General features: G+C 38.0%; 5 protein-coding genes across 9 annotated transcripts in view; 4 read left to right on the top strand and 1 right to left on the bottom strand.

The window, feature by feature from the left end:
• tbc1d9 (TBC1 domain family, member 9 (with GRAM domain)) overlaps positions 1–10,499 on the top strand; it is a 42,581-nt gene extending 32,082 nt beyond the window's left edge. For all 3 annotated transcript variants that reach the window (XM_047812268.1, XM_047812269.1, XM_027145830.2), the window contains exons 14-22: positions 1,102–1,231; positions 1,335–1,433; positions 2,239–2,307; positions 3,994–4,234; positions 4,344–4,409; positions 4,994–5,080; positions 6,097–6,165; positions 7,661–7,764; positions 8,407–10,499. In XM_047812268.1, coding sequence (XP_047668224.1) covers positions 1,102–1,231; positions 1,335–1,433; positions 2,239–2,307; positions 3,994–4,234; positions 4,344–4,409; positions 4,994–5,080; positions 6,097–6,165; positions 7,661–7,764; positions 8,407–9,099 — 1,558 coding nt within the window. In that variant the 3' untranslated portion in view covers positions 9,100–10,499. The remainder of the gene's footprint in view (positions 1–1,101; positions 1,232–1,334; positions 1,434–2,238; positions 2,308–3,993; positions 4,235–4,343; positions 4,410–4,993; positions 5,081–6,096; positions 6,166–7,660; positions 7,765–8,406) is intronic.
• A 5,783-nt stretch (positions 10,500–16,282) lies between these two features.
• On the top strand, positions 16,283–23,874 carry ucp1 (uncoupling protein 1). The gene is made up of 7 exons (XM_027146034.2): positions 16,283–16,440; positions 17,178–17,311; positions 18,763–18,970; positions 19,254–19,451; positions 19,645–19,746; positions 22,515–22,695; positions 23,154–23,874. The coding sequence occupies exons 2-7, from the start codon at positions 17,186–17,188 to the stop codon at positions 23,266–23,268; spliced, it is 930 nt and encodes a 309-aa protein (XP_027001835.1). The 5' UTR covers positions 16,283–16,440; positions 17,178–17,185; the 3' UTR covers positions 23,269–23,874.
• Positions 23,875–26,186: 2,312 nt separating this feature from the next.
• On the bottom strand, positions 26,187–39,186 carry elmod2 (ELMO/CED-12 domain containing 2). 2 transcript variants are annotated; one of them, XM_027146064.2, is made up of 9 exons: positions 39,076–39,186; positions 35,811–35,958; positions 34,102–34,130; positions 32,060–32,157; positions 31,791–31,920; positions 30,060–30,193; positions 29,302–29,370; positions 29,026–29,159; positions 26,187–26,900 (listed from the first exon to the last, which is right to left on the bottom strand). In XM_027146064.2, exons 2-9 carry the CDS (start codon positions 35,953–35,955, stop codon positions 26,731–26,733), a joined length of 909 nt encoding a protein of 302 aa, XP_027001865.2. In that variant the 5' UTR covers positions 35,956–35,958; positions 39,076–39,186; the 3' UTR covers positions 26,187–26,730. The 2 variants fall into 2 exon arrangements, with proteins under 2 accessions (XP_027001865.2, XP_027001864.2); XM_027146063.2 differs by lacking the exon at positions 39,076–39,186 and adding an exon at positions 37,120–37,308.
• Positions 39,187–39,291: 105 nt separating this feature from the next.
• On the top strand, positions 39,292–45,505 carry gprin3b (GPRIN family member 3b). 2 transcript variants are annotated; one of them, XM_047812921.1, is made up of 3 exons: positions 39,309–39,438; positions 39,563–39,651; positions 42,501–45,505. In XM_047812921.1, the coding sequence occupies exon 3, from the start codon at positions 42,551–42,553 to the stop codon at positions 44,750–44,752; it is 2,202 nt and encodes a 733-aa protein (XP_047668877.1). In that variant the 5' UTR covers positions 39,309–39,438; positions 39,563–39,651; positions 42,501–42,550; the 3' UTR covers positions 44,753–45,505. The 2 variants fall into 2 exon arrangements, with proteins under 2 accessions (XP_027001863.2, XP_047668877.1); XM_027146062.2 differs by lacking the exon at positions 39,563–39,651 and having other exon boundaries at positions 39,292–39,438.
• Positions 45,506–61,748: 16,243 nt separating this feature from the next.
• Positions 61,749–72,089, top strand: part of zgc:154142 (uncharacterized protein LOC555481 homolog) — a 45,111-nt gene continuing 34,770 nt past the window's right edge. The window contains exons 1-3 of the mRNA XM_027146066.2: positions 61,749–62,002; positions 67,874–68,004; positions 69,669–69,762. Coding sequence (XP_027001867.2) covers positions 61,867–62,002; positions 67,874–68,004; positions 69,669–69,762 — 361 coding nt within the window. The 5' untranslated portion in view covers positions 61,749–61,866. The remainder of the gene's footprint in view (positions 62,003–67,873; positions 68,005–69,668; positions 69,763–72,089) is intronic.

Raw genomic sequence — 72,089 nt, 5'->3', positions numbered from 1 at the left:
ATTTATAAATAGAAAAAAGGATGTGTGTTTTTAGCATGTTTGCACCGCAACATCCAGGGTTAAGGATTAATGGCCACCCTGTATGTGGAGTTTGCATGTACTCCTTGTGATTTGGGGGTTTCCTCCACATACACCGGTTTCCTCTGACAGTCCAAAGACTTGTGTTAGATCTGATAAAATGTCTGTAGTGTGTGAAAGTGTGTGATTGGGCCTTAAAGGCAGGGTCTCCGTAGTTTGAAAGCCAATGTCGACATATAAAATCACCAAAACAAACACGCCCCTAACCCAATGTGATAGCTCCGCCCACACATACATACGTAACCCAGGCAACTAATGGAAAGAAATGATTCTTTATCATAGCTGAAGGGAAGAACAATACGATTGCAGATAAACAAACAAGCAAAAATGACACACAAGCATAATCATGTAAAGGACAAAGGCATATATTAGTTCTGTGTAACAAAGCAAAACCAACGTTACTCATCTATCGAGAAGGAAAAAAGCGCCTCGGCATCTTAAGTAAAGTTTACTTTCCTGAGTCAATAACTCCTGAGCTACACGCTGTTACTACACCAACCGCGGTTGTAGCTGCCTCTCTACGTTACTACAATAGAAAAGAGGTGTTATTTGTGTAGTAACAGCGTTTACCTCAGGAGTTATTGACTCGGGAAACTCCAATCTGTGAATATGTGGCCAACTTCCTGCTCCTTCAGTTCTCTCCAGCGCTGGAAAGCTGATCCTATATTAACACGTCCTACTTCTTGCCTTATCGTAAGCCTTTCTTCTCTTTCTGTCTTTGTTTTTATCCTCCATGTCAATGTTAAAACTGCTTTCTGCTAATTTCACACATGCGCACTGAACACTCTCTCCGCCACATATTGACAAGCCCCGCCCCTTTCTGCTCATTGGCTACACCTTTGTTTTGACTTTTGTTTTGTTTGTCATCCCGACTCAGTTTTCTGAAGCATCGGAGACCCTGCTTTAAAGAGTCTTGATGTATACCTACATCTTACCCTGAGAGATGGTGGGACCTTCTTGCATACAACACCGTACCATGTTAACTGTGTGTGTGTGTGTGTGTGTGTGTGTGTATGTGTGTAGGTATCTAGACAGTGTTACCAATAAGGACAGCACTCTTCCCCCAATCCCACACCTGCACTCTCTCCTCACCGATGATGGAGAACCTCATCCTGAGGTGGACATCTTTAAACTGGTGTGCAGCTCCTACGAGGTATGAAATTGTCTGTTTGTCTTTCTGTTACGTTTATATCATTTTGTTTGCTCGGCCCAGCCATTATTCAGTCGATTAACTCCCTTTATCTCACACTGTACAGAAATTCGGTTCTATTCGGGCGGACGTGATCGAACAGATGCGCTTCAAGCAGAGGCTCAGGGTCATTCAGACTATAGAGGACACGACAAAGCGCAATGTGGTAAGTGCGCGACATAATGTCCATACGCTGATGTAACAAACTGAATAAGGACTTTTTAGGAATGTTTTGTGTGTGTATTATAAGCTCAAAAATGATTGTTTCTTTTTATTTCAAGAGATGTAATGACAGGTTTGTGGGCATCTCTGGAAATCTCAAACTTTCCAAGTTCCAATACTAACAAATATTTCATGTATATTTCTTGTTTCTGGCCAAAGACAAACTATTTAGATGAAAGAAGTCACAAAGTGGGAACACGGTGGCTTAGTGGTTAGCACATTTGCCTCACACCTCCAGGGTTGGGGGTTCGTTTCCCGCCTCCGCCTTGTGTGTGTGGAGTTTGCATGTTCTCCTCGTGCCTTGGGGGTTTCCTCCGGGTACTCCGGTTTCCTCCCCGGTCCAAAGACATGCATGGTAGGTTGATTGGCATCTCTGGAAAAATTGTCCAGTGTGTGATTGTGTGAGTGAATGAGAGAGTGTGTGTGTGCCCTGTGATGGGTTGGCACTCCGTCCAGGGTGTATCCTGCCTTGATGCCCGATGACGCCTGAGATAGGCACAGGCTCCCTGTGACCCGAGAAGTTCGGATAAGCGGTAGTGAATGAATGAATGAGGTCACAAAGTCTCAGAATCCAATGTGAATTCTTTCAGGAAGTGGTTTGGAACTTTTCTACACAATAAGTTTAGGAAAATTCATTGCCACTGGTCCCTGTACATTTTACATTATGCATATATGTCCTTTATACGTTAGTTCACTTACACATCCTTTCTTACTTTCCTCTTTCCTCTTTTTTCCTTCCCCTGCTGCAGGTTCGTACTATAGTAACAGAGACGGCGTTCAGCATGGATGAGCTGGAAGAACTTTACTCGTTATTTAAGGTAGGTTGCAGCCCACTGACTTCTAACCAATGATTTCAAACAGAAAAATGCCACGGATTTGCTACTGTTTTTTTCTCAAGTGCTTAGTTCAGATCAGGAAGTCAGATATTTCAATGTCAGTCTCTCTATCCATTGCAAAATTATTCTAGTGCACTGGAACTTTTGTGCCCTAAAAACCCACAATGCACTGCAAAAAAAAACAGGAAGAATCCATTACTGGAAATGGTGACATATTTTCCTGAAGTGTCTCAGCAGACTTCAGATATACAAATGTAAGCAGCTTGTTCTCATTATTGTAGCTCTAGCTTACTTAGGGATATGGTAGCTTAGTGGTAAAGGTGTTAGACTACTGATCAGGAGGTCCTGAGATCGAATCCCAGATCCACCAAGGTGTCACTGCTGGGCCCCTGAGCAAGGCCTTAACCCTCAATTGCTCAGCTGTATAAATTGAAATAAAAATGGATGAGTGTCTGCTAAATGCCAGAAATGATTAGATTAGCTAGTTCAACTGTATCTAACGTTTCTGTATGTCTAACGGTTTTTAAGTGCTTAATGATTTAAAAAAAAAAAAATCATGTAGGACCAAAAAAAAAATGTTTTGGTTTTTACAGTGAAAATTAGAATGTTGCTGGAAATCGAGTCATCGGTGTCCAGCAGCCAGGGTTCTTACTAGAACGAGCTAGGGAGCTGTTTGAGACACACCATCAGTCATTACTCTGAACATGTGTGTAGGAAGCACTGCACCATAGCAACAAGTCCGAGACAAAGCAGCAGCTTGCTTCACTGCAGTAAATCACGGCGCCTGAATGAGGCCTCAAACAAATCCTAAAAGCAAACTGACAAAAGAATTAATGAATACGGATTTGGGATTTGTGGGGAAATATAATTCATGTCCTGCAAACCTGGCACTAGATGTAGATGTCAGTGTCAAATACATTTGCTAGCAATAGTGGTTTATATTATTTCTTCATCCAAAGCACAATAATACACATTTGAATATTTAAAAGCCCACGTTCTACTTATTGTACCACTAGAAAAACATTTTTTTCCTTCAACCTTTTGGTGATGTAATGCTTCTACACACACACACACACATATATATATATATATGAGACAGTTCTCTTAATTCAGCTACAGACAAAGAAAGCTGTCCAGGTTCAACAATTCCACTATGATGGACCCTGTTTAGGTTTTTTTAAGGATTTTATGTGGCTTCTTGCTAATGTAGGAAATATAAATTGCACAAAAAGAAAATGTGCTGTAACAAGGAAACTTCCGATGGGATTTTGCTGAAGAAGGTGACAGATTTCAGTTTTTCAGATTTTCAGTTTAATTTTGCAAACATCCATGCAGTATGTAGTATAACAGTTTAACAGTATAATGCAGTATAATGTTATAGACTCATTTCATTATAGTTTATGGAGTTTATGGATTCAAATGTGGTGTCATTTTATTGGAATTTGACAATCGTGCAATTTGCAGCAATTAATGAAGTTGCTGGACATATCTCTGTACTGCAGTGTGATACTGCTAACACACTACTGCTGGATATATCTCTGTACTGCAGTGAGATATTGCTGGACACAATACTGCTGGACATATCTCTGTTTGCTTGGTCTGTATATCATATCTCTGTATTTCAGGGATAACATTGTAAAACTTTTGCTTCTTTGCTGAACTCTCCAGGCCGAACACTTGACCAGCTGTTACTGGGGTGGCACAAGTAACCCAATGGACCGCCATGACCCGAGCCTGCCCTACTTGGAGCAGTACCGCATGGACCTGGAGCAGTTTAAAGGGCTGTTCTCGGTGCTCTTTCCCTGGGCCAGTGGCACTCACACCGACGGCCTTGCCGTCCGCTTCTTCCGCATGCTCGACCATAACGCAGATGCGCTCATCAACTTCAGAGAGTTCATTAATGGCCTCGGTGAGCATATTTGCCTGAAATGTTATTGTTAATGTTAAAGCTCCAATGTTGAGCGTTTAGGTGTGTGAAGATGTTCAGCATGTTTATGTGCAGCTGTTCTGTGTTGTAGGTGTCTTGTGCCATGGTGACCTGACTGAGAAACTAAAGCTCCTTTACAAGATGCACATACTGCCAGGTAAAGCAGGGCGTGTGTGTGTTTGCGCGTGCGTGTGTTTGCGCATGTGTGTGTGTGCGTGTGTGCTCGTGTGTGTGCGCATGTGTGTGAGTGTGTGTGTGTCATAGTGCTGTGTTCTGTCCTCTCTCTCTCTCTCTCTCTCTCTCTCTCTCTCTCTCTCTCTCTCTCTCTCTCCATCTGTCTGTCTGTGCCTATGAAAAGCTGAAAAAGAAGTTATTATTTATTATGTATTTATTAATACAATTGTGTAACTATGAATGACTTCTGACTGTTTCAGTGTACTGGCTCTGTAGACTCTTTCCATAAGATTTTAATAAAAATCTCCTTACTGAAAACTATCAAGAATTACACAATGGTTAAATCCTTAATCCTGAGCATCTACCATTCATGTCAGTTACATGAAAAAAGTGTTTGTTTAATTAAAGCAGGCCTGTCTTAAATGTACTATGCTAATAAAGACACCATCTCTGTGTAGTGCTAAAATATATTTTTGGCTACCTCACACAGCTCCACTGAAAGATCGGGACTTCCCATCAGACGGCAGTGCTCATTTTTATCTCTCGCTCTTTTTTTTTTTCTCTCAGATGTGCCTCACGAGCAGGATGAGCCCGATTCGGCTTTTGAGGCCACACAGTACTTCTTTGAGGACATCACCCCTGAGACTTCCAATGGTACACACACACAGACACACACACACAGACACACACACACAGACACACACACACACATGATACACAGCGCATACACGCTGACAATGCTGTCGTCTTATGTTCAGTGTCTAGATTGTTTAGTGTTGTGTTTACTGTCTGGAGTTTTATTCTACAGATATTTTTATTTTCTATTTTTCAGTGCAGCACGTCCTCAGAAATGTCCCCTTTAGATATAAAGGCAAAATAATTAATCAATAAGTAGAATATAGTAAATAAAGCCGTGATTATTGATTTACGTGAAGTAACCATAAAGTGAATTGTTACACTGTGACAGGATGAGTGGACTTTATACGTGGGCTTTGGATAAGAGCGTCTGCTAACCACCATTTGAACACCAGAGGGTGCAATCTGCACAACACATTAACTTAAAGAAAGAACGTCCAATCTTATCCACAAACAAACGTTGTGTGGGTGCTGATTTTCACTGCAATCCAACATGACACACCTCACTCCTCCTGTTGAATCGGTCGATGTCATACATAGAGCATCCGATCACACGATCAGGATCTTTCATAGACAACCTGCAACTTTGTGAAGTCTAATAGTCTGAGAGCTTGATAGCTGTGGATTGTGACGCCCAACACTCCAGTATACACTACACGGTCCCACAACTACGTTTAAAGAAAAGAGCTCTTTGGTAGTTTTAAAAAGCCGCGGACATTTTAACCGACTTTGGAGCTCTATGTTTAAGTAAACGAGGTCAGGTCAGACACTTTGTGTCCAATCAAAGTTTTAGCCATTTTTTAATGGATTTCTATATATTTAAGATACAATGAACAATCAGTACATTGTGTTTATCTGATCATAGCAGTTTTTATTAATTTGTTTAGGACTCAGAAAAAATGTTCTTTTCATCCTGAATATATATCATACTTTAAATACATATTTATAGTAGAATTAATTTTTTGAATGATTTTAATATCTTTGTTCAGACCTTGATGTCTATATATAATAACTATATGTTCTCTCACACACAGGACTGGTCTCTAGGAGCAGAAGTGAGAAAGATGATGGATTTGTCAGAGTCACGTTCAAGAATGAAAAAGGTAGGAAATGAAAAAAAACTGCATGCACGATAGCACGCACGCACAAGTGCTTCCTTCACAGTCCAGTTGTTTCTCTTGGAGTTCATTAGCGCGATCTGGTGGTCGTTCAACATACTTTACATATTTTTGGCCGCAAGTAAGAACAACAATGTTCAGGGATGTATGAATGAACAGACAATCCATCCATCCTTCTGTCCATCCTCAGGTCCTTTCTAGATTTTACTTGATCATAAGAATTTTAAAAAGACAATTTAGGCAACAACAACAACAACAATAATAATAATAATAATAATAATAATAATAATAATAATAATAATAATAATAAAGTTTCAATTTCTTTGGGACATGACAAGCTGCCATTTTTGTCTTATTAATTTCACGTGACTGTATAGCAGGAGCAAACTTGACTGTATAGCAGGAGCAAACTTGTTTTGTGGACAGAACTGTGTCAAACTTTAGAGGAATAAAACTCTGTTATAGGAAACAGTCGCCTTCAGTAGCATTGTGCTGCACATCATGCTGCATCACACCACAGTTGATTATTTTCTTTTATAACAACGTACCCTATATCTTTCAATCCTGGCTTATTCACATCTACCTGCCTTTTTTTTTCTTGTACATTTTACATTTTTTTTTAAATTGTTAACATGCACTGAAAAAAAACCCTGAGGTCTACACAGAATAAACTTTGAATCATTACTTGATTGCTTTCATTCAAAATTCTTTCAGTCTTTGAATATGATTGTGGTGATAGTATGACGTTTCCATACATGTGTAGTATATGCAGGTCTGTTGTATTGTTCCCATTCGACTACAAACTGTTGTAGAAATGACATTATTTACACTGACATTATTTCCTGTCCAGTGTCACCCAAATGAGGATGAGGTTCCCTTCTGAGTCTGGTTACTCTTCCTCATATCATCCCAGGGAGTTTTTCCTCACCACCGTCACCTCAGGCTCGATCATTAGGGAGAGACGTTAGAGATAAATAGTAATTTAATTTTAAACTTTAAACATTTCTGTACTTCTGTAAAGCTGCTTTAAGGCTATGTGAATTGTTAAAAGCGATATACAAATAAATTGAATTGAATTGTTTGAGATGTTATACAACCAATGATGAGAGTGCCATGTTAAACATGTACTTTGGATGATAATAAACTTGGCCATAAACCTCCCTTAGCAGCTAGTGCCAGGAAAAACTAGCGTATTCAGGCCTGAAAGGAAGATTTGGACTGGGAACAAAATAGTTCTGTTGCTTTAACATGATATTGTGTGTGAAACAGCGGCATGTGAAGCATGAACGATTTGCTCCTTTGGGCCGTAGCGTGTATTTGTAACGTCTTTCATGTCCGTTCGATCTGTTTAAACATGCACCATGTCAGATCTCAGTGCTAGGTTTAAACTTTAATGAGAACACTATAACATGCTGCAATGAATCCTTTTTCAAATGTAATCTCTGGTTCGTGACTTAGATGTTTTTTTTCATGGCCGCAGTGAAGAAAATGCAGACGCAGGATTATCGTACGTACCTGCGCCTGTGGAACCAGGAGACGAAATCTAAAACCGAGAACATGAAGGATCTCCCAAAACTCAACCAGGTACCCAAATAGTTCCCTTTTTATTGTCCATATTCGAGCAGTTTACTTTACAACATGATTACAATGTGCTCTGATAAAGCAGTCCTTCATAATAAACTATAATCTTTCTCCTTCCCCTCTCTCCCTTTCCCTCAATCTACCACATCTTCTTCCTCATCTTCAATTTTCCTCATCTCTCCCCCCTGTTTACTCTCTCTGTCTCCTAATTTCAACATAATTTTCCCTCCTCCTATCTCTATCTATCCTCTCATCTCTCGTTCTATCTCTCCTTTTACAACTGTTTTCATCTCTCTCTTTCCATGTCATCTCTCCTTCTTCACCTCTACCTCCTATTCTCTCTTACACCTCTTTTCTCCCTTTACTTGCCCGCCTTTTCCCTTCTCTCACTCTATCGCTCCATTTTTACTCAATTTCTTCCTCTTCATCTCTTACTTCTATTCTCTTCCCTCAATTATCCCCCTTCTCGTTCTTCTCTTCTCTCTCACCCCCACCCCACTCCCTCAACCTCCACCTCTCTACCACTTGTCCCCTCTTTCACCACAATCTTTTTTCATTTCTCTATCCACTTTCTTGTCCTCATCTTCTCACCCTGGCCCTCCTACTTTGCCCTCCTGTTTTTTCCCCCCTCGCTCTGTCTCTCAGGGTCAGTTCATCGAGCTGTGTAAGACGCTGTATAACATGTTTAGCGAAGATGCTAGCGAGCAGGAGCTGTACCACGCCACAGCCACGGTGACCAGCCTGCTGCTGGAGATGGGGGAGGTGGGAAAGCTCTTTTGCAGCCCCTCCAGCAAGCAGGATGACGCCGATGATGAGGAGGAGGACGAAGATGAGTATCGGGCCACCGCAAGACGTAGGAAGCAGCAAAGGAATCTGGGGAATTCGTTAAACCGCTCCGTCGATGACAAGCTCCCCAACACGGCACCGATGGAGGATATCAAGCTGGACGAATCACCCAAAGACACAGGTGTGTCCTCGGCCATGCTCGTCTCTGACGACGAGACCAAAGACGACACATCGGTGTCATCGTACTCGGTGCTGAGCGCCGGATCGCACGAGATGGACGAGAAGCTTCAGTGTGAGGACATTGCTGAGGACACGGTGCTGGTACGCAGCGGTGCTGGAGGAGATGCGATCCCACACAGCGCCAGTATCGATAAAGACTGGGCTATAACCTTTGAGCAGTTTCTGGCCTCAGTGCTCACTGAACAAGCTTTGGTGCGCTACTTTGAGAAACCTGTAGATATCGTGGCTCGCATCGCAAACGCTAAGAACGTGCGTAAAGGGGGACAGACGCACACGTCCGTCAGCGATTACGATATCTCTCTTTCTGGCTAAACTTCATCCGGATATAAACACTCTGTAAAAACTGACAGTCCTTCGTGTTAACCTTTAAAGTTTACGTCGATGTTACAAACATGCACAAAATGAGACGACAAACTCCAAAAAGTTTTCAAACACTGTAGTAAACGCTACCAAACTACATCTACACAAGCAAAAAAAAATGCTACAAATGGTTGATCTGTATCAATGCCACGTTTAAAAATCAGCATATGCACAGTCATCGTCTCAACTACCCTTTTCTTAATCTATTTAAATTCTGTATATTTCTCAGAGACACTGGATACTTCAGAAAGGAACACGTTTCTCTTGGCTGCGTATTTTCTCTAATGTGAATTCACCAAGAAGAGTTTGATATTCTGGCCCAGAAGGACTGTGAACGATCCTCGCTCTTTGAAACAGGACCGAACAGATTCTCATCTTTTTAATCTGCAAAAAGCCGGGAAGGACTCGTGCGCACATACATTATATGCTTGGTGTACTTTATATGGAGTAATAATGTTGCTATTTAACAGTATGTAATATAGGTAGACTGTGTATAGTCGTGTCATGTCTACACTTATACCGATCGCCTATTCAGGGAGTGACCAGTGTCCTTTGAGATGTGGAAAGGAACTCGGTTGAGTAGACTTAAAGGAATACTTCACTCCAAAAATGCTGCTTTTGGGATGCTCACTGTTTGGGTTCGGCTAAGAGGAGCATTTCTGAGTGACGCTGTTCCTTTAAGCACAGTGATATATTTTGAATGTACAGAAGGACATACGAGAAGCCATGAGACTGGAAGTGGAGAAAGAGAACCGAAATGATCGGATTCCCTGCTGTAACGACTAAGCATGACTGATTCGTCTCTGATTCGACGCTCTCCTGTTGGAAATCTCTGTATTAATACTTCCAGACATTTACAGTCTACTACTGTACGTCTGTGTCTCCTTATTCAACAAATAATGCACTAGATAGAGCGCCTATGGCTCGAACAGTGCGATATGTGTTGGAGAGGAAACAGTCTAGGATTCCTCATCTATCCACTATGCTGTCTGTCATTTTTCTGTTTCTGGCACCTGCACTTTGAGTTCCTTTCTTCGCTGTATCTCATCTAACGATGTACTGTATTTTACTATAGGTGGCATAGTGATCTCACTCACTCTTTTACATAACATCCATACATAAAACACCAGATATCCTCTCTGAAGTTTAATTCCTATTTCTTCTCCACCTTTCTCTATTTCTTTTCTCACCATCACACGCATGTGGCATGACTTTCCACTATCATGTAAGCATTTTTTTTAAAAATCATTTTAATGCTGCTGTTTTTAGTAGTTCCTCTGTGAATTGTTTTAACTGTCCTGTATAGATTTGCTCCAAATAATTAAAAAGTACAAAAGATTATTATGCTATCAGTAAGTGTGTGATCTGGTTATTATTTTTCCTTTACTGATGTGAGCTTCGCCTCCGCCTTGTGTGTGTGGAGTTTGCATGTTCTCCCCGTGCCTCGGGGGTTTCCTCTGGCTACTCTGGTTTCCTCCCCCGATCCAAAGACATGCATGGTAGGTTGATTGGCATCTCTGGAAAATTGTCCATAGTGTGTGAGTGTGTGTGAGTGAATGAGAGTGTGTGTGTGTGCCCTGAGATGGGTTGGCACTCCGTCCAGGGTGTATCCTGCCTCGATGCCCGATGACGCCTGAGATAGGCACAGGCTCCCCGTGACCCGAGAAGTTCAGATAAGCGGTAGGAAATGAATGAATGATGTGAGCTTTGCTCTGCCCGAGTTCTGAGTTAAAACTTTAAAGGCTACATGTGAGATATTTATTACATTTGGAATAACACATTGTTATAGACAAATAAATCAACAATGGAGTGGTGTGCTGAGGGGCAATATGAAATGCAGCTACACTTAATGCACTGATTATTTTAAAATAACACTGCAGAAATCGACTAGCTCATCGTCCTACATACGAGTCCCTGTAAGTCGTAACAGATGCAATAATTTATTAGAGTGCATTAATATCCATCCATCCATTTTTTTAACCCACTACCCTACACAGGGTCGCAGGGAACCTGGTGCTTTTTCCCAAGGGACCTCCGGGCACGATTGCACACAAGGACGCAATAAAGACAATTTATAGATCCCAGTATGTCCACAATGCTATGTAGGGGAGAAAATCATGGTACCTGAAATAAACCCCAGGGAACATGCAAACGTTGCACAGGTGACGAAGGCAGGACTTGAAACCCCAACCTTGGAGGTGTGAGTAAATACAGAAAAGGTATTTAAGGTATAACAGTGCTGAGGTATAAATGCTGTTAATCAGTATTTGAAGGTGTAGAAACTAAAGGCAGAGAATATGATTTAATTGAAAAAAAAAAAAGATCAATAACAATTTCTTAGATAGACAGACAGACAGACAGATTCATAGATGTGTGTTTGTGTACAGGTAGTTTGATAGATAAGGAGGAGTAAAAAAGTCATCTCTTATTGGTCAGCTGAGTCTGAGTCAGATGAACTGACTTGCTTTCTTTCCACCCAGTCGATGATGCAGCTCTGGGTGTTGGTCTGATCAGCCAATCAGGGCAGTCTAGTTTATTTGAGCTCATTCCCAGTTTGTTTGCCCGTTTGACAGCATTCGTTATTTACATTTCTTCGTATTTAACTGGCTGACACTGAAGTTGACACTATGTTCATGAACTCTTGGGAATTTGTCATAACAGACCTCAGACAAGTTTATCTCACCATACTGTACGTTAATTAGTTAAAGACAACACACATGCATTTATCACTGTATTTCCTTATCAGATTAGTAAGTCCGTCTACACTACGGTTGCTGAATCGGCTGAACAAATTCATTCACAGTAACCAGGGATTCAGCTAAGAAACATGTTTGAGTTCAGGACGGAGTGTGTTATTTATAGGGTGATGCTCTTTTGTAGTAAACAGTTGAGCTCAGCAGTTTCAGGATTTTTTCCTGGTAAATTAGGAGCGGTTCAGGGAGCCTCAATTGTTGACGGATTAAAACTCAGCAGCAGGAAATACTGGTAAAGTTCAAGAAACAGTAAACAGACATATAGAAAACATTGAGCGCATTACTAAGCACTTTTTTATCAGTTATGGGGCAAATGCTTATATTGCTCAACAAACAATTGGCTATGGTGGTGTTTTTATGTTCATTCATTCACTCATTCATTCATTTTCTACCGCTAATCCGAACTTCTCGGGTCACAGAGAGCCTGTGCCTATCTCAGGCGTCATCGGGGCATCAAGGCAGGATACACCCTGGACGGAGTGCCAACCCATCGCAGGGCACACACACACACTCATTCACTCACACACACACACACACTACGGACAATTTTCCAGAGATGCCAATCAACCTACCGTGCATGTCTTTGGACCGGGGAAGGAAACCGGAATACCCGGAGGAAACCCCCGAGGCACGGGGAGAACATGCAAACTCCACACACACAAGGCGGAGACGGGAATCGAACCCCCAACCCTGGAGGTGTGAGTCGAACGTGCTAACCACAGCCACCGTGCCCCCCTGTTTTTATGTTTATGATGTTAATTCATAAGCCATGAATTTGTGTCTGAAGTTTAGAGACACTTTGCAGGCTGTCTGTCTGTAGCACCATGGCAAGCTTCACAGACCAACTATGTTTGAGCTAATTAATTATTTAAAATGTATCCATAGCTTCTGTTTAAGAAATGGCAGATATTAATGCTCCCACAATCCTACGGTTAACAAGATATTCAGACAAACTTCACAGAAGGTATGCTGACATAGCAGGAAGCAGTACCACCTAACAGCTCTGGGGTTTCCTCCAGCGTCTCTAAAAACAGCCAGTAAGTGGAGTGATGGTTCGAAATAGTGAGAACGTGTGTGTGCATGAATTGAGTGAGAGAATGAATGAACGAATGAATGGTCTTCTTTGGAACTTGCCTCAGTGCAAAATTGCTGATAGAAAATTGACTTAGGACCTAATTTCTATTTTATAATTACTAGCATAATATAATTTTAATCTGTCATTTCAGAGTAGACATTCTGGATGATAAGTTAAGGTTCTGTTTTAGTCTTGAAAAGGTTGTGAGTTTGAAGAGAGCCAGTTCTGGTATTCACAGATAAAGATGCTTATTGCATCGCTTATGAGTTGCTTTATATAAATTATCTGCCGAATCTGAATGCATTCATTTAGACTACATGTAGATTAAAATCCCTGAACCTCAGCTTGCTTTTTTGTTGTCTATTAACCGCCTTGTTGAGGTTAAATTCTAGATTAGATTTTTCAAGTGGCGATTTAATGACGTAATCTAATCCAAACACTCTATTGGTAAAATCCGATTACCTTAAAAACGCTTTCTACACTTTTTAGCTCAGACACTTTCACTGGGAAAACGTCACATAGGAAAGATGCTTTTTAGTTATTCAGGGCCAACAGTTAAACTCTTGCAACAGTGAGAAGGTCATGAGTCAGTGGGGGTACTTCTTACGTAGTCACTCCATTGAGAAAACATGCAGTGAAGCAAGAACGTTATCTGTCTCCTGGTGAACTTTAGTCACAGACGTCATTCGGGTGTTCTCTCACTGAAGCAGGCTCTGACTGGTATTAACATGTCTACCTCCTTCCTGTATTTAGTTAAAATAACACAGTTGTCTATATCATTAGTTAAAAATCAAGATATCATAATATAGTAAATCAACACCGCTATACATTTACTCTTTGCATAAATGCAGTGGAACGTATACAAGGCCATTTTGACCTGTCCCAGCTCACCCATACAGTATGTGTGTGTTGAACAGATTTAGTTCCATCTCTTGTAGGGCATGTGGTAGCCTGGTTGTTAGGGTGTTGGGCTACATTCGATCCCAGGTCCACCGATTTGCCACTGTTGGGCCCCTGGGCAAAAAATTAGATAACGTAAGTCGCTCTGGATAAGGGCGTCTGCCAAATGCTGTAAATGTAAATGTAAATCTCTTCTGGGAAGGCTTTCCACTAGATTTTGGTGTGTTAGTGTGGGGATGTGGTAGCTCAGTGGTTAAGGTGTTAAGGCTACTGATCGGATTCGAACCCCAGGTCCACCAAGCTGCCACTGCTGGGCCCCTGAGCAAGGCCCTTAACCCTCAGTTGCTCAGTTGTATGTCACTCTGGATAAGGGTGTCTGATAAATGCCATAAATGTAAATGTAGTGTCTAGGTTTGGGTTCATTCAGCCACAAGAGAAAATTGAGATCAGGTAATGATGTCAGTGAGGAGGTCTGGGGTGAAGTCAAGTGTTCTAGTTTATCAGAAAGCTATTCACTTTGGTTGAGGTCAGGGCTCTGTGCAGGACACTCAAGTTCTTCATCCAACCTCGGAAGTCTTCATGGAGCTCACTTTGTGCACAGGTATGTTTACAACTTCGTAGATACAGTTTGGTGAAGAACCACCTATGGATGTGATGTCTAGGAATCAACAAACCTTCAGCCATATAGTGTATATTAATAATGTGTATATTTTCCAAATAGGATATTTCCAAAATTTCGAAGGAGATGGTCTTGTAATGAAATTATTACTATATTAAATGGCAACGCAGGGATGGTCCAAACATACAGAGTTAACAACCCATATTGACTCATTTACTGTTACACTGCAAATGTTATTTTAGAAGATATTTTCATGAATATTGAATATATGACAGGGGGGAACGGTGGCTTAGTGGTTAGCACCTTCGCCTCACACCTCCAGGGTTGGGGGTTCGATTCCCGCCTCCTCCTTGTGTGTGTGGAGTTTGCATGTTCTCCCCGTGCCTCGGGGGTTTCCTCCGGGTACTCCGGTTTCCTCCGCCGGTCCAAAGACATGCATGGTAGGTTGATTGGCATCTCTGGAAAATTGTCCGTAGTGTGTGAGTGTGTGAGTGAATGAGAGTGTGTGTGTGCCCTGCGATGGGTTGGCACTCCGTCCAGGGTGTATCCTGCCTTGATGCCCGATGACGTATGAGATAGGCACAGGCTCCCCGTGACCCGAGAAGTTCGGATAAGCGGTAGAAAATGAATGAATGAATGAATGAATGAATGAATGAATGAATGAATATATGACTATGATAGACCCTTTCTATCATTCCTGACATTTCTGTACTAATTTTAAATAAAAATTTACATTCAAATGGTATCTAAACCAAGTTCAGCTTAACTAGAAAGTCAGAAGTAAGAAATACATACATTTTGACCAACTGTCTTTTGTAAGCATCGACCTGACCAGCTAATTATGACTATAAGTGATGTACTGTATATGTTTCTGTTCAAAACAGAGCACCGTATAGTGTCAGTGGTATAGATTTAACAATTAGATATGTTTGTCAATTGACATACAGCAACTAGATACATTATATAGAGTTTTTTTTTTTTTTGGTACTTGTGTGGTGATTTTATATCACTTACTGAACTTACTGAATAAATTTTTTAGTAGTTATGAGTTTTAGTTGTAATAATAACTTTGCTTGAATTAATAAATGCATAAAAAGGAATATAATCTCCGAAGAGTAAGTTAGTGTTCCTAATAAAATTAAAATCCCTAAAAATGCCTGGAGAAAAAGTTTCACTGATAAAACATATTGTATCAGAAGATATTTGTGCTGTTTTTAAACATTTATGTTACCTGATGAAATGATTTAGTTCAAACTGTATAGGAATGGGTTGCCTAAGAAAGTTAAAGATGCAGGAAAAGTAAAACCAGGTACTCACACCCGTATGAGCACGATCGTAATATGCGATAAACATCGGTCCACTGGGCGTCCAATCATCCATTTAAAGCTCAGAGTGCTTGGTCTGAAAGCTGAGCAGTGATTGGCTGAGAGCTCGGTTGAGCCTCCTGGCCTATTGCAAATCACATTGAGCAAACAGTCATGCAGTAATTTATACGTAATAACCTTTTGATGCACTGTAAGACAAACACTCTAGATCAAATCTACATTTTTAACAATAAATCCCATTGCAGCCAAAGAGATAAAGCTTTTACTTTTTCCTAAGGGAAGGTGTTTTTTAGCTTGTCTCTCTCTCTCTCTCTCTCTCTCTCTCTCTCTCTCTCTCTCTCTCTCTCTCTCTCTCTCTCTCTCTGTGTGTGTGTGTGTGTGTGTGTGTGTGTGTGTGTGTGTCTAAACCAGCACTAAATTGGACATTGACACTGTGTTTGTGGTTGGACTTTGAGTTCAGCTGTGAACGTGAAGAAACGCCTCTTCAAGTGTCTGCAGAAATGATGGATTATATAAAGAGGGAGAGATTAATCTGTCTTTCTCAAGCTTTAATCCAAACTGTCTGCCTCAGACACAAAGCCACAATCTTCAAAGGGATTACCTGAGCACTAGACTACAAATGTAAGTAATATCTCATTCTTTACATTCTCTAGATTATCATAACTCACTCAGTGACACTTTTCCTAAACAGGGATTAGACCTGGTTTTAATTCCAGACGATGGTTCATCTAAATGATGACACCATTCACTTTGCACATTTGCCTTGCACTTAATACGAGTTCGAAAAGGTTTTTGACACGATCGTTTTAAAATTGTAATTTTAGTCTAGAATTTTTAGGTTTTTTTTTATTTTTTTATTTAAGAATAAAAAAACAGGCTACTTTCAGAAAATTTGTAAATGTGTTGTATTTTAGAACGGAATAATGTCGAATATATCTGATTTGTTAGAAAATTTAACAAGGATAGAAGCAAACTATTGATAAAACTTCTAAACTAATTTATTTGAGAAAGTAAGGAAATTGTGTAAATCATTTTGCTTACAAAAAATATGCTTGAAAATAATATTTATCTGATAAAATTAGGCATCAGCTTATTAAAGCAAAGAAGAAATAAGGCTTAGAAATGAGGTTGTTAGTCTATAAGCTTAAAAAAAATTAATATTCAAGATGTTAAAGATCGATTTTTATTATTTTTTTACTTTCTTCAGTTGCGTGCTACAAGCCATCAGTTGCTTAATGTTTACTACTGTTAAATTATATTATCACTGCTTAAAATACATACTATAAAATCTTTTCTCTAAAATCTTACTATAAAATCTTTTAATTGAGTACTTGTGATTCTGTTCTCGGTGCATGAAGCTGTGATCATGGTGGGACTGAAGCCATCTGATGTTCCTCCTCCTTTGGGAGTGAAGGTACTGAGTGCAGGTACTGCAGCCTGCATCGCCGACCTCGTCACCTTCCCTCTGGACACGGCTAAAGTCAGGCTACAGGTATGCAACACACACACACAGTCCAGTGATCTAAATCAGTGTGTGATACGAAGAGTAACCTGTTACATATGCTAACATACACTGTGCACTTGAATATTGCTGTGACATTTGAACCCTTTGAGCCTATATTGATTTGATATTGCAGTGCCTCATTACCTGCTTTACATCAGCGAGACATTTTGCATAACATTGTGTGAACATTCCGGTTAAACACTGTCTGATATACAATAATAAGATTCTTAAAGAATTCCCAAAGACATACGAATTAGGTGAATCGGTGTCTCTTCATTTATTGTTGGTAATGAGTGTGTCAGTGTGTGTTTGTGTGTGTGTGTTTGTGTGTGTACGTTGCCCTGCTCTGCATGGTGTATTTAATTTTCGCACTCAGTTTTCCAGGTATTTTGGGATTTGCGTCCTATATCAAAACCCTTACAAAGATAAAATGCTTACTTAAGATAGATTAATAAATTAATAAAAAAATAATCTTTAAGGATGTGAGATGTCATAAATTCCCTTAGAGACAATAGAATGAAGTAAGCACGAATGACTTAGAATAAAGTAAAAGATATATAAAAAAATATATATCTATTTTTATTAAAAAAAATAGTTTGTTTCGATGTATAGATTACTCAATGTGTAAAATAAAATCACGATTATTTATTTATTTATGCTTTAAATATGACGAATGAACAACGTAATGCTGATACGATTAATGACATTTTCCCCTTAAGATCACACCCGGGAAATATTGTGAGTTATTAGCTGACGGTAGTGTTTTCTGGCTTTTTTTAAAAATTTTTTGGACCAACCTACTGACCTTTATGTCATGAAATATTCATTCATTCATTCATTCATTTTCTACCGCTTTTCCGAACTTCTCGGGTCACGGGGAGCCTGTGCCTATCTCAGGCGTTATTGGGCATCGAGGCAGGATACACCCTGGACGGAGTGCCAACCCATCACAGGGCACACACACTCTCATTCACACACACACACACACACACACACACACACACACACACACACACACACACTATGGACAATTTTCCAGAGATGCCAATCAACCTACCATGCATGTCTTTGGACTGGGGGAGGAAACCGGAGTACCCGGAGGAAACCCCCGAGGCACGGCGAGAACATGCAAACTCCACACACACAAGGCGAAGGCAGGAATCGAACCCCCAACCCTGGAGGTGTGAGGCGAACGTGCTAACCACTAAGCCACTGTGCCCCCCGTCATAAAATATACATCTTAAAAAAAATCTGTGCAGGAGAAGATAACATTACATGACATTTTGCTACTACAACCTTAAGAAATGCTAATTCAATGCCCTTCATTCAATACCTGTTCAAAATTTTGCTGTTAATACCTGTAAGCTAGTCTGTCCTTTCTCATCTTAGTGATTTCCTAGATACATTCTGATGTGTGCTTTTTCTTGTTTTGTGTTTAGATCCAGGGTGAGAAGTTAGCAGTAGAAGCTACCAAGAACATCCGATATCGTGGTGTGTTTGGGACGATAAGCACTATGGTGCGGACAGAGGGGCCTCGCTCGCTCTATAACGGCCTGGTGGCCGGCCTGCACAGACAGATGGCCTTTGCATCCATACGAATTGGCCTCTACGACAACGTCAAGAGCTTCTACACAGGAGGCAAAGATAGTGCGTGAGATTAAAAGGGCAAATTATAGATAATAATTATAGGCATTATAATGAACAATCTGTCTATATTAACTACATAGATAAAACCAAGGGATTGCATTTATAGTTGTTGAATAGAAATTAAATAAGAAAAATATATTTCTATTTCTATAGTTACGGTTGTCTACACAAACATTTAAAAAAAACTTCAAGCTTTAAACTTCTAAACCTCAAGCTTTTCACTGATATCTAATGGGAAAGTGATATTTCTGTCTTAATATAAGCCTGTTCATTCCATCTACAGACCCTAACGTAGGTATCAGGATTCTGGCCGGCTGTACCACAGGAGCGATGGCTGTTTCTATAGCTCAGCCCACAGATGTGGTGAAAGTGCGCTTCCAGGCCCAGATGAACCTGCAGGGAGTCGCTCGTCGCTACAACGGGACCATGCAGGCATATAGACAGATCTTCCACCTGGAGGGCCTGCGTGGACTCTGGAAAGGTTTGTGGATGAATTTGTACCAGAAACCGATAGGTTTTATGATGAATTGCAAAAAAAAAAATAAATAAATAAAAAATATGGATGCAGAGTATGCTCATGTATTCCCTCTTTAAACCCAGAGTTCCCAGGATACCATGTGCACTGATTATATACTCAATTAAATATTCTACTAATTTATTTCATATTCTTTCAGGAACACTACCCAACATCACAAGGAATGCCTTAGTCAACTGCACAGAGCTTGTGTCTTATGATCTCATCAAAGAAGCCATTCTGGGACACAAGCTGATGTCAGGTATGTTTATTTAAATATTATTTGTTGTAATGATGAAATCCCTGATATGTCACCAATCCAATGCTCATGGGTTAACAGTCCGAACAATAGAACTCACATGTGGCATGTTTCATTCTTAGCGATTATTAGATCGGGTCAACATCCAAACAGAACAAAGCTTTTAAATCCAGTTGAGGCCAGTTTGATATGTCAAAATTCAACAACAGCATCCAACTGTTTAAGTCGAAGCTGATTGGTCAAAATACACACACCTCCTGTTGTCTATCCAGCCTGCTGATAAAAAAAAGTATTTACTGATTATTATCTAATACAGAAAATCTTGTGAGATAAAAAAGACTTTTATTGCTTCATTCACAAGATACCTTAAAAAACACCAGGCCTGTGTGCAAAGCTCAGGCAGTTCGGTTTAAAAGGCAACTGTTATCATATGGACTTTATACTGTGGGTTATAATACTGACTAACTTAATTTTTAAGTTACATAATGAATATCATAATAACAGCAGAATATAGTCGGGTATCCAGTCATCTCCTGGGGGCATTTTAAATTAAAATTAAACCTGAAAGGCTTTAGTTGTTGAAGAAGCAGCACAGTTATAGAGGGAAAAACAGTAATATTTTTGAATATTGAAATGTTATCCAAATATTTGTGGCAACATAGTTTTAATAAATAAATAAAAAAGATATGTATATATATATGTATATATATGTATATATATGTGTATATACTCCTAATCTTAAAAGCTTAATCTAAAGAAGAAAAAATAAAATCTTATAATTTATATTACCTCTGTTTATTGGGTATAAAATAGATTTAATGGTAATGAAACTGTTTTTCAATGGGCCAACACAAGTCTCTAATGTAGGACAGTATGGGCCAGGTATTGCTGAATGCTGATAGGACAGAGCCATAGGTGTGCTGTACCTCAGAAGCACTGTAGTCTGCATAATCCGCTTCACAGAATGAACTGTTGCACAACATGTTAGATTATATAACAGCACATATAAAAATCCAAGCTTCATTAATATTTACCAATGTGACTATGCGAAACAGGGAAGACTGTTAACACAATTGTGGATGTTCAGCAACGTCGGCATTAATGCGCTACGGTCACACTTCACTAGAAACCCGAACTGCTTTGACGGACAAAAGCAAAGTCACCAGAATAATACCTAAAGCAGCATTTTGCATGTCCTGCATAGATTTTCTGCTCCCTACTTTTTTTTAAACATTCTGCAGAGTAACATGTTTTTTTAAGATCTAAATCTCCTGACAGAATCGAATCAATAATGTTTTCAGAGTTCAGAGTGACTTATTGTAACCTTTCATATCCTACATATCCTATCCTATAATAAAGTTCAAGTGTAGGTCACGGCAGTCTCGACTAGTATTAGCTAACTCGCTAGCCTAGCTTGTTACCTAGTTAACATTTATCATCAGTAATAAAGATGAAATAAAGATTGCTTTTGCAGTGAGGTGGTTGTTTGTCTTCACTTTAGCCGAAAATCGAGATAAGACAAATGAGCTGCTTGTATGACAAGGATGTGTGCCGCCACAGTTAATATGACACGAGTCCAAGGTAGATAAACTATATAGCCAAATTATAACACTCAACCATCACACTGTGCTTTAAAAAGTCTTCAGTGTAACGAAGAGGTTCAAACCTGTTCCAGCATAATGTTCTGGGCATAAAGTAAGCGCTTATATCAAAGTCTGACCTCACTAATTCTCCTGGCTGAATGAGAACAAATCCCCACAGCCATGTTTCAAAATTGATCAGAAGATTGGAGGTTATTATAACAGCAAAAGGAGGGCTAACATGTATGGAACAAGCATATATGGATGTGAAGGGCAGGTGTCCACAAACTTCTGCCTATTTAATCTACTAACAACCAAGAAACATCTAAAAACATTAATTCTCAGATTGAACAGTCACACCAAGTGTATTTTCTTCTTACCATAGCTACAACCTGATTGTTCGAGAGATTAAAAAAGACTGTCACATTGCTATTTTCTAAAAAGTTGCTTAAAACTATTCACCGTCTGAGTACATTATTTTGTTTGCAGTTGTGTATTTTATTTAAAATTACATTCATATATACAGTACTGTGCAAAAATTTTAGGCAGGTGTGAAAAAATGCTGTAAACAAAGAATGCTTTCAAAAATGGAAGTGTTAAACATTTATTTTCATAAATGAGCAAAATGCAGCGAATGAACAAAAGAGAAATCTAAATCTAATCGATATTTGGTGTGACCACCGTTTGCCTTCAAAACAGCAGCAATTCTTCTAGGTACACTTGCACACGGTTTTTGTAGGAACTCGACTGGTAGGTCGTTCCAAACATCTTGCAGAACTAACCACAGATCGTCTGTGGATGTCGGCTTTCTCACATCCTTCTGTCTCTTCATGTAATCCCAGACACACTCGATGATGTTGAGATCAGGGCTCTGTGGGGGTCGTGCCATCACTTCATGCTGGTTTGAAGGCAAAAGTTAGTAACACCAAATATTGATTTGATTCAGATTTTTCTTTCGTTTGCTCACTTTGCATTTTGTAAATTGACAGAAATAAACACTCGTTATTAATATTTCTGAAAGCATTCTTTGTTTACAGCATTATTTCACACCTGCCTAAAACTTTTGCACAGTACTGTATATAGCATATATTTTTATTCTTTCTATACTTTTGAAAATTGACAATGTGAATGGTCAAAAGCACTATACAAATAAATTGAATTGAATATAAACTGTTAAACGTTTCGTTACAGATAACCTGCCGTGTCATTTTGTCTCTGCGTTCGGCGCCGGGTTCATCACCACCGTCATCGCCTCTCCCGTGGACGTGGTGAAGACTCGCTACATGAACTCTCCTCCTGGTCAATACAGAAGTGCTGTCAACTGTGCCTGGACCATGATGACCAAAGAAGGACCTACAGCCTTCTACAAAGGGTAAGAGACACTTACTTCCGTCTATCCGATCAACGCATCAGTTATAATAACCGTTTTAGAATGGATAATAATAATAATAATTAAAAAATTATTATAATAATGCAGCTGCTAGGTAACCAAGTGTGAAGGCTGTGCAGAAGATGGTTATGATCTTCCATACACACACTTTGTGGAAAAAAGTAACTGTACACTTTTGTTGACCTATTTGTCAACAGTTCAGAGAAGAACCACATATGGTTGTGATGTGCAAATTAGTGGTGTTAAATTTATAGCATTTAGCTTATGACTTTATACAGAGTGAGGTACAAAACATTGCACAGAACCCTAGATTCATAAACATCATGTTTTATGCTATTTTTAAACAATACAAGTTAAATACAGTACCTGCTATAACCAAAGCTTTCAGCAGTTTGGTTTCAGTTGTGATACATCCTGTATTTCTGTCCATTTCTTTCCAGATTTGTGCCTTCATTTCTCAGACTGGGATCATGGAACGTTGTCATGTTTGTGTCGTTTGAGCAGCTGAAGAGAGCCATGATGGCCTCTAAAAAGAAGATGGAAGCCCCCATGTAGAGAAAGACTCTTGTTCCTATGTTAAACGCACTGACTTTCTGCCATTTGTGATGAAGAAAAACTGGTTGAGGAAAAATCAGCAAAAGCAAGTGGTTGAATACTTAATTTATAAATCTGAACCGAAGGAAAACACTTTGCACAGTGTTTTGAGAGAGAGAAAACCAGTTCATGTTTACCGCATGAATATCACAGTTCTCTCTGAGCCTAGGGTCAGGATTCAGACTCTCTAACCATTAGGCCACGACTTCCCCCCATATGTGTGTATATACTGTAATGCTTTATGACGTACAGGTCCAGCGGTTTGGCCGTTGCCAATAGATGATGAAAAGCCACCTTCTGCACTTTTGTCCTTTTCTCACTAAACTACACAAACATACAATGTGACTTTATAATGTGACAATGTGACTTTGTTTTTATAATTATTATTAATACTAATGATTCCTTTGTTTAAAAAAGGACAATGTGTTTTTAATTATATGCTGAACTGTTTACTGTGTTTACTCACCATTCAATTGCTTTAAGCTTGCAATACAAATGCACATAAGCTACGAGGACATACAAACGGAAAAGTCTTTTCTAAAATAAATACATATTTAGTTAAATGCTTTTCAGCTTCCACTTTCTTTATTTGTTTTCTTTATCACTCAACTACTTTTAATCTACTTACCATTCCTACACCGACCTCAACCATGTATTTCTATCTTGAATATATAAAACATTTTAACCACTAATGTATTTATTAACATTAGCCATGTTTTCAGCTGTACACAGAAACTCTAATACAGAGGATATATTACATAGATAAACTCTTATAATTCACTTAAAATTTGTTTAGATTAACAGACATGAAGGAAGTTTGGCCAAAAATGTTTAACTACACATCATAGAATAAAACGTAGCCGACTGTCTGAGAACATGTTTGGTGTTCACAGTTTGCTTCTTTAGCTCTGCACTAAGGAAGCAAACGTTTCTAACGAGCAATGAAATGAACTCTACGTTCACATTGCTTTCAGTTTCTCTGGTGGATGTGGCCTGGTCGAGCTTATGAGAATGTTAGCATATAGCTCACTATGTAATTTATACACACCACTTTAGTTTAACATGTATTTAAGTTAGATATTCCTGTTACATGACAATATAGATGGAAGACAACTCACCTAGATGAGAAGATAAGGTGAAACCACAATTCTACTTATTTCTTCTATTATAACACATTAAACTATATAGTAGAGCTAACTGCAGATAGATAGTTGCGAAGTGGAGAAACATTTGAGCACAACCTCCCATATGACTGGTCAGAGGAATCATGTGGAATCATTCATGTTTTTAAATATCTTGTAAATGTTACTTGCTGTATTGTCAAAGAAATCATTGCTCCATGTCACATGTGTAAGTGTGTGTGTCAAACACGCAAGTGCTGATCGCATATTTACCTCAAACAGAATTTAGGCTGATTAGTATCAAATAGAAGAAGAAACTGCCACATATATATTATAGCACAGTGGAATTCTTTTCTTTACATGCCCCAACTGAGGAGGTTGGGGTCAGAGTGCAGGGGCAGCTATAATACAGTACCTCTGGAACAAGAAGGGTTGAGGGCCTTGTTCAAGGGCCCAGCAGTGGCAGCTTGGCTGTGTTGGGCCTTGAACACCAATCATCCGATCAACAACCCAGAGCCTTAACCAGTTGAGCCACCACTGCCCCTAAGATAAATTCGCTCATATACTTTCTTACATTTTATGATGCACTGCTGTCTATAAAATGCACATGATACTGCAGAGATAAAAAACCATCAGTAGCTCTATCCTGAACCTGATTTTTTTTTTGTCTTGGTTTGCAACCGGTTTGTTGTCACTTGGTGCAAACAATGGCTCAGGTAAGAGGTCCAAATTTAGTTTGATTCAAAATACAAATTATGATGCAAAAGCACAAATGACAGCTAAACAAAATCTTTTTACCGTTAAGTGTGTGCACAATGCTAAATAAGACTCTATAACAGGGGAGTCAAACTCAAATTCACAGTGGGCCAAAATATAAGACTGAGATAAAGTCACGGGCCAAACTGAATAATTATTGAAAAATTAACTGCAACTGATATGTAATGTTCAACCTTTTTCATATGGAAACAAACTTTAGTTTTGCTTAAACTCAGGATTTGGAACAACCAGAGCTTGATATTACAAACACATAAGAAATTAAATTTGAAATAAAAGACACATCAGTGGTGTTCATGTCGCAAACTTTGACCATACACTTTTTGACAAACTCTCCCTCGTTAAAGGGCCGGGCAGATTTTGTTGTCTCTGCTGCCACAATAAAGCTTTACAGCCTTTACAGCAGCTTCACATTTTGATTTTGCTTTCATGAACATAGTCTGCCGGGAAACCAGACTTTTTTTTTCCATCTCCTCTGCCTTCTGGAGCTTCTGCTTTACGTCCAGGTCCTTATACTTCTCATAATGTTTCGTTTCATAGTGTCTTCTTATGCTATATTCTTTCATTACAGACACGTTAGCTCCGTTAGCACACAAGACAAACAGGTCTGTCCTTTATATTCGTGAACAGATAATCTGCCTCCCTCCTGTCTTTAAAGCTCCTATTGTCCATCTTTCGTTTGGCCGTTTTTGTGGAGTGTGGAATTAACTTGCCCGATGTGACTGTCACATGGTTGTTAACGACTGTCAACAGTGAATGAGGGGCGCTTGCTGTTCATGACTACGCGTCAATACAGTGGCAAGGCATTCTGGGATTTGTAGTATTAGCGGAGCATGCGGATAGCCAGCTGTAATGCACATTTGATATGATCTCCCGCGGGCCAGAGTTTGACACCCCTGCTCTATAAGGTTCCCTTACTAAGTAGATACCAAAGATGTTATTCCTGATGGCAAAAAAAAAAAAAAAGGAATGATGTAAATTTCATTTTAAGCCAAACTATGATTTTAATTTGAACACTAGCACCATACAGTGTTTTCAATGTTATGATCACAGAATAACACACCGAATACATTAACCATTAATATATGTTATAAAGCTATATTAGCATTTTGTTGGGGTGAACGTATTAGCAACGAAAAGCATTAAAACATGCAAAAACAGACTGAATTGTCCATATGCAAGACAATTTAACAAACGAGTTTCATTTGGATCATGTACGATTTTCCGTATCGTCATAAATATCAAATTCCTGAGATGAACACTAAGGAAACAAACAGGAACCATAAATATAACTCAAATTTCAAGTACGAGAAGAATTGGTCGTTTTAATTATGTCCAAAATTAAAAACTCTATTATAGTTGGAAGTGGTGAAACAATTGAGCTGTAGAGTATTGTGCTCAGGAATGATCTGAGGTTTGTAAATCTGCTACGTGTTACTGTTATTAAAAACAGGAAGCATAGAGAGGGATGTGCTTAAAAGCTATTATTCAGTCAAAATTTTCTTTTACACAGTCAGAGAACCAAAACTCAGTCATCAGGGAAGTTTTTAGTATCAATTTCTAGAACGAGAGAGACATCCGGCACTAGCAGGAACCCTTTCACCTTGTCGTGGAACTTCTCTCTGTAGATGTTAAACTCCATGATGCTTGCAGGCTTTTCTTCCACCCAGAACTTATCAAACTCATATGCAAGGAAACCTTAAAAAAATTATAATAATAAAAATAAATAAATGTTGCTTGGAACAATTCTCTGTTTGTTATAATATATATACTATTTTGTAGTTGATGCTAAATCCAAAATATATTTTCAGATATTAACATTTGAATCAGAATATCATTTAAAAAGTTATTACAGCGTAGCACTGTCCAGTGCTCTGTCAAAATGTAACAGCAATTTCTGATGTTTATATCGTTTTAATTGTTTTATATTGTTCGCAGCTATAAAACGTTGATACTTCAAAGTTACTCAACTGTGGGAACTGAAATGCTGAACTAAAATAATTCTCTGGCTAAAAAAAAAAAAGAATCCCCACACTGTATTATTGAACAAAATGTATAAACAGAAGAACAGATGAAGAATTATCCGTCTATTGAATATAAGCAAAGATGGTGCGATATAGAATTGATTAACATATTGTCACTTTAAAGCCACTCTGTTATAATCCATTTTTAGAGAAAATGTTTACTTTTTCATCTTGGGTAAACATATTGCATTCCTGGTGAAGATTATGACTTAAAGGTGGGGTTTCCGTTGTTTGAAAGCCAATGTTGACATTTGAAATCACCAAAACAAACACTCCCCTAACCCAAATGGGTCCCACCCCTGTACTGATAGCTCCGCCCCACAAATACACCAGACAAGTATAACTCAAGTATAACCCAGACAACTATTACAGCGGAACCTGTTGGGGCAGCTGACCGAGGGGATATTTTTATCAATAAATGAACTCAATGAGTAATACAAGTGTTTTTGTAGTACTGTGTGTTGTACTGTGAAAGGTTTAGCTCCTTTCATGCGGAAGACGTTCAGTTCTCTCCAGCGCTGGAAAGCTGATCCTATATTAACACGTACTACTTCTTGCCTTATTGTAAGCCTTTCTTTGCTTTTACTTTGTTTTTATCCGCCATGTCAATGTTAAAACCGCTTTCTGCTAATGTCACACATGCACACTGAACACTCTCTCCGCCCATATTGACAAGAACCGCCCCTTTCTGCTCATTGGCTACACATTAGTTTTGTTTTTGTTTTGTTTGGCGGCCCAACGCAGTATTCTGAAGCATTTCTCAAACAACCGAGACCCCACCTTTAATCAGGAAACACACTAGTGAGATTGCACCCCCTCTAGTGAATAAATAATGAATTACTAGAAGAACACTGCTTGTGAACTAAGGTTGCCTAAAGCACTATTCGGATGGGACTAGTTTTACGTGGGGACGTGGAGTAATGCAATTTTACCTCAGGACGTCTGCAATATTAATTGGCCAATTCACACGGGACAAGACATCTCTGTAAAACTAGCAGAAGTGGGAGGGGTAACTCGCTTTACGCACCACAGTAACCTCCTTGTCGTCATGTGCGTATGATGTTGCTTCCTGTTATCAAGTGCGCAAACAGACAACATGGCACCTCCATGCTTGGAAAATGTGCCAAAAACTACTTTTAAACAGGAAATGACGGAATTTTACCGTACATATTTACAGCGGGTCTATTCGGACGGGATTAGTATTACCTGAGGTAATTTTTCTGGACCTTTTTACAGAAGGTAAAAGTCGCCGTAATCTTTACTGACATTAGCACTATTCGGACGGGACTAGTTTTACGTGTGGACGTGGAGTAATGCAATTTTACCTCAGGACGTCTGTAATATTAATTGGCCAATTCGCACGGGACAAAATATCTCGGTAAAACTAGCAGAAGTGGGAGGGGTAACTCGCTTTACGCAACACAGTAACCTCCTTGTCGTCATGTGCGCATGACGTTGCTTCCTGTTTCAAGCGCCTCCATGCTTGCAAAACGCGCCAAAAACTACTTTTAAAAAGGAAATGACGGAATTTTACCGTACATATTTATAGCGGGTCTTTTCGGACGGGATTAGTATTACCTGAGGTAATTTTTCCGGACCTTTTTACAGAAGGTAAAAGTCGCCGTAATCTTTACTGACATTGTCCGTAATGATTACCGAGATGGCACATTCGGACGGGACTAAAATCACAGAGAAGCTCTGGTAATAATTACTTTACCCCCACGTCCCCACGTAAAACTAGTCCCGTCCGAATAGTGCTTAAGACTAGTAGGGTTTAAAATGTTATTACTCTGACTTACAGTAAAACTGTTGGAAGTGGTGAATGTGTGGTTTCCCTGCCACAGTGTTGTAGAAATGATTCTTTAATGCACCACTCCTCAGTAAACTATAGGCCATCTCGGTTAGGTTGATACCCACAATGGCGTAAGAGTACCTGTGTGGAGAAACACACAAACCGTTGGAATGTAAGATTTCACTGAAGCCTGAAGAGGGGGGAACCCCCCCGAAAAAACACAATATACCAGGGAGGATCCATACAATGTAATTAAATAGGTAAAAATATGAAAATGGCTTACCCAAGTGAGGGATGGTTGGCATGAGACAGGACGTGCCGTGCTGCTTTAGTGTAATTCTCACTGAAAAACCTTTTATTGGCCAAACACACAAAAAGCTTCTCAACATCCACTATTTATAGATATGAACATATCAGTTTACATATAGATATCAGTAGATTATATAGATTATTAATACAGTGATCCCTCGCCACTTCGCGGTTCAAGTTTCGGGGCCTCAGTGCATCTGTGATTTTTTTTTAAAGATTATTCATCGAAAAATAAAAATAACAACGGTTTCCCAGGATGCCAGACAAAGAGAGAAACTCTCTCAGAGGCTTTGTACATACCCACGAGCACTCAGACAAGACACGTGATTGGCTCCCGGCGCGAGATCTGAGCTGATTGGCTGCGCATCATTGCATCCTCTCCCAGCTTCTTCCCTTGTTGTACTGTATCTCGTGTATTGTGTTTTCGTTAAGCCCTTACAATGCTACTGTCATTAGTGAGTGTAGAACATCATAATACGTATCGTATATGAGAGAGAGAGTGAATGTATAATATTAAAGTTTTATAATTAAATAGATTTAAGTAAAATATATATATAAAATATAAATATACATATTTTAAACATTCTGGTACCCACACACATATACGGAAATTCCTAGGGGGGGCACTCCTCCTTCGCGGATTTTCACCTATCGCGAGGGGTTCTGGTCCCCATTAACCGCGATAAACGAGGGATCACTGTACACATATATTTCTGACATTCTGAGACTTACACAAGGTTTTCCAGGCCAAGCATCCCCATCCCTCTGAAGTCAGTCTTTGGATCATCACCTTGAAAGCCAATGTTGCCCCACTGCTTGGTGATTCGAGATTCCAACTTAATGGATGGCATCAGCAAATCCCACAACTAGCCAATAAATCATTAAACGTTGTGTTTTATTTCATTATTGTTACTTTGTGTATTTGTACTTAAAATATTTAAAAATGTTCTTGTATTTTTGATACATAATCTCGCATGAAAATGCTCTGACTTTTCTGAAAGTGAAAATACTTTGACGTATTGTTCAAAATAATAGCAGTACAATGTGACTAACCAGAATAATCCAGGTTTTTAGTATATTTTTTATTCTATGTGGCAAACAAGTTACCAGTAGATGCAGTAGATTCTCAGAAAACAAACAAGACCCAGAATTTATGATATGCACGCTCGTAAGGCTGTGCAATTGGGCAATTAGTTAAAAAAATAGCAGTGTCTGCCGTTGACCGTACAAATTTAAAACTATTTTGTACAAACGTTTTTGTTTCTAGGATTTAGCAATCCTGTGAATCACTAAACTAACATTTAGTTGTATGACCACAGTTTTTTAAAACTGCTTCATATCTGTGTGGCATGGAGTCAACCAAATTGTGGCACCTCTCAGCTGTTATTCCAGAAAAAGAAAAAAGAAAAGGAACTGACAGAAAAGGAATAGAACATGGTGGGGTAAACGATTAAGGAAAAAAATTATTTATAATCGCATGGAGTTAATAACGTTCCAGCAAAAGCATGTCTAGATTCTAGACTCTTATTTCTTAAACATCAGCAATTTCCAAACAGTATTTTACTTATTAAAATACAATGTTTTATTTGTATGTAGTTAAATTTAATAATATTTATAGTTAATATTTATTTAAAAATATAACAGCAATAAACAGTTGTTCTCTCACAAGCATTTAGCCTCGCTTTTTTCCCCATGTGAAAAAAAAACGGTTCGACAGGCTTGTATGTTTACTGTACATTTATAATCTAAATTTCTGCTTTTATTTCTATCTACATTCGTTACTAACCACCACACTAATGCATGACATCTATGCAAACACATCTTTTCACAACCACCCAGCAGCATACAATAGGCACTCACCAAGCACAGCGCCTCTCAGAGCCTATTGTGTATTATCAGTGGTTGAAGTCTGTATGAAACTGATTACCTAGCCCACTGAGTAAGCCACTTAACCCCAGATACATAGCTGCAGAACTACAGAACAACTGCCAGACATATTTAATTATTGCGAATTAGTGCAAAATATCAACTGCACAGTAAATGTGTGGTAATTATAATTTAAGTTGCAGCAACGTTTGAAGGTCTCCATTTTTTTTTTTAAATCATTCTGTTTTTGGTGAAGACTGATAGATGAGGTGTCTGCTTCATTTTGGAGAGAACACAAATAAAACAAAGGTACAGCGATAAAGGTTATTTACCTTCGTATTTTATGTTCTCACAACAGATCAAACATCATCTAGATCAATACACTCCAAACTCCCAGTAACGCTCCAGGAAGCAAATGCATGTCTTTTGCCCCAGCAATTTTGGCATTTCTTTCTGGTGAAATTTATTCCTGTTTGGTCTGACTGCTGATATATCTGAGAAATCCCCCATTGCCATAGAAAAGTTGCACAAAAAATCGTACATGCTGGGTTCTAATGACTAAAATAACAAACTAAAGGTTTGGTCTCAATCACTCACCTTAAGAAGCATTTTCTCATGTTCTTCATTTTCCGAGTCAAACACCTCTTTTCTTAGCTCTTCGACCGTCATGAACAAGGTGTTATAGCCACTTATTTGTACGAGGCACTGATGAAGATTCGCCTTAAATCTTTAATTAAAATAATAAATAATACGAGCAAAAAGCCATCAATAACCACTACAGTGGATTTTGTAAACAATATTGATGTTAAATTTGACTGATTCTATTGACACTGTGTGTCTCTGAAAACCAGATCAATCACTCTTACTTGGGATCTTTTTGCTCTTTGATGCTCTTCTCTTTAACAATTTGTCTCACACAGCCCTCCACTGCGTCTTCCTTCACATTCACAGCATCTTGCAGCACCTGAATGTGACAGACACGTTTAGTTTTGCATGAGAGGAAAGGTCACACCTACTGGCTGTAATCAGTATTACATGTGATGCTAACTAATACACATTCACTAATTAATTAATCATCGATTATGTCGACTACGAAAATACGTCAACGCGACACACTGTTTACATTCGTCAAGCGTAACTTGACGGCGGCTACTGCTCCTGGGAATGGAGAAAATTCCAGTCTATCACAAGAAGCTAGACCACGATTATCAAAAGTATGGGAATACTTTAAACAGAGGCCAAATAAAATGGCAGCACAACTGCGATGCACGAGCACCTCCGAAGAAAACATCCTGGCGCTCTCCGACCATCTTTGTAAGTATTTATTATTACAATTAGTTTTGGGAGTAATTGTTGCGTTCTTACCTGCTCTGTTTTGGTCAAGAATTAATTAATATATGCTAGGTAATAATGGTAATGCTAATCGCTAACAGTATAAACTGTAAACATATACTGTATAACTTTGCATACGATAAAGCAAACTTTAACATTTAATTTACATGAACTGGTTGTTGGAAGTTGTTTATGCACACAGACTTAACATTAACTACTAGATTTACCTTAACAGTTCGCTGTAATCTAGTAGTGTACGTGAACATATAGATAAATAGGCTACTAGTGCATTCTTGTTTACTTTTGGCACAAGCCAATTAAATATAATATAATCATAAGTACGTGATTAATAACAAATTCTCTCATTAGTTAAGAGTTTAAAATGCTTTCTGTATTTCATAATAAAATGACATTCACTACACTTTCTGAATACAATTAATATTGTAAAGTAAATCATATTAAAACATTGTAATTAATCACATTCAGTTCATTTAAAAATATGCTGAATTACTACCCTCTTTGAAATACAGTACAGTTTATATATTGTTAGCATTCATAGATTTCATGTTTAATTTGGTTCCTAATGGTAATTATTGATTTTTTTTTTTCTTAGGAAGAGACAAAGCTGTGTACAAGATTTCTTTCTTTCATAAAGAGGATGTCACTGTTTGCACGCCCCAAATGGCCGTTCATGTATTTTTGCACAGTGTTGAGCAGTGCTTTTGTTGAATTTATATGACATTTTGAATGCTTTTGAATTTATATGGCATTATTCGTGCCTGATGCTAAAGTGTTGTTTGCATTTTATTTTTGGCACTTTATTTTTGTATACTGTAAAAACTGCAACCACGTTGAAGTATTTTTCGGGAAAAAATTTAATAAAAGTTGAAATATTATATTAGTTGTATTTATCATTTTTTGTAAAGTTATCCAAAGGATTAACTAGTTAATCAAAAAAGAACACTAGATTAAGCAAAAATAAATAAATAAAATAAATAATAATAATAATCGTTAGAGTAGTCGACTAATCGAAAAAATAATCGCTAGATTAGTTGACAGAAAAAATAATCGTTAGTTGCAGCTCTAAAAAGTTAGCACAACATGGACATGTCATATCAATACACTCAGCACGATGAGGGGAACTTGACACGTGCAAGCATCATTCACATTTTCTTCAGGAAATGTACATTCTAGTTTATACTGATGTTGCCTATTTGAATGAACTAATAAAGGTAAGTTAATGTAATTTAAATCAAATTTGAGCTCATTTAATATTGTTTACATTTTAATTTAATGCTTTTCTCTAACTCAAACCTGTTTTCGGCATACAAAATTTTCCCAGTAGTTAAATTTCAAAAATCTATAAAGCACTAGAATATTGTGCGCATGTAAATGTTAATTTTGCAAAAAATATATCAGCCCTGTACAGTTGCTAAACTGGGGAAAGGGGGCACTTACACTAGCCTTGACCTTATAAGACTCCAGCTTGACATCTAATTTATTTATTACGACCTTTCTGGATCTGTTTTAATTAAAGTATCATTAAGTGTGATGACAATGGAGAAATATATCCCACCTTGTTTTTTGAAGATTTCAGGGAGATTTCTGAAATGAGAAAAAAAAAAAAACAACAACACAGATTACGTTACATTCTTATTATTAATATAGTTTACACAGACAGAAAAAGGAAAATCTGTACAAATAAAAGGTGGAAAAACAAACACATAAAATTCTAAAAAATAGAAACTCACAAATCAGAGTTTGTAGTTTTCCCTGATAAGAGAAAATTGCCAAAATATCTGGAAACATCATTGATATTTATATTTGGCCATGCATAAGCAATCAGGTAAAGGATCTCTATTATATAACTTGAGTAGTATTAAACCCATAATAAAGACAAGTGAGAAGGACATTACTCTATATGGAGAAACAGTTTGTGAACAACTGACCATCACACCCATAATTATTTCTTCCCCAAACTGTTGTCATATAACACAGGGCTTTTTACACCCGGTCACTTCATGCGTTTTCTGTGATCAGATAGCTATCCAATGGTAAAAAGACCAGGTCTAAATGCCTTCAGAAACGTTTTTGAGACAGATAAATCCGATGGTTCAAACCCCTTCAGGAGGTGGTCTGGGACGCATTTCAGATGAAACCTGACAGGTGTAAATGAATGTGGTTGTTCAAGCCACATACGTCAGCGCTATACTCCTCCCAAATGGAAGTACGTCACTCGCAGGTGATCTTTCACCCAGGCGTCTCGTTGGGTCTTAAAATGCGCTGCTGCCGCCATCAAAAATGCAGCAAACATTAAATGCTGTTTTTTGTAGCATAACCGTCGGAACACGTTTATTCGTCTTCTTTTTGATTACATTCTGAAAACCGCACACACCAAAGTGTGTTCAATTTCAATTACCCTGGAAATGAGGTCAAATATATTTGCATTTTGGGTGGGAGTAAAAAGATAAGATTGATATCCGATTCGCCAAGACGCATGTATTATGTGGCCTAATGTAAATGAAACAGTTTTAACAAATCAGATAGCTATCGGATCAGAGAAAACACATGAAGTGTCCAGGTGTAAAAAGGATTTCATAACATTTCCCTTCACTGGAACCAAGAGGCCCAAAACAGCTATAGCATGTTAACGTTCCTGTGCATATAGCAAACTCCACAAAGACATGGTTTGTCGAGGATGGAGTGGAAGAACTCGAGTCCTGCACAGAGCCGTGTCCTCAACACCTTTTGGATGAACCTGAACACTTACTGAACCCCAGACCAAATTCTAGATGAAAGACTTCTCAAAAGTGCAAATGGCAACAAAGCAGGACTAAATTTGGAACAGTATGTTCAACAAACACATGCGTATGATGGTCGTGTGTCCACAAAACTTTGGCTATATAGCCGATTTCAAATAACCACAGTTTTTTCTTTAGAGAAATAAAAAAAAAGAGTGAATCCTGAATCTCAGGACAGAATGAACCTGAAGAAAGAAACAGTGGATCATTTCCAGCTCAGTTGTGTTGAGTTATGCCAGAGAGTTGGCTCTTTTAATCCAGTACAAGATATAGAGCATGACTGTGCTGATGGTTGTATTAGCATGAAAGTGTACAGATAAGGAGGTGAGAGTGTACAGATAAGGAGGTGAGAGAGAAGACAAACTAAAGTGTCACTTTAGACTAAATCCCAACTTTCCGGCAAGACTACCAACAAATAGTGTTCATTTTGATTTATTACAGAATAAACAATGGGTGCTGTTAACTATTATACAGGGAGCCTAACCTATTCTTGTTGTCCTAGCCGCTCCGGGTTTGTATCCCTGGCAGATCCGCTGCAGCTCACATTTTCCTGTGATTTGTCTGAGAAACCATTTCATCCAGAACCACAGAAAGGAGCTACACAGGTACTGGCAGATAGAACGCAACATGATCTGTAACACAAACAAACAAATAATTAATAAGTCAATGAATGAGTCATGGAGAGCAAAACCGTTAAACATCTAATCAATCGTGGTGATTTTTTATTTTTTTTTTTACAAAGTTACTGTCAAAACAACTTGTGTGGATTACAATAATAAAAGAAAACGTTAATTATAGTTTCTGAAACACTTCGTATGCCAACACGATCGTCTGTTCTCCCAGACGTTTCCTCTAACCTCCCTAAATCATGTAGGTGTACCGGCTACTCTGAATTATCCTAGGTGTGACTAGAAAAGGGGTAGAAAGCGGTTCTTAAGTCTAGACCAGCAGCAACGTTTTGATGCTACTTAAGAACCACTTTTCCTGGTTCAGAGCCGGTGCTTTGGCTGTCGATAAAGAAAGAACTGGTTCTAAATTAGGCTCCGAACCAGCACTCAAACTGAATCCTTTGCAGTTTTTTTAATTCAATGTTTAAAAATAATTTTTAAAAAATGACGTTATAAGAGGGTAGGTCAGTCACAGACTCACCCAATCTGACCTACAGTAATACTTACACATGTAAGCATCTTGTCAATCCTACAAATCATATGGAAGCTTTTATTATTGTCACCACATATACATTAAACACAGCGGAATTCTTTTCTTCACATTTTCCAAGTGAAGAGGTTTTGGTGTCAGAGCACAGGGGCAGATATGATAAGGGCCCCTGGGGCAGACAGAGTTAAGGGCCTCACTCAAGGGCCAAACAGTGGCTTGAACCCAGATCCTCTGATCAACAGCCCAGACCCTTAAGGGCCTTGTTTAAGGAATCACCACAATTATAAATTATATTATTATAAACGTCATTATATTATTTTATCAGAGGTTTGACAGATGACAGAAATGCAGGCTGTATTCCAAATCTTAATAACTGTAGTGCACTTATATAGGTAGCTATGGAGTAAAAGAAAGAAAGAAAGAAAGAAAGAAAGAAAGAAAGAAAGAAAGAAAGAAAGAAAGAAAACAACAGTCAATCTATTAAGAAAATAGGCGAAAGTAGTTACAGTTTAGCTAGCTAGCTAACAGGCTAAGTGACTCAAACAGGTTGTCATTAGTTACCACTATAGACAGTTAGCTTAGTTTGCTAACTAGCCGGTCCTGTATACATTATAAATTATGTGTTATTTTCTTACACTTCTGCTCCTTGATGACGAAAACAATCCTTGGTGAAATTCAATTTAAGATTAAATGTATTTTTAAAAGCGTGAAAACGAAAAACAGCCCGTCTTTAATTCGGAGTTAGCTCCAAAGCTAACTGGCGTAGGACCAACCGTCTGGACTGCATTCTGTCCTCATTCAACCGGCCGGATTCTAACTGTAACAATCTTAATAACTAGAGCACTAGGTAGGGTTTATGATGGAATGGATGAAGTGGACCTACATGGGGATTTACAAACCTATTTGGAACGCGCCCAAGCTTTTATGGCGCATGCGCGGAAAATTTAATACCCATATTCAGAAAGGCAGGACGGATTTTAGTCCACTAGGTGGCGACAGTTCACAGCAAACACATTACACTAACGGCACTAATTTAGATACAGCACAAATACTAAATTATATTCTAAACAAATACTAATCACGTTTTGCCATTTTAATATGAATACATGTAGCTCATTATCCAGTCAGGTTTTGTCTGACCTTTTTCTTTTCTTTTTTTTTACACAGAACCCCAAACCATCCAATAAGAGCAATTATGGACCTTGTTGATTTATTGACTAACATCTAATTAAGAGTCTTATGATATTCCTTAATGTGAAAATCTTCATTAGTAAAAAGACTAATAAAAGTGTTGATTTATTGTTTATAATGTCTTTTAGCTGTTACATATTGTGCTGCTACTAATGCAGTCAGGTATTCGGTATTAAGGTCTGCACTATTTTGTGCAAAACACAATAAGCACACTTCATGTGAGCCTAAAGACTGCAGTGGATCATGGGAGGAGCAACTGCTGCAAAATCATTCATTCTCCTTCATCATCTCAGTTGGGAATCCTTAAAGGCAGAGGTCATCAGTTCTCTCTCTCTCTCTCTCTCTCTCTCTCTCTCTCTCTCTCTCTCTCTCACTCTCACACACACACACACACACACACACACACACACACACACACACACACACACACACACACACACACACACAGAGTTATTTCTGTTTCCTATGTCCCGTTAGTGTTGAATGCTTACCCCGTGGCCTTGTGTTTGAGTGACAGCAAGCAATAAAAACACAATGACAAACGTAGATAAATAAATCATCCCTATTTCTATTGATTCCGAATCATTATATCCAGAAAGCTATATACAATGCAAGTATTTATAATGTAGAGGTCAGTGAAAAGTGTAGTTTATAAGACGCTTTAAATCATACACTATATGATTCCCTGGTTTCATCTTTTTTGAAGAAATGTGACACAATTACACAAACCAAATACACCTTTATTGCAGACTGTGTAGTTTGACCTGCCAAATAGGCCTCATAGCTATAAGAACTCACTAATAATGAATAAACTTTATAATGGAGAATTGTGATTTTCACTAATGCAAAGCAACAATTAAACAAGGAACATCCCAGCTACAAATCCCGGTGTTCTCACAAATAAAGATGCACAAATAACCTACAAGTGTAAAATTTGTCGTACCTATAGTTTGTATATTTTATCTGTGCAGGTGGTGCAGTTTTAATGAGCTTTCGGGGTAATTTATCTTTTAAAGGTTTAAATGTACATCAGTGATCTTTAAGCGTTCCTCATATTTTTCATTAACTCATTCATTTATTTACGTTTACTTGGCGGACAGATGTCCTCATCCAGAGCAACAAAAGTGCTTTGTCTCTATCAGTATCATGTTTCTGTCAATAAATACATCCATATACAGCTTAAAAAAAAGTCTAAAAGAGCTAGCTCATCTTCAGGAAGCTCTTTATTCTGGTCAGGGTTGTAGTGGATCCAAGGTTTATTCTAGGAACTTACTCTAGGAATACACCCTGGATGAAACACACACTCATTCACAACTAGTGGAACTCAACCAAATGGGGTTGAGAACATATGAAACATATGACAAACAAACAAACAAATAAATAAATAAAAGTTTTTATACCTTTTTTCTGAGAGAAAAAAAAGGTTCCCAAGTTGCCACATCAAATGCAATTAAAAATATAACATTATTTACCTACTTTCAAGTCCATTTGCTAGTTTAACAGACAACCAATTAAATTAGGGGCGTTTGTAGCTGCAGAGCGTCTTCACAAAGATCCGACCAATCAGTAATCAGTCGCGTTTGTCTTAATTAGCATATTCTCCGCTTTATGTGGGTGTGGCTTCGCGTCGCTGCTGCCGTGCGGCTGAAACCCTTCCATTGATATTCAGCCCGGTGTCCTATATATGAGATGAGCAGGAAAAAAGACACAGCGCAGTGTGCAAACCTGAGCATGATGCGAGACTGAGACAAAGACAAGAGCAGGTAGGATTTTCTTTCTCTCTTTTAAACGCACGTGTTTGCGTCTAGATTGTCCTAATAATTAATATAATGACAAGGTCATACTTATGCACTGACTATACACTGACCATTTCATCCATTTCATTAGAAACACAGTCGCAATGAATATGCTGTTTAAACAGGACCATCAGGACTCCCTTTATCCCATGATGTACTCATGATCCTATGAACTGACTGGTGATGCTGCTCGTTTTAATGCACCTCAACTCATCTGGTCTTAATTAACCAGTTCATTTTCAACTTCAGTGCATCAGTGTGACCTGCATACAAGATCTGAGCACTGGATCCAAAATTAACCAGCCTCAATTTAGTCCTGCCTTTGCTGCTCTTTGGCTTGTTTAATGATAGAGCTTTATAGTAACGCGTGATAATTCATATTATGCATGTTAATAATCACTATTAACATGCATGAGTCTTTGGTGCACCGGATTGCACTGGATCGAGATTTTTCAGCTTAATTTAAGAAAGATGCACATCACCTTTTCATAACGGGATATTTGACATTACAGTTTCGATATGACATCTAGACAGGACGATTTATTAACATTTCACACGACCTCTTTCTTTCAGGCAGTTCGTAGTCCTGTAACGTCCCCAGATTGTCTTCAAGAATCTGCATTAGAAAAGTGGTGCCTCAGTTTTCAGGGGGTGAAATGCATTGCTCAAATCTTGCAATTCTTTACCTGGCCATTTTTTATTGACTGTTTATGAGTCATAAGGTGTAACTGAGTTAGAAAGAAGACAGGCATTTTATCCTTTATGCACACTTTTGGTCATCATTTTCGCAAGAAAACATAAGAGCTATTTCCTCGCATTCAATTTATTTCTTTGTTTCTGCCAGAAGGGGAAAAAATGCATCAGTCATTATAATCTTGGTGCAGAGATGTTTATTATTTGCATGAAGCCTGTATTCTGGCTAAGGCATCAGGCAACCTGCCAAAGTGTTAGATATTACTGAATAAGGAACTCTCTAATGGGAAGAATTTAATACATGGACTACATGGACAACATAGTGTAGCTTGTCTCTAGTGAGATGCAGTGTTTGGACGTGGTTGTGATGGATGGCAAAAACACTTAATTATGGTACTAATTGGCTTGTTTTACAGTCATGCAGATGTATTTGTGTGATAGACGCTAATTTTTTATTTTTTTTTATCTGTATGGTCTCCAGAGCTTTGGCTTGTCCGAGATTGTCCAAGATTGATTGCAAAATCACAGAGGAATATCCCGATGCTAATAAATTCCTCTCAATATTCAATATGATGTCATATATATCAGTGTGATGTCAAATACATGCTTGCATCACTGTTATGATATACAGCATCAGGAAACAATGACTATACCATTATGTGTCATGTCACACCACTGTAGCTTAACCCATGCTGGTGGGTTAATAGGTGGGAGTATGTAATTAGAGACATGTTATTTGAGGTCACTTAATGAAGAGGTGGTTATTTTTTTGCATAATAACTCCCTTCTGAAGGAAAACAATATCAGACTAATTAGACTACGCTTCCTTTTTATTAATAAGTTAATTAGTTCCTCTGAAAACACAGTAAATGAACCTCCTTTAGATGTTAATGATTTTATTGTCTTGTCAGGGCCTTGGTGAGTGTTTATGTCTTCTGGAGATGTTATGTCTATTATGTTAGGTTCAAATCAGTGTTGTTTCTTCGAGCTGGGAAAAACTATAGGGAATTTATTTCTTGTCCGCCATCTTGACCTATTGGAGTCTGTAGTTAGATTGATAAACGGTGTGTGAATGTGTGTTTTTACTATGTAAACGATTAATCATACAACTATACAGATATATAGACATTGATTAACGTCACGCGTTCTCTGCCCTAAAATGATTATCATACATTTTAAATTGGATTTGGGGCTGTCCAATGGGGATGTCTGACATAACAGACAAAACCTAGAGCAATGACGAAGTAGTGAAGTAAATTTTTTCCTCAGATGTTTGTCTTCTCATTAATGGTGCTTGCAAAGCAACATTCTTGTTATTGTGCCAGACAAAACTTCGGCGAGTAACTTGTCCCGCAGCTTTTGTCCCAGACCCATGAATGAGATGTCAAATTGACCGGCTCATTGAGGACAGGTGTGCTATGACTTTTATAAGCGATCAGAATTCCGTAATTCCCAGTGCAGAAGCTCAAAATGGCTTTTTTTCCCCCATAGACTTCCATTATAAATTTTGGAGGTTTATAACTCTGCAAGTTTTCGAACGATTTACACCAAACTCGACCAGCTCCTTTGGGACCTTTATTCTGGACAAAGTTTTATTTAAGTAGCAACTTTTGTCCACAAGTATTGGCACCCCACCGGGTATTCATGTAACCTCACGTGTAGCCCCGCCCCCAAAATAAGCGAAAACGAAAAGTTAGCAAAACATGGACATGTCATGTATCAAAACACTCAGCACGATGAGGGGAACTGATGTCACGTGTAGCGCCGCCCCCAAAATAAGCGAAATCAATAAGTTAGCACAACATGGACATGTCATATATCAAAACACTCAGCACGATGAGGGGAACTTGCCACGTGCAAGCACCATCCACATTATCTTCAGGAAATGTACATTCTAGTTTAATATTGTCATTCAGATATCCAGACAAGATGCTATAGTACTGCAAATCTTGCAGTATTATTTCTTTATTAGTGTTTTTCATAAAAAAATGCTTACATTGGTAGAGAACAGTCTGTTTTGGGAAATCAATAAAATTATTTCTAAAACCAGACACTCATGAACTTATTAAAGAGCCACTGAAGACTTTTAATTAGCCTTTTTGGCCAAATGTAATTAAATTCAGTTTTATTTTGTATTGTGCTTTTAACAATGGATGTCACAAAGTTTATGTTTTAAAATAAATGACCAAATGAGCTTCAAATGTAAAAATCAAAAGCATTAATCAATCAGATAACAGATTTTTCTATAAATCGTACTATATATGGTTGAAAAATCTGGTGACTTCTTATGTATTAATGCAGCATAATAAGTCTAAATCTTAATTCCATTCTTCCAGGATAACCACCTTGGACTAACAACAAAGGAAGCAATAAACCTGGATTCAGAATGGGAACTGTCCCTAACCCAAAAAGGACGGTTACTGTTCAAATGGTACCTCGATTATCTGGTACGGATACTTTAGGTAACAAGGACACAAACGCAGTCTGTCTCCAAAATTCAGGTTTAAACCTGACAAAGGATTGCGCTTCTACCCCCCCAAAAAAACCAGACCAGGATAATATGCAACATAAATCTGCAATTAAAGGGCAACTATTGGAAGGGACATCAAACTCTCCTACTTTTCATAGTGAGGATCAGCAAAAACACGATGCCCAGGAACCTCATGAAAACCCCAAGATGGAAACCGCCAATGTAAATTCAAAGTTACCAACTGTTGCTGCCAAAAGTAAGGATGTTTGCTCAAGTAGTCCATTATGTGTAGAAACGCTTCCACAAGATGCCAAGGGGATAAATGGCAGTCATGCTGAAGAAGGAATCAAGGAAGAGCAGAGTGAGGAGAAACTACAGAGTAGAGCATCGTCATCCGAGGAACCCACAACTCAAAGTCAAAAGTCATGTCACACGTGTGATCCTAAGCTTGCAGACTTACCTTTAAGCAACAGGAATGCAAACAACGAACAATTACATGAACTCAATGAAACGAGCTGCACCTTAAGCTCAGATCTGGCTCCGATCACCAGCATGGATGAGAGGAATCAGCAACATCGAGAATCAATTAGGAAACTGCAAGGAGGGACTTGCCCTCAAGGCCTTACATCAGAGGTTTCCAAATCAGTTTCTAAACCAGCAGAGACCTCTCAGCCAGCAAACAGCAAAGAGAAACCTGAGGAAGATCTTACTGTATTACAAGCAAACAAAAATCAGACCACACCTCTTAAAGAAAAAACATCCTGCCCCAAATCTGAATATGATACAAATGATCTCAATCCTCACCAAACTGTTACAATAAACAGCAGTTCTCAGCATTCCCCAGACATCTCTTTAAGTCACTCCTTTCATGCTGAAGTGACTGATGAGGCAGTTCAAACGCTAAGCTCAGCTTTGGAGGATAAGGGTAAACACTGTAAACTGTACCGCGAGGCTTCCACCATGACATCAGCAGCAGACTGTGGCACCTCACCCTGCAAACATCACCAGGATGTAGAGGTGCAGGCTGTAGCCTTAGTCTGCACTCGAGCGGTTGAAACAAGTCCCAGCCTTTTTCAACACCAACCCAAACGGGTGTCTATTTGCACTCAAATGGAACAAATGGAGACCCTTGCAATGGTATACCATAAGGAGAGTGCAGAGGCACCAATTATACAGGAAATGTCTGGTAGTTCATGTGGCCCATATATCACAACCTTGTCAGAGTTACTTCCTCAATCTGGAGTTTTGGTGCACACAGATGGCGTTCTACAACATGAGACCAGACTTGGAGCCAAGCCCAAAGAGCCTGGGCCACCAACTTACAAAGCCCCAAAAGGACATTCACCTCTTCAACCAGTTTATCAGATCAATATTGAGACATGCAATCAAAATAAGCTATCAACTGAAGGTAGTTGTCAAAGTCAGAGCTGTAATGTCTTACCTGATCCTTCTGTTTCAAATTTTATGAAACAGGACTCCAAGGAGAAAGGCTTTGGTGAGATTTCGACCAAAGCAACTGATCAGGCCTGTCAAGCTCTGTCTGTAACAAGTACTCAGTCAGAACAACCTGCCAGACCTCCTGCTGCTAAATCCCCTATTTCACAGTCAAAGTCATCTCCACATGTGGTCAGTCCTTACACAGCAGCAAATGAGACTAACAAAGAGGCTTCTGCACCACCATCAAGCTCCACTGTAGAGGGCAAAAAAAAGAGAGAGCAGCTCGTGAACAAATCCATAGCCAAGTCTGCAAAGCAAGATTCCAAGTCCAAACCGGAAAGGGATAAGGAGGATGAGAAAGCAGCCAAGACAAACAAGAAAAGTGTTCATGATGTGTTGTGGGATGATCAGGGCATGACATGGGAGGTCTACGGCGCCTCGTTGGATCCAGAGTCGCTCGGTTTCGCTATCCAGAGTCACCTTCAGTGCAAAATCAAAGAGCATGAGAAGAAGATCATAGCTCAGACATCACTCAGGAAATCCATATCAGGTGCAGCATCTGACTCACCATCAGACAGGAAAATCAAGCGAAGGCAAGCTAATGTCTTCAGGTCTATGTTCCAAAACGTCAGACGGCCCAACTGTTGCGTACGTCCACCCCCATCGGCAGTGCTGGAGTGAGTAAGAACCGCTGAGTAATCATGGTCCAATGATTGCCTGGTACAGAATCTTCCTTAAGGGTTTCTGGTGCAAAGCATGACAGGACTATTCCCAGTTCATGACGCAGAATGTGTGACATTTAAAAAAAAATGTGTGAGCGTGTAAGTGAAGGCAGTAAACAGTATTATTAAAGGAAGTATTTTTCAAAAAATAAAAGAATATGCCAAGAGTAAAAAGAGTATTTAAAGTGAAATAGCAATAATGATAACTTATAATAAAGCTAATGGAACATAGTTAGTTATATGCATGTATATTGGTTTAGATGGCTGTCTATTAACCTCCCAGTTTGGAATTTTACAGATATACATTGCACTGAATATCAGATACGCTTACTACCGCTACTTTTTACAAAACTTTGTGCCGTTGAATTTAAAATCTTATTGTACTATGCGTTTGGTAAATGATTGTTTTGCATTTTTGAGGGTGTGTTGGCCAGTTTTATTTTATGATATGTATATTTTATGAGTTTGTTTAAACCTTAAGCTTTGCAAATCCAAATAGAATGATAATTAGTGATGTTTAAGTACAGAAACAACAACAACAAAAAAATCCAAAATCTGGTGTGCTTGTTGTCATATGTATAGTAAAGTGCCGATGTACCATAGGTACCATGTTCAGCAGCAATGTTACTCTGATTTTATATTAAAATCATTAAGAGCATAATGTTCACTCTCTGTCTACTCTGTTCTTCATTAAATTTTCCTAAGGAGTGAATTTCTTCTATTTTTTATTTATTTTTTTTTTTAATACTATTTGCAGTTGCATGCCCTGATAAGAAGGGAACATGCATTTAAAACACAGGAAAGCATTTCTGTGTTGTTGCTCAGGCATGTATTGTACTGTAACTGTATTACTCGCAGACGCATCATATAACTTCTTTTATTTTATTTTGTTTCTTTGTCATAATCGTAACCGATTTCTGATGTGACTGATGGTGGCATTTCAGTCGCAGATGCAAGCCGGATCATCAAGAATCATATCACAAATCTATTTTTGGAGGTCTTGACCTCTACAGACTGAGTAATATCAAATTTGGCAGAAGGGATTTTCCTTCTCCCCCACTCTCTCCCTCTTTCTCTCTGTCTCACTGTTTAATATTCTCTCCCTCTATGCTACCATTCCTGCAGCTTCATTCTCTTTTCATTTCCACACATCTTGTCTCTTAATTAGCTCCTATTTCAATATTTAATGTCCTCTCCATTGCTGGCATAGTATCGTTGGAACCATTTAAAGGCTCCGTTTAGATCTTCACCATAGGCCCTGTTTTAACTCTGGAAGTGCTTGATGCCGGTGATGCAGCTCACCAATTATGGAGCTCTTTGCAAAAAATTCCAGCTGGCGTTTGTGATCATCAATTTAAAATTTGGAGCTCATAAGATGATATAAGAGATTATCTGACAAGGTATTAACAGAAAGAAGCCTGAAGTGAGAATGTGTGTGTATCAGCACCATGAGGTGAATTCCAGTCATAGGTTTTGATGAAATGATGCAAAATAACACATTTTATGATGGCTTCAGTTTCAGATATCTGAAGCGTTTGATGGCATTTCCACACAAAACCCAGGACCCCGTTTGATATTAGATATGTGGTGTTAAAAATGTACCTGATAACATTAACTTTGACAGTTGTTGGCATGTCAGTGTTTGCTAATGATGTTTCATTTTCAAAGAGGATGACGTTAATTGCTGTAAAACAACACTATAGCAACAGGTATTATATTATCTGAAAATGCATTTCTTTGAAAAAATTGTCTATCATTTGCTGTTGGTAAATTAAATTAAACTAGTGTCTATTCACATGTTATTTTTTTTAATGTAGGCTACTTGTTCTTTATGTTCTGTAGAATTTTCTTTGTGTTTATATTATATGCATGCATATTTCATACCATCCTCCTTTATCTAAAGAATAAAACACAATGGGCTATGCTATTTTATGAAAATAATTAATGACAGCTTGATCTTAAAACAAAAGTTGTTTATTTTGCTTATACCGTATATAACATTACATGATGTATTTATATGACTAATTATTATTAAGGAGGGGGCATGGTGGCTTAGTGGCTTAGTGGCTAGCACGTTCTCCTCACACCTCCAGGGTTGGGGGTTCGATTCCCGCCTCCGCCTTGTGTGTGTGGAGTTTGCATGTTCTCCCCATGCCTCGGGGGTTTCCTCCAGGTACTCCGGTTTCCTCCCCCAGTCCAAAGACATGCATGGTAGGTTGATTGGCATCTCTGTGTGTGATTGAATGAGAGTGTGTGTGCCCTGCGATGGGTTGGCACTCCATCCAGGGTGTATCCTGCCTCGATGCCCAATGACGCTTGAGATAGGCACAGGCTCCCCGTGACCCGAGTAGTTCGGATAAAAGCGGTAGAAAATGAATGAATGAATGAATGAATGAATTATTATTAAATGTTTTGTAACAAAACAAGTTAATTCCTTTGTATCACTTACATTGTAGCTGTTTGAGACTGGGAAAAGACCACATTATTGTTTTCATCTAAACTTTAACTGTCCAGTTTTGAGAAGTCTGTGCCCATGAGAGTCTCAGATTTGTACTTTAGGCTGACTGGAATAGAACCTGATGTAATCTTCTGCTGTTGTAGGTCATCCACCCCAAGGTTTGATGTGTTGTGCATTCTGATATGCTTTTCTGTTCAGTACGGTTATAACGAGTGCTTATTTGAGTTATTATATCTTTCATGGAAGCTCAAACCAAATTTGGATCTCTCTCATCAACAAGGTGTTTCCAGTCACGGAACTGTCACTCACTCACTGTTTGTTTTTTCCGCACCAATCAGCGCTGAAAAATATGTTGAATAAAATTACAGAAATCACATTTTTCCCTGTTTTGGATAAAGAATTTGGATGTTTGATGTGAACAGTAACTGAAGCTCTTGACCTATAATTGTATGCTGCCACACGATTGGCTGATTAGATAACTACATGAATATGTGAATATGCAGTTGTACAGGTGTTTCTATTAAGTGGACAGAGAAAAGATGTATAGAGAGATTGAAAAAAAAGAGAGTGAGAGCGAAAGATTCAAAATCACCTTCAACTTTCAATAAGATTTAAAAAAAAAAATTAAATGAGAATATACTGGGAAAGTCTGTACAGTGAGAACTATTTTCGGCAGCTATTTACACTACAGAGAGTAAACGATGCAGACTGCAATGTGAAAACGCTGACCGTACACATCACTCAACGTCCACTGAGCTTTTATAGATTGCAGAATCGAATGCTCTGAAACACTCAACCTTTAGTGATGGTTTTCTTCGACCAAAAGAAAGGACTGAAATTCGGAAGCAGGAAAAAGAGCGTGTATAGACAGTTCGGGGTCATTATCCTTTCGACATGATATATTTCACCTAATCTTCTTAGTCGAGGTTGTTTGTTTGGGAGGAGGAGGAGGAGGAGGAGGAGGAGGAGGTGTATTACGTCACAGGAAAGCAATCTTGGTAGTAGGAGCACTGCAGAGAACTATATGCTGATGTAAGGACCACGGCCCATTATTTTGCACTTTTGTCAAATCTGTTTTTTTTTTTTTCAAGTGAGTGTGATTTTTAATTGCTTTCATTTGCACCTTTCAGTAAATTCTGCATTAATTTCCCTGGTTTGTTTTACTTCTTAAATGTGCAGCATTTCAGGGACACACCAAGGCTTGTTAACTCTTTAATAATCGGTGGTGTTTGGACTGTAGATGGTGTCCATGTCCAAATGACTGTGTGGCCATTTATTCACTCTACATTTCAGTTTTTATTTAGCTTCAACATGTATTAGCTTTGTAATGTTGTCATGGATGTTGATATTGTTACGGATATAATATTAATACCTGTACTCTAGTAATACAGACTGCATTTTATATAATGAAACAAAAACTGTTAAACAAAACAGCAATTGTATGACCGTACTATATATGGTTGGTTGCCATGACATTTAAAATGACCCGGAGTACTAAAAACCTTCCTACATTGTCAGAAAAAGGGTATTAAACTACACCTTCCCTTGTTTCCTTGTGATGGTAATTTTTACATCTGTAATAATGTATATATCTTTCTACTACAGTGTTTGTAGTGAAATATAATTGGATGACAATTGTAATAACGATAAAAGCTACACTCTATGCATATTTAGAAGTAAAAGATTTGTACTCAATTTATCAGAGTTGTATGAGGTTACTGACTATCCAACAATGAATAATAAATACATGTTTTTAGTACACGTTTTTTTTTTTTTATGGGAAAAATTAAGACTTAGCTTAAAGAAGCTGTTGGGAAATTTTATAATGTATATATGTCTTTGTATGTACCTTCTGGGATAGGAAAAACAATAAAGAGCTCATTTAAAGATCCATGATATGGGTTTGAAATTGCTTAGAAATACACATAGCCAGCGTATTTTTTTTTTAATTCTCTAAAAATAAAAAATACTCGCGGTCTATGAACGTCACAACCCTCATTAAAAATATAAGGATCTATAAATATGCATACATTGAGCAAACTAATTTAATATCTTTCTTCCACTACAAATAGTCTGATATCAACAAAGGCTAGATTTCTGCTTGTTTTGCATTACATTTTTTTCAGCAATTCATTTATGCAACCGTACATTCATCTTCATTAACTGCATTGTCCTAGTTAAGGCCACCCTGAAAAAAAAATATATACAGATCCAATGACCTTGCTTTACACCACCTACTAATACATTGTGTTAGGGTCTCCTTTTGACAGGAGTAAGGAGTTAGTGATGAATTACTAGAACTTGTAGTTCTACCGAAGTGTAATAATTCCTAAGGATATGCTAAGATTAGAAATACTACTCCGAAGAAATTAAAGTAACTGAGATCAATGGTACATGAGGGTAAAATTTATCTGAAGCTGTGATAAATTGCTGGAACTTTGGCTTTTCTTTGACAGCAGTGTTGTGTGTGTGTGTGTCCTCATCAAGCATGTTATATGTTAATACTAAGCCTTATGTCTAGAATGCCGTTTTGTTTCTGGTTTCTCGTGAACAGCCCTGCAGTATCCGCCCACACGCAGATTCACTGTACACACTCAGGGTAAAATCACTCTGCAGCACAAGGTCACCTTCCTCTGGCTTCATTAGAGACTGCTTTATTACCTCTGACAGATGCTTTCATAAATCACCGGTCCCGCAGTGGCGAGAGCTTGCAACACAAACCTAAATCTTTCTTTTGCATACTCTTTCTTTTTCTAAACTGCTAATTATCTACATGCAGCTGTATGCACTTCTGTTCCCATTCTGTCGGAATGATATCAGTGAACCTACAATTTTTCAATGAGGATTGCCTTCTTTCTATGATAATGAACACCTGGTCAAGGACAGGTCAAGGACATTGATGTAAATTTTCCAATTCAATTTATTTGTTTAGCCTTTTTTTAACAATTCACATTGTCTCAAAGCAGCTTTACAGGAGTACAGAAACAGAAGGAAAAAAAAGAAATACATATATAGTACAGACCAAAAGTTTGGACACACCTTCTCATTCAAAGAGTTTTCTTTATTTTCATGACTATGAAAATTATAGATTCACACTGAAGGCATCAAAACTATGAATTAACACGTGTGGAATTATATACGTACATAACAAAAAAGTGTGAAACAACTGAAAATATGTCATATTCTAGTTTCTTCAAATTAGCCACCTTTTGCTTTGATTACTGCTTTGCACACTCTTGGCATTCTCTTGATGAGCTTCAAGAGGTCGTCACCTGAAATGGTCTTCCAACGGTCTTGAAGGAGTTCCCAGAGATGCTTAGCACTTGTTGGCCCTTTTGCCTTAACTCTGCGGTCCAGCTCACCCCAAACCGTCTCGATTGGGTTCAGGTCCGGTGACTGTGGAAGCCAGGTCATCTGGCGCAGCACCCCATCACTCTGCCCATCATTAATGAGCAAGCCAGAGGCAACAATGGCAAGGAAAAAACTCCCTGAGATGACATTACATTGGATTGGACGGGATTTGATTGGATTGGGTCATTGAGTAGTTCCAATTATACTAAATGTATATGGTTATAGATTTCTCTTTGTTTTGAACTGCTGAGGTTTCACTTAGGGAAAGGGGAATAAAATTAATTTGATTTGCCTAAATTCCTTACAATGTGATGAGCTTGAAGTGGAGAAGTATTTGAACTTTTTGTACATTAGTAGCAGAACCACAACAAAAGAACTGGCACTCTGATGAAATCCATCTCATTTTGGCACCATCTTCAGATTTGTCTTCATATTTCACTCGGTAAATCACATCGTTGCTGTCATCTGTAATGCTGCTAATAAATCTGTGTACACTCCTTATAGGTTTGGTAAACCCAAAACCTCTGTTTACACTTTATGAATTTAAGACAAAAGAATCAGTGCATCAGAAAATATTGACAGTTGCTGCAGTATTAACATATTAAAAGCAACCATTTAAGTTCATGATTACAGGAAACTCGTGGAACAGTTTAAATTATGGTACGTAGTTGCAATGACACTGTATATGGAATATCATAGATGGTGGCATTTTTTAGTTTTTCTTGTCACATTCTTTTACTTTAACCTCTTTTTCTTCTCACTAATTTGCATTCACGTATTAGATTTTCTTTATATTATATTCTTTTTCCTTTCCTGTATAGGTAAATGTTTCATATTACTTAATTGTAATTCTATTCTTATTTAGTGTTTTTTTTTTTCTTTTTTTTCTTTTTTGGCAATTCAGGAAAACATGAATTAAAAAAAAAAAGGCTAACAGGAGGAAAAAAAATCATATTTGTCATGTTGCCAGATCAGCCAGATCCCAGCAAAAATGGTGGATCAGATACTGGAGAAAACATATCAGATGTTGCTCAAAGATAAGAATAGGATTTGGAAATTTTTAAAATTTTCAGAACTTTGTACAGAGTTTTTCTTTTGTTACATTGAATGTAAACCTCATACATATTATTATGAATTACCTTTTCTATTCACAGCCTACATTTGTATGTACAATTTTTAATTAGATTAACTATGATGTGGTTCAGTAGAAATGATTAGCAGATTAACAACGATTTGAGATGGGTATGAGAATTTGCATACAGTAAAAGCTTTAGTATCAGTACAAAAATTTAAAGAAAAGCAATATCCTGCTGCCTCAAGAGGAAGAAGAAGATGGAGACGAAGAACATGACAGGTCACTCATCTTATAATCTGAGATCACATGTTTATAACCTGTTATAACATTAAGCAGAGATTTGAATGTGATAAGTAGTAAATCTTAAAAGTCTGCTGTAATGGCAGTGTTTGAAAACAGGCTTAAGTGGGATTTCATTTCCTCACACAGTGAATATCACCTATCACTATTCCTATCACATCTATTCCTTAGCAACAATCACAAAGAGTGTGATTTTGCAATTAACCAAAAACTAAAAACCCATCTCTTGTGCCAGACGCTGCCTGTACTCTCGCTTGCTTATTGATTAAATCCTGACAATATATCTTCTTGCAGAGTTGTGTAGCAGAAGATCCAGGCAAAGACAAGCTCATTGGGTGCTAATAACTCTGCTAAACCCAAATGTATAGGTTACCTGATTTATGTCACTATTGCAGCTGTAATATTTTATTATTTTATATAAGCGCTATATGGATTGCAGAATGGATCACATGGACCGTAAGTTAACCGCAAGTATCATTAAAAAGTTTTTCCCTTATGATCTCATCAGTAACTAAAATGTTACCACAATCTGAGGTTAAACTGTATATGTAGAATTCATGGAAAACTGGCGTAAATTCTTTTGCTAAACCAAAGCTTTTAGTGATCATTCAACAGCCATTTTTAAAATAAAAAATATATTTATGACAATAGGGCACATTTGGTAGGGTGAATAATTTATGCTGAATGAGGTCACTGTCATCTGAGGTACCGTTCCCATGAAGGGGTCAACAACAATTTTTAGGTAGGTAGAATGTTTCAAAGCAACATCCAGATGAATGCTCGGACCCAAGGTTTTCCAGGAGAACATTGCCCGGTGCTTCACATAGCCAGCAATGCACACACCTGGGCCATCCCCATGATGTGAAAGGAAACGTGATACATGAGACAAAGTCTGCTTCAGATCCATGACATGGACCTGATGGCAGTGCGGCAGTAGCATGCAGCAGCCACTCCGGATCCAATATGGTGCTATTTACATTCTTAGCCCAACTTTTCATAGTACTGTACATGGACACCAGAGACAGCAGTGTTCATGTATACAACCGGCAATGGCGTGAATACAGTACAGAAATCATGCAACAACCAACCTGCACGATGATGTGTTGGATACAGTATGTACTCTGGTCAGTGCTGCTTTTGAGTATTGTTGTCTAGAGTTTGTATTGTTTGTCTGCACTGTCTTTTGTCTGCCACTGTTTACAACAGATTGCACAGATGCACTTTATGTGGCTAGGATTAACTTACTTAAGTCCTTAGCTCTGTCTTTGTTCTATGTAGCACCATGGGCCAGGAGAAACGTTGTCTCATTTCACTATGTACTGCTTCAGCTGGTCCACCGGTTGTCCTTCTTTGGAAAATTTTTGGTAATGAGGTAAATCCCACAAGACCTGCTATTTTGGGAAAAATCTGACCCAGTTATCTAGCCATCACAATTTGGTGCAAAGTCACATAGATCCTTACACTTGCCCATTTTTCCTACTTTTATTACATCAACGTTGATAGCAGACTGTTCACTTGCTGCATAATATGTATATGCTTTACATTATTTACTTCACTTGTCAGTGGTTTTAATGTCACGGCTGAATGTGCACTTCAATCAACCAGATCTAGTTTTTTTTGTACAAAAGGCCTTGAAATCCAAGTCGCTATGTGTGTATAACCTACTCTGGTTTAATGTTTATGGATGAATCTTCACCATGTAGCTGAATACTTTTCAATTCAATTCATTCTCACTCACTCACTCATTTTCTACCGCTTATCCGAACTACCTCGAGTCACGGGGAGCCTGTGCCTATCTCAGGCGTCATCGGGCATCAAGGCAGGATACACCCTGGACGGAGTGCCAACCCATCTCAGGGCACACACACACACACTCATTCACTCACACACTCACACACTACGGACAATTTTCCAGAGATGCCAATCAACCTACCATGCATGTCTTTTTACCGGGGGAGGAAACCAGAGTACCCGGAGGAAACCCCCGAGGCACGGGGAGAACATGCAAACTCCGCACACACAAGGCGGAGGCGGGAATCAAACCCCCAACCCTGGAGGTGTGAGGCAAACGTGCTAACCACTGAGCCACCATGCTCCCCCCAATTCAATTAAAACTTAAAGCTGCTCACACGCTCCACAGGTGTCTTCTCGATGGTGATGGGTCTGTGTTCTATGCTCTGTCTCCTGAAATCTACCTCCAGCTCCTTGGTCCACCTCTCACTAAACATTGACAAGACCAAGGAGCTGGTGGTAGATTTCAGGAGACAGAGCAGAGAACACAGACCCATCACTATCGACAAGACACCTGTGGAGCGTGTGAGCAGCTTTAAGTTTCTGGGTGTTAACATCTATGAGGATCTCACCTGGTCCACACACACTGACGCAGTGCTGAAGAAGGCACACCAACGCCTATTCTTCTTGAGACGCCTGAGGAAGTTTGGAATGAGCCCCAGCATCCTCAGAACATTTTACACATGCACTATAGAGAGCATCCTGACGGGCTGCATCACCACCTGGTTTGGAAACAACACCGCTGGCAACCGTAAAGCTCTGAAAAGGGTCGTGCGAACTGCCAGCCACATTGTTTGAGTTGAGCTTCCCTCCCTCCAGGACATCTACAACAGGTGGTGTATAAGAAAAGCTCGGAGGATCACTAATGACTCCAGCCACCCGTCCCACAGACTGCTCTCTCTGCTCCCCTCAGGAACGTCTCTGCAGCATCCGATCCCGCACTAGTCGACTGAGGGATAGCTTTTTCCCTCAGGCCATCAGACTAATTAACAGCCATAACTAACACAGCACACAGCATACTTCCACAATATTCAACAGTTCAACACTGGACTATACACACACACGCACACTGCATTCGTACTGCATCAATACACACGGGAATATACACACACACACTGCATTTAAGTTAAAATAACAATCTATCTGACAATAAGCTATCGGTACCACAGGACATTTCTGTATCTGTACAGTCCGTTGCACCTTACATGTTACATATATATTACATGTATATAATACTTATACTTATATATATTATTTATAGTTATACTTATACATGCATATATATATGTATGGGTATATATATGTCTAGTAGTACACTGTGCGTACTAACTATGTATGAGCACATTGCATCCTTTCCACATTTTCCGCATTAGCACATTTCAAATGGTACTAAGCAGTTTGCACATTGCACATCAATTCAAAGCAGCTTTACAGAACATAAACATAGAACATAAGTTTAACATAAAGAATAATATAAAGATTAATAGAATACAAAATTTAAGATTAATATTGGATAGATTTAGTTCACAGTGTGTATGTACTTATCCCCAATGAGCAAGTCTGAGGTGACTCAGGCAGCAGTGGTGAGGAAAAACTCCCTTAGATGGTAAAGGAAGAAATCTTGAAAGGAACCAGACTCAAAGGGGAACCTCATCCTCGTATGGGTGACACTGGAGGGTGTGATTATAAATATACAGTCTGACAAATGTTGTATAGATGCAAAAAGTATAGCAGAGTCTGACTGGAGCTGGTAGATCTCTAGATGCCTCACGGTTCTCACATGGTCAGCCTCATCTCAGTGGAGGTCCAAATACTTGTAATGTTATTTTTTTGTAACACAGTTTCCAGGCTTGAAGTGATGAAGATGTTAATATAGCTCCACACAGATTACTTTCATTTCTTGCTAGCTACTGCAGCAGTTAATAGCTACATAAACTGATTCTAGGCTCATTTGTGTTCATAATCATAAGTTTGTCACCTTGAGGATTTTTTTCTGAAACATGGATTTATTGTTTATTGCACATAGTGTTTTCAGATGTCATGCACTTGAATACCAATGATTTATTAATGCTTTTTCATTGTCATCAGGCAGAAATACCTGCAAAAGTAGGAGCAGTTTTCAGAAGTATTTTAGCCATATAAGCCACATGAGGTGTGAATTTATCATCTTACTGCAAAGATTTGGACAAGAAACGTCAAATAATGACAGTTATTCTCTGTATCGGTCTACAGGAGGAGGCCTTAAGTCTGTTCCAGGTGACAAGAACTGAGTCACAGGGCACAATCACACACACACACACACTACAGACAATTTAGAGATGCCAGTCAGCATTCATATCATTACAATGCTCTGGTCCTATGCAAGTGGACTTTGCTTTGAAAATTAAAAAAACAAACAAACAAAAAAAAACAGCAGTTACTTGGGACAGATAATTCTGGCTTATCAGAGTGATTAAAATAACATAAAAAATATTGTTAGATTAACACTGAAACACCGTTATCTCGGTCTGCCATGCAAACTCAGCGCCTAGCATAATCACAGCAGGGCACCTCGGATAAAGACATGGTCAAGGCCTCTGGAGGAATGAGTATGAGGTGACAGCCATAATCTTACTGATAGCAGTTAATAACAGGCTCCATGTCTTTATGGGAGCTGCAAACAGCCCTTGTCCTGCTCTCATTATCATAATGAGATAGTGAAGTGCCTCTCGCTGCAGGTCCTATCGACTGCAGGACCGCGCCATTGTATTGAACTGGCATTTCCCTCAAAGACCGAGCCAGAAAACACAGGTTCTTTAAAAGCCTCTTTGGGTGGGTTAACATTTTGAACAAAGACGGTGACTCTGTTCTTTTGCTGCTGTCTTGAATTGAAGGTTAAGTAAAAAAAAAATAAAGCAATGTAGAATGTAAAACAATACACAATGTCTTACTGGATTCATGTTGTGTTTCCTCCGAATACCAAATAGGATAAATAGATAAAAAAGTTGCCGTTCATTTGCTCATAGCATACAAAAACATTGTATTATTATTTTATTTAATTTACTTATTTAATTTAGTTCTGTTATCTGTCCTCTCTACTTTGTACCTGTGTAATATCTGCTTTACACAATGTGTGTGAAACTTTTAGAGTGAATGAGACATTCATTCATTCATTCATTCATTCATTCATTCATTTGTTTGTTTGTTTAATTACTGTCTCATTAACTCCAGGAAAGAAACAGGAGCTCCTTTGTGGTGAACATAATAACTTTTTGAAAACAGTGACACACCTTCTATAAATGTTTCTCGACAGAAAACTTCATCAACTCAACAATAATATGTTTTTCTTTGTTATTTAACAATACAGTTTAATCAGTTTTTTATAAGTTTTTGGTTATTTGGAACATCTATCATACAGATCGCTGTGGATGAGCCGTTATAGATATGATAATGTAACAGACCGAGTTTATCTGAATATTTATTTATGTTACCAACAACAAAATACTGTACATCATCACTTCACTTCACTTCATTTATTTTAATTCACTTACGTTGTAGTGTACATACTGTATTGTAATCGACACATAATTTCTGTTCGAATTAAAATGACCGTACTGTCATTCAGGTGTGACCTCAAAGCTGATGCCACATGCATGTAATGAAAGCTGTTTAAACATTCCAGCAACCTCAATGTATAACACTTTTTTATTTTTGATTCGATTGATGTTATCGATGTGTCGTCAAAGCGGGATATCAGTCCAAACGAAGGGCTGTATGTAATAAGTGTCATCTAGTGGTAGTAAAAGACTGAGATAGCTGCTGGTGTTGTAGGGCAGTGGTAGCTCAGTGGTTAAGGTGTTAGATTACCAATCGGAAGGTTGAGTTCTACTCCTGGGCCCCTGAGCAGGGCTCTTAACACTCAATTGCTCAGCTGTATGAATGAGATAAATGTAAGTCGCTTTGGATATGGACGTCTGCTAAAAGCTGTAAATGTAAATGGTGTTGTGTTTGTTTTCATAAAAGCTTCATGATGCCATTTGATATCATGATTTGAACACCAAAAAAGTGTTGTTTACTGTATATTGATGTCTTTACCTCTTGGTCTTCCAGCATCCGATGGAGGATCCAGGCTTAATTCATCATTCTCATAACTACACATATTTCCTCATAGCCTGACTGTAGGTTCAGAAATAATTATAGCATGTACTGAATTCATGCTTTAAGATAAATCGCTGAATACTAAGTTGAGTTTGAGGCATTAACAATGACATATGTACTTAATTAATCAACATATGCTGTTTGATGAAGATTCATGAAAATGCTGAAGGTTATTGAAAAGGCTGGTTGTCATATACACGGTAAATGCGAGATGTACAAACTTAATCTAACTATTATCAAATTTGTTCTATTTATCATTATATTTGTAGAGTTATTAGCCTGTTTTTGCTGGTCACTTGAAATGACTGGCATTATGCTGTTCCAAAACCTTCCACAAGTGAGCAAGAAAGCTAACTGAGTAATATCAAGTCAAGCCAAGAAGATTTTATTGTCATTTTCTACCATATGTAGCTGCTGCAGTACACAATGAAATGAAACAACATTTCCTGCAGGACAATAGTGCTACAGAAAATGCAGAGCTAGTTTCCTCAGCTTTGGCAGAAACTAGAGGCCCTGCTGAGCTTTTCTGGTGATGGACTTGTTGTTAAGGGACCGGATGACATTCTCCTCCAAGGAATTTGTGCTCTTGATGATCTCCACAGAGGATCCGTCAATGTTCAGCAGAGAATTGTAGCTCTGTGCTCTCCTGAAGTCAACAACCATATCTTTTGTTTTGTTCATGTTCAGAGTCAGGTTGTTGGCTCTATACCAGGCTGGTGGATATCATATGTGGTATGGTGTCAAAATAAAAGTACAATAAAAAAATAGGAGAAAAAGAAAATGGTATGAATGAACCTGGTGTTTCACGGTCTCTCCAACAATAAAGTATGTGAACACAAAATACTCACTAATTTCCACTTCAGAAATGGGAAGTAGGATCATTGTGATAAACTCAAAAACGTTTTAAAAGTCAACTTGACTCCAATAACAGGTTTAATTAAAATGAGTGGAGAAGTTTAAAAGAACCTGGATAATGATTAAAAGGTTGCATTATGACTTCATTTGAAACAGGGTTAGATGGAAATCATGCTTTATTTCACTCTTTTGGATTAATGTTGTTATGTGACATGACATAAGATGCCTGCTATTAATAACCATAGAAGTTGCAAAGTGAGAATCAAAAGGCTAAAAAAAATAAGAAAAACGATGCATTCTGGCCAGTTCTTAGGTATTAGTAGTTAATTAAATGTTATATCTGAGTGTTGAGTTTTTGTTATGGGAAGTCGTTGTAATATTTAACATTGCTAAATCAGAATAATTAGTCTATTGTGTTTAAATAAAGGAAAAACATTGAATCTGTTATGATGTGGTGGTGGTGGAGGTATTTCTTGTGCCAGCAAGGTCGGACTCCTCTTAGAGTGAATTGTCAATGCAATGCAGTAAAGCTGGCTCCACCCTATTATCAGACTCACATCTCAGATTAGATTACATTATATTCAACTTTGTCATTACACATGCACAAGTACAAGGCAATGAAAAGCAGTTTAGGTCTAACCAGAGTGCAATAGTAGCAAGTGCAGTATATACAGTTTGTACAAGATTTAAATAAGTTCAATAAAGTGGTAATATGCAGTGGTTTACAGATGTGTGCGTACTATGAACAAATATACAGATTTACAGAAAGATATGTGCTGTAACAAAATATATGGCTATTACTATAAACAGTAATTTACAGATATGTATGTTCTATGAATATATTATACAGATGAATATACTGTATATGTGCTATGAACGTAATATACAGATGTCTAATATGCAAATTTAATTCAATTCAATTCAATTTCAATTGACAATGTCTCAAAGCAGCTTTATTTATCCCCAATAAACAAGTCTGAGGTGATTTGAGTGACATACTAATAGGAAATATTTATAGAGCTTTATTAGACAGTGCTCTCCACGTCCATTGTCCATTCAAACACAAACTAAAGTGAAGTCTTTTAGAAGAACAGTTTTTATCCTTCCAGTACATTCAACAAGTCTTGTCGTGTGTCAATGAGCACATTTACTGGTTTTTCCCTCTAATTTGTCCCTGGTTTTATCTCTCTGTTTTGTGGTGTTGTTTTTTCTCCTAAATTTGCATTTGAAAACATTGTTAATAGCTTAAACATTCGGAAAAAAACATAGCTAAATACAAAAGTAAGCATTTGAACAAACCTCTAACTGCTACATCATTTTAACGGGCCATGAACCTTGAAATTTAGCTTCAACAATTTTTTTGCTGGACTGGTGTGATCAAATTCGTTTCGCTAGATATCCAAACGTAGTTTATGAGAAAACATTCTATTTAAGTCCAATTTCATGTCCTAGATAAAAAATGACACACAGTTCAAAGAGAATGTCATGAGTTCAAATCCCAGTACTGCAAAACTGCTCTTGAGCAAAACCATTACCCCTGAACTGCTCAGTCGTATAAATATTATTGTTACAACCCAATTATGGTCTAGGGGTATTTATGGAAGTAACACTCAAAAAAAGGATTTTTTTCCCCAGGAGTACAGTATGTGTGTGAAATGGAGGAAGGCAAGTCAACAAATTCAACCGATAAGGAAGTTTATTATTTATAGTGAGTAACTAAATATATATAATAATAAAGAAGGTGAAACTATATACAGTATATACAAGTCAATTAACGAAATGAGAGGTATGGGGGGGGGGGCTTCCAAGAAAAGTGCTAAAGGAAAGAAAGTAACAAAACAAAACAATACTAACTAATCTGGTTTGACCCACTACATTGACTAATAACTCAAAATGTGGAAAGAAAAGTCTTCAACATAAAACACCCTATCTAAACCACTCTAACTAGCCAAAACACAAAACGTACAAGGGGTGGCACTCACTCCTAAACTAGTGTGTCTAATACAGAGATAAGTTATCCTACGTGTGCACAATGTATGTCGCGTGACCTCTTACCTGTCCACTTTTCCCCTTTTACCGGGAACGAGTCACCAACAATATACACAAATGGTGACAGAACAGAACAAAACAACGGGTAAGCCAAACAGTACACAAACATTCGGTTTTGACAAAGGGTGACAACGAGGTGACAACCGAGTAGCTTGTAGCCATCCGGCGACATTTCTTAAAGTAATGGGATGATGGTGATTGGTGCGGAGACTCATGACGTCACTTTTATAGCCGGGAGATCAGCGGACCAATGGGAAACTGTGGATGGACCTGAAGAGAGACAGCGCGAGAGAGCGAGAGAGAAAATAAAAACAAGAAGCAAAACAAAGACACCACCACACAGATGTAACAGTTATCAATATAAGTTGCTCTAGAAAAGGGACAGTTGCTGAAAATGTTTGGGATTTGAACAGAAGTATCATGAATGATAGGTTCTGAAATGATTAATATCAACCACTCTCTGTGGTTGAAATTATTAATATCAACCACAGATACTACAATCTCAATCTAAACTAGAATGTACATTCCCTGAAGAAAACGTGAATGGTGCTTGCACGTGGAAAATCTCGGCACTCGGATGCTAGGGTGAAATTGTAGGAATTTCCCATTCAAGTCTATGGGACTTTTTTGGCTGCTTTTTCGTCCGCTGTGCGAACATCGTTGGTTGGATTTGACCCCTCATTCATGGGTGTAGGACAAAAGCTCCGGGACAAGTTACACGCCGAAGTTTTGTCCGGAAGAAGAATATCTCATTATGCAAGATAACAAGAATGTTGCTTTGCAAGCACCATTAATTAGCATGTAGAATAAATTCCATGGTGAACTCTCACACTTTTATTAATGTAAAACTCCAGGACTGCAACAATCGATCACTATCACCAGCAGGAGATTAGCAGATGCAGCCTGCCAGCTTACCAGAGAACAAAGTACAGCCTTACAAAGTTAAAAAGTGACCAGCATTTATAATCATGAAAAAAGGTATCTGGGAAATTAGCATTGCGGTACTGTGTCCGTCCATCTGAAGACAACTCGTGGGTGGAAAAGCCAGAAGAGAAAGATGCCATCGAGGACTGGCCTGACCTCCCTGGAGAAGAGCCTCATTATTTTGTTTGTGGCCATGACTGCAGCCACCATCGGCCTGGTTGTGGTTTATGTCACCGAGGCCAATAGCACCACTGGTGAAAATGAAGGAGGTGAGCAATCTGAAATACCATACTGTGATAATTATATATAAAAATTAACTGAGAAGAGGCAGACAAAGCAGAAAAAAAAATCAGAATGAATCCATTAATTTCTCATTATTCGTTAAGAAACTATTTCTAAATAAGTATTGAAATATTGAACAATATTATTTTTTATATAATATTGACAGACATACACAGAAGAAATATATTGCAGAATAAAAAATACATACAAAGAATAAATAACCGAATGAATGAATTAATGATTAATGAATAAATAGCTTACAAAACTATATTTAGTGACCACTTTATAAGGTACACCATGCATATGCACTCACTGGCACTTTTTTCCCTCCAAATCTCCTTACACTGCCAAAATTATATGCATGTATACCACATGGTATTTCTATTACACATTATATTATAAGCTGAAACTCACCGCTCCGGGGTGACTCTTGTGACTCTTTCAGAAGGCAGAAAACTGTACGAAAAACTGAAACTGTATGTTTTTAGAATACACAAGTGAGCAATAGTATTTATTTTTGTTCTCATTAAGACCACTACTGATAAAATTTTACAAAAAATTCTGGTCAAGATATCAGATTATCATATATTGTTATACAGTCCTTTTTATTCATGGGAGATATTTGAGATTTAACAGACAAAAGTGTTAAATGATACAATTCTAGGAAACTACTCTCAAAATCTAGAACAGGCAAACTGTGACTTAGTGGCTATTGTTTGGTTTATGTTTGTTTCATATTTTTAATTAGGTTTAGCCATGAATGAATATATTGAGGATATGTATTAAATGTTATTTTCTGGCTGTGGAATATTTACCATATAGCCAATGAATTTTAAAATAGATTAAAGACAAATCAATTATAATCACAAGACCCCTGGCATGGAGATGACGCTTATATTTGAAAGATGTATAAAGACATACTGGAATAAAAGCCTTTATTTTGTCACACACATTACAGCACAGAGAAATTCTTTCTTCACATATCCCAACTATGGAGGTTTGGGTCAGAGCACAAGGTGAGCTATGATAAAGCACCCTTGAGGTAGTAAGGTCCTTGCTCAAGGACCTTGAACTATAATCATCTGATCAACGACCCAGAGCCTTAACTGCTAGAGCCACCACTGCCCTGTCTTTATATCATGCACACACCATTAAACTATGTTACCTTAATTCACCTAAGTCACTAATGTCATGGAGTTCTTGAAGTGAATTAACTTTTCTTCCCTAAATTTTTCCACTACATATCTAGGGTGTATTAAGTAAGATCTTCTACAGCTTGTTAAGTTTTGGGTTCAAGGTACACTATTCATATAGATATAGAGTTTATATACAGTAACAAATTATAGCCATGAGATGCTTGGTTCGTGGCCTTAATATTTATTTATTTATTTATTTATTTATTTATTTATTTATTTATTTATTTATTTTATTACATTATGCAATCAATATAATGATTTTCATACATTTTATACACTGTTTATTGGTTTAATTTGCAAAAAGAAAAAAACTTTTTTTTTTTAACTTTTCGTTTTATAGATTAAGTATCAGAGTAGCACTTCTAGTAACACCTCTATGTGACAAATATCACACAAAATAAACAGATCAAACTGACAAGAGATTGTAATTGAATCGTGAGTAATCTTCTCCCACAGGCTACTGCATGCTACCTCCATTAGCTCCAGGGAGTTAGTCTGATCTATTATCTCATTTAGGAAAATAATTAAATGACCCAAGTTTGATATTACTGTAGTGCTGCACTTTTGCTCCCTTCAGCAAGACCTAACTGAATTACGATGGCCTGAAGCCATATTTAAAATGGGATTTCGCTTAATGAATGCTAATCTATGCTGACAGTGCTGGCATTCAGCTAATACTGTAAAAATGGAAAGAAATCTGAATACATGATCTAGATCTACTTCTGATTTGGAATAAAATGTTTGAGGATCTAAATGATATAGCGCGTTATACGAGTTCTATAGCTACATAGCGTGTTTTTAGTATTTGATTGTTAATGAGGAGGGTGTTTGGAATGTTATAGGATATTAACTATCACCAATGCACCAATAGAACCTGTTCTATAGAACTATGCACCAATAGAACCTGTTCTAGAGATTATTCATAGACAGCAACGGTATTATTCTGATTTTAGTGACACCGTGCAAAAATAAGTCATCGGATTGCAACGTTGTATGTTTGTATGCAACTTTCATATAAAGTGCAGAAGGAATCATGGGAAAGAGCGACACAATTGTAAAAAGGGGCGGAGTCAAAACAAAAACATTATCAGTACATGTCAAAAAGATAGATCAAAATATGGCAAAGATATAACTGATATTTTTGCACTAATATTTACCTAGTAATATACATCAAATTACAATGTACAATCCTCCACATAGAAATTTTCAGCTTCTTGACCAAACCTAACAAAAGAACTCATCTTTATTACAGTAATTGCATTTAGCTAGTCTGTTTTTATTGACTTTTTTATTAGCTAATATATCTATGATCTATGTAATGATGGGAAATACGAAATTCTGGACCAAAGTGGTTTGAAAATATCATAGCATAGAATGATCTTATACATGGCATGCCATCCATGGCAAAAAAAAATGTCCCTTAGCTACAGTTTGAAAATAGCATTAAATTAGTTAAATTCCCTAAACTCCAGGATCATACCATTAAATCTCTCTTTCCTTTCAACAACATAATTTTTAAGCTTGCATTCACAAAACACTAATACCGAAGCAACAAAAATCCACAGTACATAATTTCTCTAGCTTGCTTTTACTTTTAGCATCTCAAAAACATTTAATCTAGCTAATTGACGAAATGTCAGTGTAATAGGTTGTAATAGGTTTCTTAGTAACCTCTAACTTTTATTTTTTATTAGAATATATAGATATTCTAATATATTATATACATATATGTATAGGTTTTTAAAGCACTTTTAACATTAACAAAGCAGTTTTAAAAGAAAAGTTTGAATCTTGTTGACTTTGACTGAGAAATTTGAAGGCAAGAGAGAAAACCTAGGAATGGTAGGAAAGCATCTTGAGAGTACTCAGAGAAAGAAAGTCCTCACTGGTCAATGTCTAATAATATTATAAAAGTAGGAGAAGTACAGGTTTCGTGTGAGGAGGATGGATGGAACTGAGATCTCACTGGTGTTGAATCTTCTGTCAATCCTAAAATAGAACTAAAATTGAACTTCAGAACTCAAATATCCAGAATATAGCCAAAGCATTTACTATCCAAAGATTATTATAGATTATTAAACATATTTCTAGACATTATAGACTTTTTATATTATCCTATTTTTAAGCTTTAAATGTTCTTGTTCATCTGAAAGATTATTTCAGATTATGTCTATGACAATAGAATAATAAAATTTAAAGCTTAAAAATAGTAAAAATATGCCTAGTCATAGCATTAATAATGTTATATCTTGTTTATTATAATATTATAATAGGAAATAGCAAAATATTTGTCTAGATTCACGATATTATCAATTGATAAGCCATCATTTTTCCAGTGCACTGATACTGATACTGGGCTGAGACTATGCTCGATTATTCATACGCATACATAATAAATACCAAGTCTCCAATACCAGGTGATGCTGCTACATGACATAAGCCTTGTGTATGTTGTTTTGTTAACAAAATACATGTAAACAAACATCTGTCAATGATAAAATTGAAATGACAAAAAAATGTAAATATGTTAAAGCAATTAAATGTGACAAACTTTAGGGTAAGTTTATGAGAGTTTGAGCTGAGGGTGAAGAGCAATATCAATGAGTGCAGTCATTAAAAATGAGCAAATGTATCATAAATGAAAGCACTTCAATTCTGCGAGCACTGAGCATTTTACAATGCCCCGGACCTTCTTTACACATGTGTCAAGGTAGAAATCACTGCACATTTATTTGCTCACATAGACTCCCTCTCTATTAAGCCTAGTGTTTAAAAGCTGCAACATCTTAAGCAGAAATCTCAGCACAAGGAGTTCATTCCTGGCAGTGAATGGCACAACAGCAAGTAAGAAAAGATTGAGCTAAAGAAAATGTTCCATGATGCCTCTGATTAATGTTTCCTTCAGTATCACAATCAGAATAGTGAAGTAACTTTAAAAAGAAAAAAAATTGTGCTTGTACTCATATTTGGTCTGAAAATAAATAGTTATTGATGCCTCCCAGAATATAACCAAGAGCTTTTGCCACAAATCAATACTATAGTTTCACCTCGGCAGCACACTTATTAGCACTTATCTTGTGACTTCACGAAAACATCACTTCACACTTCCAAGCGAGAGATGCACAGAGAACGTTCTGGAGCCTTCTCTGGTGACATACATCCATCAGGCAGCACTGATATTTTCAGACACTGGCCACAGATGTACGTACATGAGGAAAACAATGCAATGTAGGTTAGCATGTTTCCAGAAGGATCTACATATACTATACTGTATAATGCTCTTAGTCGATTTGTTTGTTAAATTATTTATTTGTTTATTCCTTTCAATTGCATTTCTGTTTCTCAATTTGGATTTTGTATTCAAGCACGTTTTATCTTTTATGTTCAAATATCTGGACCCTGTAAGATTTAAGGATTAGGAAATGACAGAATAATAGACTAATATAAAACTCATTTATAATCCTAGAAGTGTACTCTTCATCACACCATCGGTGCTTGTCTGCACTGCAGGATATTTTCAGTTATTGTTGGATGACATGGATGTCATCATTACATGATAAATTAATTTTCCTGAGGTTGTTATAAGCGCAAAGAGAGGGGACTAAATCTAGAATGGAATCGGATGTTCAAGAAGCACATTGGCATGGCAGTCAGTTGTCTACAAACCTTTTTCCAAATAGTGAGAAACATAATCTACTTTGTAAGCAATACAACACTTAGGATCATTCTGTTATAGGTGAAGCATCACAGTCAAAGTCACTGTTCTCACACCAAAACACTTCCAGAGAAATGCAATGTTTTTAGGCCATGACACTCCTTAGATATCAGCACCTGTATTCATAAAGATTCTAAGAATGATCTCAGAGAGCTGCTAATTTAGCTTAAAGATTTCTCACAAGGAATCTTATCTTAAGATTGATTCAGGACCTATCTCAGAACAACTCTGTGCAAAGACATGTTTGAGTCTTCTCATATCATAGTAATCTGTCAATGATTCAGATGTTTCAACGATTGTTAATTAACAACTTTTTTTTATATATTCACAGTTATGTTTAATGCTGTAGAAAGTCTATGAAGCAAGTTATAAAAGTGTAACAGCTGTAAACAGGGCAGTGGTGGATAAGCAGTTAAGGCTCTGGGTTATTGCTCAGATGATCAGGGTTTAAGCCCCGGCACTGCCAAGTTGCCACTGTTGGGCCCTTGAGCAAGGCCCTTAACTCTATCTGCTCAAGGGTCATGGCTGAACCTGTGCTCTGACCATAACTTTCAAAGTGGGAATATATGAAGAAGGAATTTCACTGTGCTGTAATGTTTATGTAACAAATAAAGGATTTCATTCTAAACAGTCAACATTTCTCTTTGTTTTGAAGTTAGAAAGACAAGAATGCACTTTGTTATATTACGTAGAAATCATAAAGCTTTGATTTGAACTGTAAAGCTGTTTTTATAGACCATTGATTAACACCTTGTGACCAATGAGATATAAATTAGAATTCATATAATTTAAATCATTAACAGGGTGATGCTTTAGTGAAATGAGTTCTTAGTGGAGTTGACATGAAGTGTGTGTGTGTGTGTGTGTGTGTGTGTGTGTGTGTGTGTGTGTGTGTGTGTGTGTGTGTGTGTGTGTGTGTGTGTGTGTGTGTGTGTGTGTGTGTGCAGGGGAGAATTCAAAGTGTAGGTCACCGATCCAGCTGACGGGTGAGATGGGGGAGTTCAGCAGCGAAAATTACCCCAGCAACTATGACAACAGTATGAGCTGCAGCTGGACCATCACTGTGGACAGCAAAAAGGTGGGCAATCTGAGGAGACTGAAAAGGAGTCAAAGAGGTCAAGTAAAATTAAGCTTATTAAAAAAACAAACAAAAAAAAAACAGATTTTAGAGACATCTGTTGTGTTGGTGGACTTTTAGATGACATGCTTTCTCTCTAAATAAGATCAGATTATACACTTTACATTTTTGGTACCAGAGGTGAGAGATGTGAGAGGAAACTATGATGAACTATAATGAAATTATTAGGAAGAGAATAAGGGAATAAGGTCTCACGAGGCAGGCATATACGAGAAAGAGAGAAAGAGAGAAAGAGAGAGAGAGAGAGAGAGAGAGACAGAGAGAGACAGAGAGAGACAGAGAGTGAAACTGAGAGAGAGAGAGAGAGAGAGAGAGAGAGAGAGCAAGAGCGAGAAAGAGAGTGAGAGCGAGAGTGAGAGAGAGAGAGCAAGTGCGAGAGAGTGAGTGAGAGAGAAAGAGAGAGAAAGAGAGAGGGAGAGAGTGTAGTTTTTTTGTTAGGTCTTTAGTTTGAGCTTGTCAGTTCAGCAACACTCAATTATTAACTGGAATAATTCAACGTCAACAAAAACTACAAAAATTCAAGCTCAGGAGGAGGCTGTTAGAGAAATTCGCATTTCTCTGCTCCTCTCTCTGTCTCTCTCTCTCTCTCTCTCTCTCTCTCTCTCTCTCTCTCTCTCTCTCTCTCTCTCTCTCTCTCTCACACACACACACACACACACTTTCTTTCTCTGCTCTGCATTTCATGCCTCATTTCAAGACATATGCTGCGTCCCAATTCGCCTACTATCCGTCCTAAATAGTATCCGGGACTCGAATTAATGTGTCCCAAATTGTAGTATGTTGAAATGAGCATCCCGAAGGTACCTGGATGTTCTACTATTTCTGGTAGATTTTCAAAGTTTGGATCCATCGACACTGTCAACTGATCTGACTAAACTTTCCATGACTTGTGCGAGGGAGAGGAGATTTGTGATGGTTAGCTTTGCCGTAATTTAGACAAAATTTCTAAAAAGGTGAAAAAAATAAATCTAGAGAATGGTAACTAAATGTTATAGTATTAACTTGTGACTTCATTATTAAATGGAATATTAAAGGAAGAAAAGCTGAAATCAGCTTGTACTAGACATTCATTCATTCATTCATTTTCTACCGCTTATCCGAACTTCTCGGGTCACGTGGAGCCTGTGCCTATCTCAGGCATCATCGGGCATCGAGGCAGGATACACCCTGAACGGAGTGCCAACCCATCGCAGGGCACACACACACACTCTCATTCACTCACACACTCACACACTATGGACAATTTTCCAGAGATGCCAATCAACCTACCATGCATGTCTTTGGACCGGGGGAGGAAACCGGAGTACCCGGAGGAAACCCCCAAGGCACGGGGAGAACAAACTCCACGCACACAAGGCCCCCAACCCTGGAGGTGTGAGGCAAACGTGCTAACCACTAAACCACTGTGCCCCCCTTGTACTAGACAATGTATGCTTATTTATTTTTGAGTCATAAAAAGTGGGCTGAGAATTTTTAATTAGAAATATGAAAAACAGCTTTGTACAGACAGAGAGAGTGTGAACACAACCTGCATCCATTTTCTGTTTAATTAAACTAGCTGAGAAAGCATTTGAGAAACAACCTGCCTGTGTTTATATCCCCAGGTGATCGCTTTGTGGTTCCAAGACTTCTCTCTGGAGGAATCAGACACATGCAGCACAGACGCCATCACACTCCAGGATGAGTTAGGGATCATCGGTGAGAATCCCACGATATCCTAACTTCTAATTTTAGGCTGCAATGTTCTTAGACAGGAGTGTTGTCAGTTTTTCTTCAGTAATGAAGATAAGGATTGAGAGAAAATCAGTAGGCTGGGGAACACCCGCCCATGTGTATCAATCATCTTCAGACTCGTTTTTTATGCAGTCTGCTCTGTGCTGAGGGAAGGAGTTAGTGTGCATACTGTAAGTCTTTACTCCTCCAGAGAAATGCAATGTTTTTAGGCCATGACACTCCTTAGATATCAGCACCTGTATTCATAAAGATTCTAAGAACGATCTCAGAGAGCTGCTAATCTAGCTTAAACATTTCTCACAAGGAATCTTATCTTAAGAGTGACTCAGCACCGATCTCAGAACAACTCTGTGCAAAGACAATACAACAACTTTTATCTTAGAGAGGAGGCGGGGCTTAACCCTGTTACTAGGTATGACACATTCTATTGAAGACTGTGATTGGTTGTTTTATTAAAAAAGGAATGCTTTACAAATATGATCTTACAGGATTACATTCTTCTGGGATGATGTTCGTGACCGATCGTGTTAGAGATGCACTAACATTTGTATGTTACAAATGTAATAAATGTAACGTAAATTAAAATGTAAACATCTCTGACAAAAATGTCTTAGCACCAAATGATATAATTTCTGCCTCTAGGGCATATATAGATACACTAAGATATCTGAAACAGAGCTGAAATTAATAGTATATTAATATTGATATTAATATTAATATTAATTATATATATATATATATATATATATATATATATATATATATATATATATATATATATATATATATATATATATATATATAATTATAATATTTTTACTTGCCATCATTATTAAATATCGAATGTCATTTTCTTTCTTTTCCCTCTTCACCTTTCACTTTTCAATACTACGTTGAAACACCCACATTTCTAAGAATTTATATAAGATAAATTATAGAAATAGATAATGATGCTAAGACAAATCATACATTTTATCCCTCATGAGCAACCAAAGGTGACGGTGGTGAGGGAAAAACATGGATTTGAGCATCAGCGTAATTTCTGAATTCATCCTAGTTTTCAAATGAATTCATTTCTGTTGAAGTTATCAAATGTTCAACCTTTTACATGGCTAAAGGTATTTTTTTATCATGCAATATTTATATTTTATGTTTTATTTTATTTCATGATATGAATGGGTTTCCCAAAGTCACTACACATTTATACTCATATACAGCTTCTTGACTTGACTTGACTTGATATACACAACTCCTAGATTTGTCACATCTTTCCGTTGAGCTTCACAGACCAGACCTAAATGCAAGACATTCTCCATACTTTTTATTCACGTACAACATAACATTACAAAAACCATAAACACTACACAACATAATCCGGGACAATGACACACAAAAATAGAGTCTGACATACAACAATGAAGACCAAGGACTGATACAAGAGGGCAGGTATAAATAGAGGAACACTTTAGGGATACCAAGACACAGGTGGGAAAACACATGACCTTGAAGGAGTGGAAACACCTGCCAGCACCCCCCCCCCTAGTGGTCTGGCAGGGAATTGCCCAAGATGTTCCTGACATCATTACACAGTGCCTTGAAATATCATCATTTCTCGATACATGAGCACATCATCTTAAGTGGTTTGAAATGATTTTCATTTCAGAATTTTTCTAGAAATGAAACCAGGCAATTAAAGAGGTTTCAGAAAATAGAGACATGCTATGAAAAATATTCTGGATAATGATAACTTGTAAAATATTGATTGCAGACTCTGACCAAGTTAGAAATCACACACACACACACACAAACACACACACACACACACACACACACACACACACACACACACACACACACACACACACACACACACACACACACACACACACACAAACACGCTTTCCCCAGCCCTTCTGCCACAACCCTCCAGTCTCCAAGGCTAAGAAGATAGCGCTTTGATGTCATGCCTGAAATTAGTCCCCCATCACAAACCACTTGGGATTCTGGGTCAGATGGAATGTTCCACATTACACCATCCATCTAAACTAAACTGGAGTCAGCTGCATCCTCCTCCGCATCTTAAAGAGGACTGAGTCATCTTACAAACTTTCAGATTCGAAGGAGCGGGATTTTATTTTAACGTTCTTTCAGTAGATCAAATAAAAATTGTTGAATGAGTCACAGAGCAACCAACATCTACCCCCCCAAACTACCCCCCAAATGTGTTCCATGACATCCCCCCCCCCCCTAAAAAAGTTATAAAATTAAAAAAAAACAAAAAAACAAAAACA

This window comes from Tachysurus fulvidraco, chromosome 4 (assembly GCF_022655615.1).
Source record: "Tachysurus fulvidraco isolate hzauxx_2018 chromosome 4, HZAU_PFXX_2.0, whole genome shotgun sequence".
NCBI classification, from domain to species: Eukaryota; Metazoa; Chordata; class Actinopteri; order Siluriformes; family Bagridae; genus Tachysurus; species Tachysurus fulvidraco.
This window is presented reverse-complemented; position numbering and strand designations above follow the sequence as displayed.

Coding starts and splice junctions, on each gene's coding strand:
- gprin3b (XM_027146062.2), top strand. CDS start 42,551: ATGGGAACTGTCCCTAACCCAAAAAGGACGGTTACTGTTCAAATGGTA.
- elmod2 (XM_027146064.2), bottom strand. CDS start 35,955: ATGTTGCGTTCTATCTGCCAGTACCTGTGTAGCTCCTTTCTGTGGTTC. Junction 29,160..29,301: donor GCCAACCATCCCTCACTTGG/GTAAGCCATTTT, acceptor TTCTCCACACAG/GTACTCTTACGCCATTGTGG. Junction 26,901..29,025: donor CCACTTCCAACAGTTTTACT/GTAAGTCAGAGT, acceptor AATTTTTTTAAG/GTTTCCTTGCATATGAGTTT.
- ucp1 (XM_027146034.2), top strand. CDS start 17,186: ATGGTGGGACTGAAGCCATCTGATGTTCCTCCTCCTTTGGGAGTGAAG. Junction 17,312..18,762: donor CGGCTAAAGTCAGGCTACAG/GTATGCAACACA, acceptor TTTTGTGTTTAG/ATCCAGGGTGAGAAGTTAGC. Junction 22,696..23,153: donor CCTACAGCCTTCTACAAAGG/GTAAGAGACACT, acceptor ATTTCTTTCCAG/ATTTGTGCCTTCATTTCTCA.